Genomic DNA, 68,043 nt, shown 5'->3' with positions numbered 1-68,043 from the left:
TTGTTCTTAGTGGTAAGGTTCGGTTCTGCCGGTGAAGTTTATTCGGGTTCTCTGCCTTCCTGTTACCTCTCGTAGGTTTGGGTGCTTGTTTTCTTCTTTTTGTTTTTAATTTGCCTTAGTTTAGTTATGTTGTTCTAGTTTAATTGCTTGCTTTGTTGTTTTGGTTGTTGTTTTTAAATAATTCTCTACCTCTGCTTAGTTATGAATTAGAGTTACATGGTTTAGTTTTCGTTTTGGAAGTTAGCGAAGTGTTCCCATTGTCTTTGGAGCCTTGTTGGTCGGCTTTAAGGGTTGTTAGTTTAAGCAAACCCTTGTTAGTTGGGTTGGTGGTCCGTCTAGGTGCCTTGTCAGGATGTGAATATGTTCCCTTGGTAGTTAACACAGTTTTTCAGGGGTTGGAGTTAGTTGCGCAGGTGGATGGTTTTCCCTGCATAAGGAGTTTGCAGGAGGAGAGTGGTCTTGAGGGAAGAGTTTTGTTTTGTTGCTCTTGTTGCTTGGTTACGGGATGATATAGGCCTTTATGCAATTGCATTCATCCCTTTGTTAGTTTTGGTGATGGCAAAGTTAGTCATCGCTGTTAATCGATATCTTATAGGAGGCTACCAATCTTTAATGTTTGGGTTAAGCAAAGTCCTCCAATTTCTTGCATTATCTCTTGGTAGAGGTGTAAGAAGAGAACCTGCATTTGGGTGCATGGCTTCTCAGGGTAGAGTCATTAAAGCATATGACTCTATTGATTTTATCCCCAAACTCCTAGGATGCAGCTATGGTTTTCAACCCCTAGAAGTGGAATTGTGTCAAAGGTTCGTTCGTCAGCAACAGGGTACATTCATATTTCGGTTCTTCTGTCTCTCAACAACTTCCATCTTGAGTTTGCTTAGGTGTCAGTGCCAATTTCGGTTTTCTTCGATGCTTATGTCATGCGATGTTGGTCCATCTCGACTATCACGGTTAATTTGGCTTCTATTGGCCCACAGTTTGGATGTGGTTCGATCTTCTTGGTTGTTTAAGCTTCGCAGCTATTGGTATGCTGGTCGACTATTTCAATATTGTGTAATCTTCGTTCTTCCTCTAAAGGTAGGTAGCAAGCCCCATATGCGGGTTTGTTTAGGTGTGTTGCTTAGTTCTTTTAGGTTGTAATCCTGTTTTTCTTTAATAGTATCTTTTGTCAAAAAAATATACTACCCACGGATCATATTATATGCAACTTTGGAATTTTTTATATCTCACAAATAATACCCCAAAATTGCATATAATATGATCCGGAGGTAGTATATATATTGAGGATGTACACTTGTTAATTAAACTTAGGGCCGGTTCACATTTATTGAACTGAACTGAACTGAATGGAGCTGAACTGAATATTTTATGAGAGAGGGAAATCAGGAGCTGAACTGAACTGAACTGAACTGATTGGAGTTGAACTGAACTGAAATTAAGTAAATGTGAACAGGCCCTTAGACATTAAGGGTCTGTTCTCATACGTTCAGTTCAGTTCAGTTCAGCTCCTAATTTCCTTTTCTTATAAAATATTAAGTTCAGTTAATGAGAACAGACCCTAAGATAAAAAAAAAATAATAAAAAAAAAAAAAAATCATCTATAGGCATCATTGTCGCTACAATGGACAATTGAAGATTTACTCTACACTAAACTAATCTAGGCTGCTAAGTCGCGACTCGCGAGACAAAAGACTACGCTAGAAGTTAAGAAAAAAAAAAAACTAGCAGTTCTGTATTTGTTTGTGTGTGGCAGTGTGGACGATGTCCTTTTGCTTGCTGTTGGTTCTTCTATTTGTGTACAAGGGTCTTTGAAAGTTACACTTTTTTTTTTTTTTTTTTTTTTTTTGGCATGGTAAATATCATAATAGATGAGTTCATTTTCTTTTTATCCTTATATGTAGTCATACGGGTTGTAGCTTGTATGTATCGATTTATTACGAGCAATACTTCATTTGTCTGAATTTAATTGCCATGTTGATAGATGGCCTAAATTAACTATTAATGTGAATAATTAATAAATCCGGCTTGTCAACTAATGCAAGAGATTAGTAAGCAACTAAGCAATTAGGCAAGTCCCAAGAATGAAGAACCGTAAGAAATGGTGGGCATAAAAAAGCTTTGGTGGAGGAGTTAGCATCACCACTTTCTCGTGATCCACAAAAATCGTATGAAATTGACAACAGAGTACGTACCTAACTTTTTACCAAGCTTATCTCTGATATTCTTGCAAAAATTCTCATAAGATAGGTGTCGCCTAAAGTTTACACACACAAAAAATTTACACAAGTAAATAAAAATGATGCCGATAAAAATTGCCTATAGCTAGTCTCAATGGAATGCGTGAAATGCGAATCTCAACATATTCTTCGCCTTCATCAATTCTTCAATTATTCAATTCTAACTTATGATTATGATGTTTGACATGCGCACTACCTATACAACATGCTAATTTCTTACTTTTTTTTTTAATTTTTTTTTAATTTTATTATTTACATAAAATATAACAATAATTAGAGTTTTAGATTTGATCATGCACAACATATACCATAAATCGTATTTAATATTTTAAAAAACAACTAATACGTGAAAGAGAAAATCTTAAGGTAAAGGCGGTTGTACCATGCTTTGTACAAACAAAAACACGGAAAAAACATATAATTATTTTGTAAAGAACATCCTTTTTTTTTAGTATCTAAATAATATTTGTAACATTAATAAAGAACGTGATAATATTATGTAACGAACATTATTTATAAATACCCACCATAATTTAAAGACAAGAATGAACATTATATCACAAACAAAAGTACATTATTACACTCACAATTAATGACCATGAACATATGTTTTTTTTCAAGCATTTTTTTTTGTGCAAATATGTTCTTTTTACTTTAGGTATATGTTCATTACATTTTAATAGTATGTTCTTTTCACTACAAGTGTATGTTCTTTACATTTATATAATATACTCTTTCCACAAAACACTTGTACGATTTGCATCGTACAGGCGCATGCACGAACCACACACTCTTATGTTGAAGCATATATAATTAGGGTGGCAATTCGGGTCGGCAGGTCGGTTTCAGGTCGGATTTTGGGTTATGAACTATCAAAAATAGTGAAAACCCTAATATTATTACGAAATATGAAATTTGGGTCAAATCGGTCGAATTCGGGTTGTTCGGAGTAGGTTTGGATCGGGTTTGGGTTTCTCTCAGTAATTTCGGGTCGGATCAAGGATTGTTAGCCCTATATATAATCCTTCCAAACAACGCACATGAATGTTTACATTATTAAAGGACAAGAGAGTTATTAAAATACTTTATTACGATAAAAGGGTTAAATTTGATTGTTATATAAAGCTTATGTGGATGAGCGAGAAAGTATGAGGGAGAAACATGGATAAATTTTGTACCCTAGCTAAGGATTCTCACAGAGTATATAAACTGATCTTGGGCTGCAAATTCTGTTGAGTTGGTCCTCTAACATGGTATATGAACCAGCGTGACACAATGGTAAGGGTTTGAATCTCATCCAACCCCCACTTTCAAGTGGAATAAATATTTTGCAGAGAGCACATGTTGCATCCAATTTCAAGCCCAAAGGCCTTTCATGAAAGAGGGCGTACCGTGATAAAGTATAAAACATATTTTTGGACTTTAACCATTAGCTTAAGATTTTGGTTTAGTTGGTCTATTAACATTATGGTATCAAAGCCAATGTGATTCAAAGATCACGGGTTTAAATCTCATTAACCCCTCACTTCAAGTGTAATCTTAAGTGTTGGGTATGAGGAGGGTTCATGCCACATCCACACTTCAAACCCAACGGTTTCTCGTGTAAGGGGGCGTCATAGAGTATATAAATCAATATTGAGCTGTAATCATCAACTTATCATTTGGTTGAGTTGGTCCCCTAACGAAATCTAATGGGTTGGGATTTTTTTGGTCAACCAATTAATATTTTGGTGAACACTATAATAAACAACAGCTTTTTTGGAGTTACATGTACAAAAATTTAGTATGTGTCTTAGCCAATAATGGTTTAGTATTCTATTTAGAGGGATGGCAAAGATTATCTATACCATGAGTGGGGTACATGGCGATAAAAGAAAATTTGGTACTCATACTATATAACTTATGTAGATGAGCAAGACGGAAAGGGAGAGAGAGTCATTGTCATGGTAGGGAATAGGGATGCTCTTATGGGCTAGGATCAACTCCAAGTCAACCCATTGATATTTGTTGGTAAATTCTCTAAAAAGTATATATGATGGCAACTTCTTGGGTATTTATTTGCCCATAGAATTTCCAATTGATGTGAAATATATTAATTTGAACTGGGAATCCCATTTATGTTCCGGAGAAAGGTAACAACTTCCTCCACATCGTGGGAAGTAGAACTGATTTTCTACGAAGCTAACTTTCTACATATTTTAACCAAACAACTTCTCGTCAAGTATTTCACTTCCTATGAGTTTCTACTTTCTACTTCCCATGTATTATTGCAATGTCAACTGAAAAATACTTTTTCTTAAAAAAAAAAAAGAAAAAAACAAACAAACAAAAAACAAAAAATTAGGTACATTTAAATGAATTTATCCAACATTTAAGAAACAAGTAGTATGATTGGATATGGATCCCCCCTTACTGCCAGGGTAAAAGAATAGGTAGGGATGCCAAGATTGGAACCCGTGACACTTTGTTTGAACCCCCTAGGAGGGGAACTAAGTTTGAAATTTATACCGAAACTCAAAGGAATTGACGGGGGCTTGCACAAGCGGAGCATGTGTTTTAATTCTATACAACACGCAAAACCTTACCAATAAGAAAACCTAGAATTCATTCACTTAAAGAACCGCATATTGTGACCAGATTGTACACCTTTGTGTCTCGCTATGTATATGAATGTGGTTTACATGCAAAGAAGGATCTAGGATTATTTCATTAGGCAAGCTGTCCCTATAAGTTTTTTTAAAAAATAATAACAAAAAAAAAAAAATGTTGTCAACAAGAATTAATCATTAGTTTCATTTGAGTATTTGGGCAATCTAGTGAAAACCGACTTAATGAACACAATTTTCGAAAATTCTACTATGGTCCACTTTATTTGGACCATCACTATATTGAATTATCATTGGCCGATTTTTTATTTTTTTTTTACCTTGGTCAAACCTTATTTTTAGTTATTTCCTTTTTTAATCTTTTTTTTTATTTTCCAAAATTTAATTACTGAATTTACGAAAATCATTTTAATTAAATTTACAAAATTTAATTATTAAAATTAGATTTTAATAAAATAAAATAAACGATTAAATTAAAAAAAAAAAAAACAAAATTAAAAAACTGTTCATCAATGTTCTTCATAGTTCATAAATGTTCTTCAAGTTTTTTCATTCATGGATGAGATTAAACACAAACACATGATCTATGTCCATTAAATTCACTCGCGCATCGAAAGCGGATAACAATATGGACCGATTTAAAAAGCAAATGCGAAATTTTAAGATATCAAAAAGTTGTAGTCGTTGCGAATTTGGGCAGCGATTTAAATCCCTAAATAATAGGTTTGGATTGTACTAAATCAGTCAACGTTTGCAAAAACAGTGATTTTATGTAATCGAAATAACAATTTTTAAGTTTTACGATAATCGGGGTTTGTCATGAACTTCCGAAAAAGAAATCGCATCATTATTTTTTCGAAACCTTGTTTGATCCAAAAATAAGGGAAATCGAAATTGAAATCTTGTTTGTGCAAAATGTTTTACCCAAATAAAGGATAGGACATTACCTGTTATGAAAATTGTAATTATTTAAAACATGTGACATTAAGTTGTTTTGGACATTACCAATTACTGATTTATAATTCATTAATATCTTGTTATCTTCTTAATTCGGTAATCTACGTTCTTCAAGATAATCTAATAAGAAAACGTATGATTTTTCTTCGAAACGTTGTTTGATCCAAAAAAAAGGAGACCGAATTACAAATCGTATTTGTGTTTAAGGAATTTACCCACATACAGATTGGACATTACCTATTATATACATTTTAAATATTAAACGACTATGACCATAGGTTATGTTAGAAATAACCAATTATTCTAAAGTACTTTACGACCTTTGCAAAATATTTGTAGCTAAACATGTAAAAAAATTAAAATGAATCTATTTTAATGATTATATATAAAAAAAAATATAATGGAATCAATATCTTTTAGGATATATATCTTTTAACATTAGAAATATTATTTAAAAAACATTTCAATCACCAATTATAATAAGGATAGTTTCCTAATTTCTTATCTTATTATTATTGTATAGAAGATTTTAAAATCTGTATAAGTTTCAAATTTCAAAAGATTATATTCTAATATAATCTAAATATTAGAATATATATCTTACTGATTTTGTCGATATATCCTATGATTTTGTAAAATTATTGATTTTATCACGCCTAGAATTATGGTAATGTATAATTTTAATAATGCAATAAACATGGAACGTTTGATAAACAATCTTTAAAAAGAGGATAAAATTTAGTAAATGAAATATTAATAAATATTAGGATAATAGTTGATTTACTTTCCCTCAAATTTTAGATTTTCCTGAGATTTTGTTATTTCTTCACGCAATTTGGTTAATAAAATATTAACAAAATTTTAGGATAAAACTTACGTACTTTCCCTAAAAAAAAGATAAAATTAGGACAATACCATAATTTAATTAAGATTTATGATTTTAATTCTATCTTTTTTTTTTTTAAGGAAACACTTTAAGTCTTTCTTTTCTAAAATAAGATCAGATTTTCAGATTTTTTTGACATGCTTATCATAAAATAAAATCAAAATGTTGGTTTCCCTTAGCTCCATGTCAAAAAATCATAAAGTTGGAATTTTCACAATATCCAAAATACATATGGTCATTCGTTAAACTCAATAACCTTTCTTTTTTAGGTAATAACCAAAGTACACATAAGTCAAAACCTGAACTATAAACAGATCACAAAACTCACACTTGTGTTCTACGTATCAAACAAGGTTTATGAGAAGAATATTAAAAAAAAATTGCGTCTTCCTCTAATCGATTTGCTCATTATATATCTTTGTATCCTAAACTTGCGTCTTCTTCCTTTGATCAATTTGCTCATTATATAGGTTTGGACATTAATTTTTATTTTTTTTGGTTTGTGTAATAATTTGAAATTTAAACCATCTTTCTATAAGGTAAAAAAATCATATATTTAAAGCAATTAATCAAAATTGAAAAAATTTAGATTAACAATGGAATGTGTTAGATTTAAGATCTATTTGAAGAATATTGCCTACATTGATGGTTGTTGATTGCTTATTTTTAGGAAATATTGTTACTAAATGAAACATAAGTTATCCCATATAAATTGTCGTCCAAATATTTTTCAACTATTCTATTATAATATCTAACGTACTATTTAGGAAATAAATCAATGATATACAATAGTGTTATTAACAATTAATTTTTATGACACATATAATATAAACTATAAATTAAAAATGAAACTAAACTAATAAAAAAAAAGATACTCGTAGAGTCGTAGTACTAACCATTGGGTAAAAAACAAGATACAAAAATCACATTTAACATGTAACGCTATTTTGACAAATAGGAAAAAGAATATTTTCGATTATCATTAATATAACTAGAATACGTGTATATACAAAACAGAAGCATGATATGTCCTAATTATAAGGAATACTACTAGCAATAGTAGCATGTATTTAGCCTAAATATAAGGGGTTGAATATTGGCTTTCCTAATTTATAAATAAAAAAAATATATTTACTATATTTAACAATTTGTCATTGTATTCTTTCCAAAAATTATAAAAAAAAAAAAAAAAAAAAAAAAAAAAAAAAAAAAAAAAATTTGCCATGTAATTGCTCACCTCCACGTTTTTTGTTTCATTTGGTTATTATATGGGATTCGTCCAATATTAGGATATGACATTACTTATATATTTAGAATTGGTCTCAATCTCCTTAATTATTGTAAAACTATAATAATAACCGAAGACGGTTCATTATTTTAATTAATAACAAACTAGTATCCAAGTAATCCAACCATTGGGTCACACGATAGATAAGAAGATAATCATCTAATTTGACAATTAGGTTGCCATTAGAATAGCTATAAAGGTGGTTTGATTGAGAGTTAATTTAATTTTGAGGAATATGCATACAAAAATCAAACCACAATAGCTGATATATAAGTGATCATTGATACCAAACTTGGTATATGTAAATTGTGACTTGGCTAGTGAATGAGGATTGAGGACCACGATCCTATTTGCTATCAATTAAGAAAAATATTAGGATATTAATGCATGCACAGTATGAACTAATTATTAGCAATGTCCAAAATAACGTATGGTCGTAGACCAAATAAACAATAATATTGTGTTTTATAGGTAATGTCCTATTAGCATTTGGGTTAATGCCGAATATACAAACAGAATCGAAAACTATATCTTTTTTTTTTTTCGGATCAGACAAGTATTCTAAAACAAAAATTGTTGTCTTCTCCAATTTGCTCACAAACCCAGATTTCGAAAAATTGTTAATTAATTTATTTATTTTTGCATACATATAATGACCAATTTTTCATCCTTTGTTTGCGATTATCCAATTAACATTTATTGTTTAAGGATTAAAAACAATACCAGATTCATACATGAATCCAAATTTCAAATGAACTCTTCACATATAATATGTAAATTGATGCATATTTTCAATTTTCATTGATGTACGAGTGTATTTACGAGACAAAGATTACCATAATGGTGGTTAATCTCATCCATGGATAAACAAACTTGAAGAACAATGACGAATAATGAAGAACATTGATGAACAATTTTTTTATTTTGATTTTTTTAATTTAATGTTATTTTTTTATTTAATTAAAAACTGATTTTAATAAATAAATTTCGAAAATCATAAAATAATTTTCAGAAATTCAATAATTATATTTTGGAAAATAAAAATTGAATTAAAAATGGAAAATACTAAAAATAGTGTTTGACCAAGGTTTAAAAAAATTAAAAATTCGACCAATGATAATTAAGTATAGTGATGGTCCAAATAAAGTGGACCACAGTAGAAACATCCACATAGTTTTATGGTATTTAATGCAGCAATATAGTATTTATATGTAATAGTATCTATTCATGGGGCGGGCTGTGGCTAGGGTAGGCTCACCCCTTCTATGTTTACATGTATGCATCTCCCTAGAATTTAAGTAGAAAGCTCGCTTATCAACCCTAATATGAGAGGATTTTTCTTACACCTCTTTCTCTTTAGGTAGATCGATGTAGCTGTGTGGAAACTGGATAGTAAATGTTAGTTGTGAGAGTAATAATAATGTTGTCTAAGTTTGATCTTACCATATCAAGCAAAAATGGATTATATTTAATAAGAATTCTAACCATTTTAGCTATCTATTGGTTAAAATTTCTTACTGTTAGATAATATAAAACTCCTTAATCAGAGGATCGATATTTATAGGGCTACATTGTGAATTCTAATCATATTAGGTAACTAATAAGATATGTCAATATATCATATAGATAATCTTATACAAAATATATCATAAACCTACAAGGAGAATATTCTATAGATATTGTCTATTACACCTCCGCAGTCGGAGCAGGAAAAACTGGATATAAATTCTGCAGCGAATGGAGAAGGATATTATGGTAACCCATGATAAAAAAAAATAATAAATAAATAAATAAAAAGTTGCAATAATGTATCGGTGATGATGAGAAGCAGCAATAACCACAATCTATGTAGAGGAGAGAAGAGCGTTACTAAGCTTGAGGAGAAGAGTCGCACGCAGGTTGTTGCAGTTGGAGAAAAAGAAGGTATCAACCATCATCGAGGAGAAGACACTGCTGCAGGAAATCACCATTGAAGAAAAGAAAACAAGGGTGGATCAAAGCCTACTGCACACGGTTAGAATGAAGAAGGTCCGTCTCTTGAAATTAATTTTAGTGTTGTGTGGCCAAATCAGAAGACACCACTAAATCTAAGAAAACAACTAATAGACAAGACGGAAGTCCCTAAGGCCACGTTGGGACATTGTGGAAATTATGGTTCAACACTGAGTGGATAGTATGATCCACATACAAATTCTTAAAAAAAATTTACAAAAAAAAAAAAATAACAAAAAACAAAAAAAAACTTATATTTGCATGTTTGGGGAAGCATGAAAATATTGTGATATCCAGCTAGTAGGTTCAATTATCTAACCTACCGGTAGGGTGGAAATTTTTGTATATGATCCCAAGATCTCACCTGCTCTAATACTATGTCAGATAATATACAACTCTTCAGCTCGAGTGATTTCCATTGATCAATATTTATAAGATTACATTAAGAGTCTTAATCATATTAGGTAACTAACGAGATATATAAAGATATTCCTATACATACAAAATATATCCTAAACCTAGGAGGAGAATATTCTACGAATATTCTCTATCAATTCACTAAAATATTAACATGGATTATTGTGCGAGTGATTTCCTTTAGTAATTATTAAATTTGATTTTTCCTATTTATTGATAATTATATTGTGAAACTATAGGTCATGATTGCATTGTAATAATTTTAACTTTTGATAAAATAACTTCAGGAAATTTAACTAATCATAAAAAAAAGAAGGTAAATGTGTTCATATGTTTCATAAAATCATAAGCCACAAAGTACCATATTTTCCTATTCAATAATCAATAATTATTGAACATCTCTATGGATGAAATGATGATACCATAGAATGATATACTCATATAGATATTATTGTTCTCCAAATACAAAATAGAAAAAATGGAAACTAATAATCTCACCTTTGGGTTTTCTGCTCAAAACAATCCCACCTTCTCGAAATTTGGAAACAATCTCACCTTTGACCCATATCTGCTCAAAACAAGCCTTTTTACCCATAACCTGTTTAACCGGTTTATTTTTTATTATTATTATTTTATTTTTTTTAATTTCTTAAGCTTTCCTCTATAACCTCTTTATCACCACCCCTTTCATAACTAACACCTCGTCAACACCACCACATACACCACCACCTAACCCAAACTCACTAGAAGAACCCCCACCAACCCCGCCTGGTCCAGCAGCCTCCCACCCAACCCCGAAACCCCAGAACTCCCACCCAAAAATCCGACCACCCACCTCACTCGCCTAACCTCCACCACGTACTCTCAACCATACCCCAGGCCACCAAATCGACAAATCCCACCCAACCTACGCAAAACCCTAACCTCTTTCACTTAGCATCCAGTGAAACACCACGCAACTTGAACTCCCACCCTCACAATCTCACATCCCACCTCTAACCCAAAACGAACCTTATTAAGACATTTAAATGTGGAAGATTGAGAAAGCTTACTTGCCACTTTAATGGAGACTAACACATAGTACACTTAAGTGAGTTTAATTTGCTCCGGTAAGGGAATGATGGTTGGGCTCGGCGGTGGCTGGTTCGACGAAGGGACGAGGGTTGGGGGAGGGAAGGGGAAAGAGGGAATTTTTTTAATTTCTTTATTTGTTTTTTAAATTAATAAAAAAAAAAAAAGCAAACAGACGGTGACACGTGGCAAGTCACCTTCTGAAATAGGTTACCAATTTCACAAACCGGTAAAAGACTTGATTTGAGAAGATAGGGGTTAAAGGTGAGATTGTTTCCAGATTTCGAAAAGGTGGGATTGTATTGAGCAGAAATGACAAAGGTGGGATTATTAGTTTCCCTTTTTCCTAGAAAATATCCCCAGAAGAATACTTTAAACATAAGTCAAAATAAAATACTTTGTACAATATAGGAAGTAAAAGCTTTCAAAATAATAATCCCTAACCTTTTCTTTTGACATGTTTATTCAATACTATGTGATATAAACGTAGATACTCATACATTGCCCGAACCACATATTAATTGACTCGTACTTTCTTTTTGACTTTTTCATTTTGGAGGAGACCACTTAAAAGTTAACCAACAAACAATTTAATATACTTCCTTGATCACTTATTTTTAACATCATTAGACATAAAATGTGTCCATGGTGCAAAAGATTAAAGAGAAAGGCATATGGAGAATTCACTCTATTCATCCTGTTAATAATAACCCTTCCATTCTTTTTTTTCTTTTGTTACGTTTGATAATGTACAAGTTCAGTGATTATTTTTCTCTACTTACTAGTAAAAATTATAAAAATTTAATGTTACAAAAATATAAGTATACGTTATATACTTTACGATGATATGCTAAGATCTTACATGGCTATATATTTATAATAACTATGAATCACAAAAGCTAATTAACGTAAATTTGTTAATAGTATCGTAAAATTAAAAAAGTCAACTTTTAAAAACAAATGAAATACGGAATACTTTATTATTTTAAAATTGTCAATTGTGACTTTGCTTTTGTTGTATAGTGGAAAAATAAAAGAAGAAAAAAAATTCTTTGTTAAAAGATCAAGAGGAGACTAGGTAAAGTGGGGTTGACACATATGTACAAAAGAGACAAATAAAAGTACGAAGTATTTTAAAACAGAAGGAGTATGAATTAATCATTAAAAAAACTCCTGACAATAATGAAACGAAAGGAGTATCAACTTTGAAAAACGTAATTTCTAAATTTAGCTGATTGTGACGGCTGCTAGTCACCGTCATGATAATATTTTCATGTATCGTTCCAATTTTATCGGATATCGGATGTATTATTGTCATATTGTGAACTTTTGAACAATTATGGACTTGTCGTCCACTTGGCCGCCATATTCAGACCCACCCTTCAATAAAAAAATAAAAAATGAAATAAAAACTGGAATCTTCTCAGTTCACATTACTATTTACTGAGTATTGAGTAATGAGGCGGCTGACACAAATGTCAAGTGCTCCAATCGCCAAATTTTTTCTAGAGTCTGAATTAGCCAAATGGCCCAAATGAATTGATGATGCCAAACTACGGAGTAATAAATACGGAGAACCACAATTTTTAAAAAATAGATATAAAATTAAAAGAAAAATAGCCTAAGTCTCAAGTCATAATTTATGAATATTAATAACGGTTTTGTTATTCATAGCCCTAAGGGCTATGCATAAAAACTAGCAAATTCCTCCAATTAATGGTATATATCTTATTCCAATAAAATCTATGACAAACTTAGTATTAATAATTAGATCATCATTCAATTCTCATTAAATTATATTTATTAAAATATTATTTCCTACCCACTTATTAGTTATACACATTATTTTAGGAAATAAAATACGTTCATTGTACTGCAATTCTGTAAATCATCTTGAAAGCAATTTTTTTTTTTTTTATAAAGGGAAAAATAAAAAAAAAAGAGCACACGATTATTTTTACTGACTTTGATTTCACTAGAATTGGTCTAAGTATGGCAGTCATAATATTACAAATTCGTCCTTGAACAATTTCTTGTACAGCAATATCAATCTAAAATTTTCAAAAGTAAAAAGATTAACTACATGATTTAAGAAATTTTACAATTAAAATAGTAAAATATATTTCAAGAAGTTAGTAGACAATATCAGCAAGTCAATTAGGATTTGTATCCTTCTTTTTTACTCCAAATACGTAAGAGTGGGTTATAATGTTAGGGTAGAATCACAAGTATTAAAACAACTAGCATGATCGTAATTTACTTCATTTTAAAAAAAATAAATAAATAAACAATTCATCAAACCAATATACATTACTTCATTAACAGGAAAAAAAGAAAAAAAAAAAAGACAATTTATCAAACAGGTTGTGGGCTTTAAGATAATCACAATGTAAAATATTTTCACAATACTGATGGTGATGAATTGATGATCAATTACTCATTAAAATAAAATATTCATCTCATAAAAGACAAAAAGACATACCTTTTAGAATAAAAAATAATTCATAAGACTCTTGCTAACTTTTTATTTTTCCCACTAGTATAGATAGAAAAGATGTAAAATGACGAAGAGGAAATGTTGTAAGATGATTTGATGGAGACTTCAATTTTTTTTTTTTTTTTTTTTTTTTCATATATTTTTATGGTATAAGTAAGATGAAAAATCTGATTCTAATTTAGGCGCTAAGCATTAGTTTCATGGGGAATTAACATATTTGTGTGCATATGTGCTATTTATTGACTTGTTGTTTTTTTTATTATTCCCCATAAATATTAAACATGTACACTATTATTTTTATTGAAAATATAAGAGAATCTAGACATGTATTAATGGTTATACATAGCCCTTAGGGCTATGTTTAACATTTGCCTTATTTTTATTGAAAATATAAGAGAATCTAGACGTGTATTAATGGTTATACATAACCCTTAGGGCTATGTTTAACATTTGCCTAAATATTAAACATGTACACTATTATTTTTATTGAAAATATAAGAGAATCTAGACATGTATTAATGGTTATACATAGCCCTTAGGGCTATGTTTAACATTTGCCTATTAATAAAGTGGGTCAACTAATTTATATTGCAAAAGGCAATTATACATGGATTAAAGGCTTCTAAGTTCTAATACTATTTGAATTCATGAATTTATGTACTACCTCCGATTGTTTAGTTGCAACTTTAGAATATTTTATATTCCCTCTATTTTTAAATAGTTGCTCAATTTCTCCATGTACGGAGTTTTAGGAGAAATTAGAGAAAATATTAAAATAAGAAGGTATTAGAGTAGGTGGAAGAATAAAAAATTATAAAAACAAAAGTAATGGAAAGAATTGGAGAAAAGAGAACATGAAATTAATAAAATATAATTAATGGTGAGTCCACTAGGTGAGAGAAATAAATTATATGGAGTATATTGTAAAAACTTTTCAAATAAGGAAATAAAGAAAATATTTAAAAACGGCCGAAAAGAAAAAACGGATCAAGTATTTAAAAATGAAGAGAGTATTTCACCAATAATACTCCAAAGTTACAACTAATAAAAATCAGAGGTAGTATTTTTTTTCATTTCTTTAGATGAATCAAATTTAAATTTAAATTTACATTATTCACACGCTATACAATCTCTACTTTTGGTGATTCTTCCAAAAATATAATCATATAAGGATTTATTTGATTAGTCTCAGCTGATATGGAGTACTTTTCAAGTATCAAAATTTTACTTTTCACCCTGTTCATTTCTTTTTGTTCTTCTCGTTTGATACATTGTCAATTTGTCATTACCCATAAGATGATAACATCTTTAATATTACCCATAAGATGATAATCATGTTTTTTTTTTTTTTTTTTTTTTGAAATAAATCAATTCACTAATAAAATGCCATACGGCTTTACAAAAGAAATCTAAATAAAAAATTACATAAAATTGAATCAAATAAGAGTTTCTTAGCCTTCATCAAAGCTATAATCGTTGAATAGATGTTGGGTCTTATTTGACTTGTTTTGATAGGTAGTTTATTATTTTTTAAGCGATATATATTTTTTTTTAATAGTTATAGTGATGGATGTTTAAAATTTTGTTATGGAAAGCGTAAACCAAAAGCAATGTTTAATCTTAATAAAAACATTGGACTTCTTCCTTTCTTTTTTTGCGATTAAATTTGAATTTATTGTAAGATTTTTAAAAAAAAATATCAAACAAAATAACTAAAACATAAGAGGAGTAATGACTTCTTAAATCTATCTATAATTCTATATATGTAATCCCCCGTATTTTTTAAATATTTTATAAATGAAAATTTATTTTATTTATAATATTTATTTGTTATTTTTCATAATTTAATTTCAAAATTTTCAAATTATTAATCTGGGTCGAAATTTATTTGAAAAAATTATTTTATGCACTTTTATTCTACAATTTATGTCCAATCACACAAGCCTAACCCATTTGTAATCGACCTATTATTTTTATGAGGCCCGATCTTCTTATTTACCCTACAATTCTCTCCTATAAATACCCCATGAATCCCCAAAAAAATTTTCCACACAAAAAGTTTAGTCTTATTTTCTTTCTCCTTAGTTTTATTAATTTGTGTAATTATAATTATTGATTATGGGTTTTGATTTTATTGTTTGAAATTAATTTAATTAGTATCAAATTGTATTTTGATGATTAAACTTTATAATTTCAGATTTTATAGGTGTCATAATTTTCAGATTTTGTAAATTTTATAACCTAGGGTTTTTAATTATTGAAAATCATGATTTTAGGGTTTTTATGAACAATTGATTTAGGGCTTTTATAGTAATGATGTTTTGAAATTTTGGTGATTATAAGTACTAATTAGTTTAACTTAATTCCAAATTGTTTTGAACACTTAAATTCGTGTTTTAATTTTAAGATTTCCGTTCATTAATATTAATCCCGTTTTAATCCCGATCAGGTTCTGAACTCATCCGATTTTGACAAAAAAGTAGTGTTTTCTATGTGGAAACAACGTTTTAAGAAAGATTCACTACCTATGGTAGTGAGCACCACCCTCTCGTGGCCAAATTCAGCCTCTAAATATGAATTTCGGGCAGTTTTTGATTTTAACGAAGTTTTTTATACTTAAAATATTATCCTTGAGTTTGATTAATAAAATTAATTATGTTTAAAGTTAATTAAGCATAAATATATATTTTTTTATTGAAGTTTTAAGTGCTGGAAATAGTTCCTAAGTACTACTTTTGATGTTTTATAAAGAGGGTTTAATCACCCATTAAAAAGGGAGATTATTAGAGGTTTTTAAATAATTTTAAGATTTTTATTAAACTTTAAACTTGCTGTAATTTCATGTATAATGATGTATTTTAAGGTTTTTATGAAGAAAATTTAAAGAACTATATATAAGCCTTTAATTTTAACTAAAGGGAGGGTTTTAAAGTGTTGTTTGATTTGGATTTTGAAGGTTTTAAAGTAAGTTAGTGTTGCTGTAAATTTGATTGATTGGGTATTGATTGAGATGTTATTGTTTGGTTTAGGAGAGGAGTTTATTGAAGGTGATTTCTAGTTTTTAAGTGGCAAACCGAATTGTTTACACGAGGTACGTACATGTCTACTTCATTATAAGTAGTATCATGTTTAGGTACCAAAAGGAAAGAACTTAGTTTCATGATTAGGGAGCACTTGGATGGAAATTGTTTGGTTACACATTGATTTAATTCAAGTGCTTATGTTTATGAGATATGTTTTGGTGAATTGATTATGTTTGTATGGAATTATGGATGCAAACATGTTGAATTATATTGGATTAATTGTTTGTATGGAATGTTGATACAAACATATTTTATTGGATTGGTTTGTTAACCACATTTGGATTATTAAAGGATTGGAACTGATGGTTTAAGTGGAATGAATTTATTAATTATTCCACAAGGTTGTTATTTATTTTATTACTCAATCATGAATTGTTAGTATGTTGAGTAAAGGTGGATTAAGCCGAAATGGCTAGGTGGGTTGACTATGTTCAACAATTTTGAATAATTTGGAAGTTTAATGGAATTAAAGGTCAACTTGTGATGTGATCACCATTGTCCTAAATAAGATTAAAAGTAAATTGATGTATGATTTTTATGTATGGTCTATTTGATTGAGTCGACTATTAATTAAAATTGTAATCACGTAAAGTGAAACATGGATGAGCAATAAAACTCTGGAAAGCGTGCACTTCTAGAGTATTGACAATTATGGGTTGGGGTACACGGTGGTAGCCCGTGGCTTTCCGAGGCTTGTTTGATCAACATGTCCTCTTCTCTTTTGGTATTTACATTTTTATTTTACAATGAAAGTTAGATGGGATCCTAGACTAACTTTGTGAGAATGGAGTCGCGCCCATTCTTGCATCGCGCTAAACTTTTATTTTAAATGGTCATTTGGGACCAAAATGATTTGGTGGATTGGACAACCTCGTCTATTGCTTACTCCAAACTAAATTAATTAAATTAAGTATAAAGAATCAAGTGTTTGGAATTTATTAGCAAGTATGTTGAGTCGTTTGAATTGTTTAAGTGTAGAGTCTTGATTAATGAATTCGAGTTGTATATTTATTTACTTTAACTAGTTGAGCATGCTAGATTTTGTGCGTTGTAGCTTGTATGTACTCAGCTTTGCTGATTGCGTGCTTTTGTGTGTTTTCTTTTGGTCATGGCCTTCGCCTTTCAATGACCCTGTGATGATCCAATTATTACACTTGTATTATTGGGGAGCAGTATTGCCCAGGTTAGCTTGATGATGTGAAGTTCGGGGATTTGACATACGCATTGTCAAGGGATTGGTGTGATTGAGAGTATTCGTTCTTTGTGTTGAACTTATTTATGTTTTACTCTTTTAATTATGTTTTGGGATTTTGAATATTGGTTTGGTTTTAATAAGGGCTTTTATGGTTCCAATTTGTAAGCTTTGACTTATTGGTTTTCTAAATTATATTATTTAAAGATGTAAGTTGGATTTCCGCTGCAATACTTTGATAAAGCCTTAACGTTTTAACACGTGGCGGTAACATGCCAATGGTTCTCCTCTATTTTTATTTAAAGTAAGTGGTTTAAAAAGGGAGAATTATTGGGGTGTTACAATATACTATACTAAAATAGGGTACACTAGCTCCAAAGCTGACATGTGACCTGTTTTAGATTTTCTTTCTTTTTTTTTTTTGGGGGGGGGGGGGGGGGTGGGGGGGTAGACTATACGATTGTAAAAAATCTTATTATCAAAGATACTCCAAGATAATATCCTTGACTTCTTAATATTGTTTCTCAATCAATATTTTTCACAGATATTCAACATATATTTACTCCATATTAGTTGACTTTAGATTGCTTTATTCAAAGAGAGTATATGCTCTTATTTTGTAAAGTATAGTTTTGCTATTCTTATTTTGTAGAGTTTATTTTTGCTATCCTTATCAGCACACGTACAACTATTGTGTGTGTGTGTGTGTGTGTGTGTGTATTGTAAATTGTATATTTGTCAAAGATCTTATTATTAAAGATATTTCAAGATAATATCCTTGACCCATTTTTGCCACCGGTTTGAACCAGTGGCTTTTTTGAAAGGAATGGTGTCCTTCGAACAAGTGTACTATTCCGTTAGTGGGTTCAGAATTATTAGAAAGCTAATATATTCAGTAAGGTCAAGTGATCGGAATGCCTGGGTGGAGGTCGCTTCCGATCAGTAATATAAATGCATAATTATAATATTACAGCTTAATCTTGAGTGAACCCTTCGGATCACACCCAAGCAACTAACGAACCGAAGCGACTAATTAATTATGAATTAATTAATAAGTCACCCGAGTAATTAATATTTAGACGTCTGGAATTCGAGCTTAGAGCGTCGAAACCAAACGTCGGAAGTCGAGTCGAAAAATAATAAAAGACGAGACATGAAAATAATAATAAATCAACAAAGACCAAAATACCCCTAGCATCGGAATGCCCCGAGCAAATCGAGTGCTAGGGGCATATAACCTAGCATGGTGGCTAGCATGCGCACCAAGCCGAGCCTTGGCTGGCTGGTGCGTGTTAGCACACCAAGGATAGCATCGCAAGACTAGGCATAAGCCTAGTGCGTGCTAGTGCTGCTAAGGGGGCTGCCTTGTGCGCGCATTGGCTAGCAGCCATGCCGCAACAAGCCGCAGCAGCTAGCACGCAATGCGCGCCAGCCGCAGCAGCATGGTTGGGCCATTGCGCGCATGCTAGCGCTGCTGGGCCTGCTGGGCAGCCACGGCAAGTCAGCCCACCTTGGGTGCCTTGGTGCCCAAGTGTGGGTGCCACGTGGCGCGACATGAGAGGAGTTTGAGGGGGTGTGTTGGCCGGTTTTGGGAAAGGGAGTGGGGAGCAAGTTTGGTCCCCCCCTCCTCCAAATGGTCCTCACCTAACCTCTCTCATGAGCTTGCCACTTGTTGATTTATTACTAGTTTGATTATTAATTTTATTTTAGCTTTAAAATAAAATGGAAAAATCAAATTCTCCCACATTGATGGGAGAGCTTTTCACTCTCTTATTTTCCCTATAAATACCCAAGTTGGAGTATTGGGAAAATCACTTGAGTGAGAGTTGAAAAAGGCATCACCATTGTGAAAACCTTTGAACTCATTAATCACTCGGGTTTTTGGTCGGGCCTTGCTAACTCCAAGGCATTGGACCATTTTCGGTGGTCGGGTTGTGGGTGGACTATCGTAGGAGGCCGTCGTATTTTCGAGGCTTGGTTTCGAAGTAAGAGTTCGTTCCGTTTGGGCGAAGCACACTCCAAAGGTAATTATCTTGTCTTAATCTTGTGATTAATTTATTTATGCTTTATGGTTTTATTAATTGCGAGTGGTTCTTTGGGTCGGGGTTGTTTCCGCGGTAAGTTGGACCTACCAAACCCCAACATTTTCAAGCTAGTAATTGGCACCCCCCACATTGGCACCGGTTCAAACCGGTGCCAATTTTGTTTTTTCACCTAGTGATATATACATACTACAAAATTAATTCAATATAGTAACAACTAAAATTTGTTGCTATTCACCAAAAATCTTTTGCCAACTCTAATTAGAAATGGGTTGGTTGACAACGAAAATATATTGTTGGCTTGTTGCTAAAAGGCTTGTTGCCATGGGATTTTAGTTACCAGTTGCAAAATAGTTTTGTTATAGTATTTCATTCTTTTATACATAGTTAACATTGATTGTTGCTAAAAGTAGCAACAAATTATTAATGATGGTTCCTAAAAATAGCAACAAATTAATAGTGTTGGTTCCTATAAATAGCAACAAATCATTAATATTGGTTGCTATCAACACTATGAGGCAGAATCTCGATCCCTTTACCAATCTGAAACCTCACTCGGGTCAACTCGGATCAGCTTTGCATCTAAGGCTCTTTGAATCCCAGTCTCAAGAATCTCAGTTGGTAGGAGTCGAACCTGAGACCTTAAAGTCACATGGTGAAACTCTTTTCAACTATACCAAGTACTCTTTGTTTACTTCTATGCACATAATTGATAATAAGTTAACGAAATATTATAGACGGAATTGAAAAATCTGTCCTTAAATTAAGGACGAAATAAAAAAAAAATCTGTCTCTAAATTAGAGACAGAATTGAAATTTGTCTCTATTTGATGTCATTATAGCAACAAATAATAAGAAGAATGTCTCCAAATGATATTATACTTAGGGTATATTCTCATATGATTATTTTCAGTTTAGTTTAGTTCAGTTCAGTTCAGTTCATCTCTAATAAGTTCAGCTTAGTTCAATTCAGTTTAGCTCCTAATTTCCTTCTCTTATAAAATATATATTTCAGTTCAGTTTAGCTGTAATAAGTTTAGTTCAGTTCAGCTGAGTTTAGTCAATGAGAATGGCCTACATATAAATTAACAACAAACTATAACAAAACTTGTTTCCAATGGCAATAAACAAGAATTTGATGTCATTATAGTAACAAATAATAAGAAGAGTATCTTCAGTGAAAACAATTAAAAATTTCGTTGTCATTAACTAAAATTGGTAAATGGCAACAAATAATACGTTATCATCTAGCAACAATGTTTTAAAAATCTATTGCCAAACTTAGGATGTGTTTTATTCACCTGAATTTTACTTATCTTAATTTATCTGAACTTATCAACCCTTATTATAGCTTATTTTAGTTATAAATTAAACTTGGCAGATTAACCCTTATCACAACTTATCTTGTCTGAACTTATTAATCCTTATCTGAACTTATTAACCTTGAAATAAGTGGAAATAAGGTGAACTGAACAGGGCCTTCATTGAAAGATTTTATTTTTGTATATGCTTCATTTGTTGGTTGATATGTTCTTTCTGTTGGCTAATAAGTACCTTTTGTTGGCTGATATATTCCTCTTGTTGGCTGATATATATGTATCTTTTGTGGGTTGATATAGGTTCCTTTTGTTAGCTGCTACGTTATATTAATGTCTAATATGTCCCTAATGTTGACTAATATCAAACATCAATTGGCTGATATGTCGCTTTTATTGGCTGGGATGCATAATTTGTTATCTAATATGATTAACAACCTATGTATTTTTATTTGATTCTCTCTCATCTTTTCCCCTTTTCCTCTCTTTCTTTCTCTCTCCTCCCCTCCCCCCCTCTTTTTCAGCTAACAATTCCTCACGCCACCACCATTCACAAATCAGCAGCACCAAATCCTTACGCTATCACCACAAATCGTAGTATCACATGCAAAATCGCAGAACCACACCACCTCCGAAATCGCAGCAGCGTCCATAAAATTACAATGTCCAACTACCGTCCACAAATTGCCACCACCATCGTCCACAATATCGCAGCACCACCTCCAAGCACCGTCCACAACACGCCCAATTACAGCCTGTATAGAATTTTTGAGGGCTTTTGTGGGAAAAAGAGGAAGAAACCGGATTTTTGAATATGTGGGTTTCTCCTGAGGGTGGTCGGATCTATGGGTGTGGGTGTAATACCCTGTATTTTTATAAAGTATTTAAGTATTAATAAAATGTATTGTTAAGGGCTCAAGTATTTTAACTAAATATTTTAAAAAGTTAAAATATTTTAAATATAAGGTTTTATAAAAGTAAAATATTTTTTGGGCCAAACGTTTATTAATTATTGGGCAATGTAAATTATTCCTACATACTCTTATTGGAATAACTCATTCCAAAACCCATAACTTAAGCCCACATTTTTATAAGCCCAAATTTAATCCTACACTCTCTACTTTATAAATACCCCATGAATCCCCAAAATTTCCCACACAAAAAGGTTAGTCTTATTTTCTTTCTCCTTTGTTTTATAATTTGTGTAATTATAATTATTGATTTATGGGTTTTGATTTGATTGTTTGAAATTAATTAATTAGTATCAAATTGTACTTTTGATGATTAAACTTTATAATTTCAGATTTTGTAAATTTTATAACCTAGGGTTTTTAATTATTGAAAATCATGATTTTAGGGTTTTTATGAACAATTGATTTAAGATTTTTATAGTAATGATGTTTTGAAATTTTGGTGATTATAATTATTGATTAGTTTAATTTAATTCCAGATTATTTTGAACACGTAAATTCGTGTTTTAATTATTAGATTTTCGTTCGTTAATATTAATCCCGTTTTAATCCCGATCAAGTTCTGAACTCATCCGATTTTGATAAAAAAAAAAGTAGTGTTTTTCATGTAGAAACAACATTCTAAGAAAGACTCACCACCCTCTCGTGGCCAAATTCAGCCTAAAAATATGATTTTCGAGCAGTTTTTGATATTTAACAAAAAAAAATTTATGCTTTAAATTTTATCCTTGAGTTTAAAGGGTAACAGATAATTTAATGTTTCTATGGATAATCTAATATATATATATATATATAAAGAGGAGTTTTTCCCCGAGTTTTTAGAGAGCCACGTAGGATTTAATTTTCTTAGCACGCCATGTAGGATTATATATTTAAGTTGTAGCCTATTAAATGAGAGATTATTTATTTCTTTTACAATTTAATAATTCAAATGTCACATAAGCAAAATTGGCGAATGAGATTTTAAAGCTTAAATTAATTAAATACAAAATATTATCTTTTGAGATTAGGAATTTTATATAATATTTTAAACTAATATAATAATAATTTTAATAATCACATAAATATGAAAATTATTTTTTTAAAAAAAATACTAACAAGTCGTGCATCGCACGGGTTTCATCTAGTTTAAGTATAAAGATGTATTTTGATGAAGTTTTAAAGGGTTTTTGATTAGTTTAAAATGCTGGAATTTTATTTAGAGTAGTATAATTGTGATTTTAATAAAAGGGTGTGATTACCCATTAAAAATAAGTTTAATTAGGGGTTTTAAAATAATTTTCAGATTATTATAAGTTATTTAAAGTGAGTTTAAGTTGCCGGAAATTATGTATACAAGGGTAATTAATATAGTATTATTGTCCCTTTATGTAGGAGACTTGGTTCGAGAATTGTTGTAGAGTACTCGGTTATTTTAAGAGCTTATTTGAGGTACGTTCGCGTACTTAGTATATTTTGGTGATGTAGTATCATGCTAGGCTTGATTTAAATCAATTACAAGTAGTATCATGCTAAGGTCTATGATTGGAATTGTGAATTATTGGTGTTGGTGATTGAATTGTAAATCATGAATTATTTGTGATGGTTTATGGATTGGAAAATTATTTTTTGGCATGATTATATGGACTACACTTTTATTTATGGCATGTTAGAATGCATGTTTAATTAAACTACAAGTTAATTTGGCTTGGAATATTAAAAAGGAATTTTATTATGGTTCATATAATTTTTATTGATGCTTTAAGCATGGGAAAAGTGCTATATAAGTGTCTATGTACACGAGGAATAAATTGTTTGTTGGTGCCTTAGTGCACTTAAGGTGTTTTTAACACCGAGGGATAGGATTTTTTGCGCTTTATGCGTTTAAGCTAAGGTGTCTTTGACACTGAGGTAGAATTAAAAAGGGTTCAACATTAAATATTATGTGGTCACTAATTATTCAAGAATTAAATTGGTATGTTTGTTTGATTGAATAATTATTGTTGACTGAATTATTATGATTTGAGAGTTATCACCAAGTCTAATAATATGTAATAACGTAAAGTGAAAGAGATTACGCACCAAAACTCTTGGAACGTATATACCTTGAGTATGAACATACGGGGGGAGTTATGGGGTTTTATATTTAACCATAACTTCTAATGGAGTACAGGACGCTGTACATTCCTTTTTATTATTATTATTATTATTATTATTATTATTATTATTATTATTATTATTATTATTATTATTATTATTATTATTATTATTATTATTATTATTATTATTATTATGCGCTGGAATTCCGCCACCTATGTGTGGTTTTGTGGCACGGTTAGCTCTTGTGTCAGTTAACCTCAATTTATTTGGGGGAGGTAGAGTTGGAAACCCGTTCGATGCATGATCAACGCTAAATAAATTATTTAGTGGTCTAGTTGAAAAGTCTCGATGAATGTTGAGTGTGCTTGTAAACAGGTGCATTGAGGTAAGTGTGTGTTGATAGGTGAAAGCATGTTAGTGTGTTTATTTACGCTTATGTACTCAGCTTTGCTGATTGTGTGTGTTTGTGTGTTTTGGCCATGTCTTTATCATGGCCCTATGATGACCCATTTTTAATGGAGAGTAGTAGAGACAAGTATAGATAAGCTTTTCAGGTATTAAAGCATATTCATGACGGGGCATGAGTGAAGAGCGAATCATGCTAGTTTCTATTAGTTTACAATGTGTTTCTGCTTTAATTATTTATGCTATTATTTATATGTGGAGCTAACATCAAGTTTTGGATTTGGTTTGGTTTAGTTTTTAATAAGGGCCTTTAATGGTTCCAAGTTGTAGGTTGATTTTCATTTTACTTCGTTTATTTTTGTTTTAACTTTACTTTCGTTTGGTTAACTTTTCAAGTTGGTTTGTTTTGGAAAGGTTTTAAAAATTAGTCTTCCGTTGTGTATCTTTGATGTTTGCCTTAACCGTTTCCACGGTTGCGGTAATGTCTTAGATATTTCTATTTAAAATTTTATACAGGGAAAAACAGGTATTTTAAAATAAAGGAATTTCTAGGGTGTTACAGTGGGTATCATGGAGGTGGGTTCGTGGGCATGGGAAATTCGTAAGGGTGGTGGCCTTGGTTTTGTGGAGGTGAAATTTGGTAAGGGTGGGAATTGTTGGTGGTGACATCGAGGAGAGAGACTCCCATTGTTGATTTGATGAAGAAGATGATGAAATTGTTGAGAATGGGTGGGCTTCTTATCGTCGTCTTCATCGCCATCACCTCCACCGTCGCACGGAACATATTGGGTGAGGAAAGCACCCAATAGTTTGTGTTAGGTAAATATATAGTTAGTTTATGTTTTAGGCAATTAGTTATGTGCGTTGACAATTTGACATGAGTAGTCTGACACAAATGTTACACACAAATTGATAGGCAAGACACACAAAGTCATAAATGTACATCGCCTAACGCAAGAACATATTGTTGGTCCCGGGTCACCCACCTTGACAGGTCGCACGCACACTCCACTCCACATTAGTATGATGTTGTCCGCTTTAATCCTAGCCCGTATGGATTTGTTTTTGGGAACCTTCCCAAAAGGCCGCATACTATTGGAGTGTGCACTCATTTATAAGGAGCTATTTACCTCCTTACTCCTTCCATGTGGGACTTGGGATGGACTACCCCAACAAACATCCCCTCATACCAAGAACCACATAACTCATGGCCTCCCCTCCAGCGAAACTATCTTGCACCACCGCTATCACCACGGGACACGCCGCCTGATCCACAATATTAAGAGGACTTTTGACGCAAGGCACCACAATCACGATGTCACACATTTGAGGAAACCATCCTATACACATAATGAACGTGTCTGTCTCGTCGAACCATCGAATTTGATACCACTTGTAGGGCCCAGCTCACCCACCTTGATGGGTCACACGCACACTCCACTCCACATTAGTTTTATATTGTCCGCGGACGTAGCCCGCACAGATTTGTTTTTGGACGCCTTCCCAAAAGGCCTCATACTATTGAAGTGTGCACTCACTTATAAGAAGTTCTTCACCTCCTTATTTCTTTCATGTGGGACTTGGAATAATGAACTACCCTAACATATATCAATAGAAAGTCCCCTATATTAGAGATAGACCGATAAATAAAAATAAAATACAAAAAAAGAGATATAGAAGAGCCCCTAGATTTTAAAAGTTATCCTAACATTCCTAAGTTCAATTAAAAAAAATACTCCCTACTTCTTTTTTTAATGGGAAAGGAGATATATTAATGCTTAATCAATCAACAATAGTTTGGGGGAGACTGCCATAGCAGCTACACCATACAAAAAACATAATAGAGTTGAGCCAAATCCATAACACAGTTTCAAAATGATAGTAAAAGGAGTTAAGACCTAAAACAGAAAAATACAAGTCTTCATCAAGAGATCTAGTTGATGTCATTGATGTCCGCCAGATTCTTCTCACAGGCTAGCCTTGCGCAGGATGGAACAGACTCATGTGTCATAATGTGATCCTCTAGCTGCTGTGCCAATTTGGCCAAGTAATGTGCCACCTCATTTTCTTCTCTGCGGATATAATTAAACTCAAATTTGCAAGCCCCTTTGAGTAACTCCCCGATGTCCTTAAGTATAGTAGCAAACTCATGGGTACCACTCTTCCTCAGATCCTCCAGGGTGCCTTTAAGATACTGAGCATCAGTCTCCATAGTCACCTTCTTGTACCTAGCATTAATTGTTATTAACATGACTCCCTTAATAGTCAGGAGTTCAGCTTCAGCAGAGGTTCTGGCCGTGATTTTCCACGAGCAACCACCCAGCCAGCCTCCATCGTTTGTAGGAATGGCCGCACCAGCTCCAGAAGCGGTGTTGTTGTTCCATGCTCCATCAACATTCACCTTGACCGAGCCTCTAGCAGGTCGTTCCCACTTGGTTTGTTCTCTGCTTGTGGTTGTTGCTCCATCACTGCCTTGAAAAACATTAATAGTAGCCACCAAGTCGACCATATATTTGTTAAACAAAGTGACAGGGTGAACCATTGCAAGCCGAAACACCACTTGATTTCTAATTTTCCAGATGTGCCAGAAGGCTACTGAAAAAATAGTTTTCCAATTGTTGTTTAAGCTTAGGTTATAGCTAATCCATTCAGCCCTATTTGTGTTGTAGAAAGAGTAAAAGTTGAAGTTATCATCCAACCTATTGCCCTTCAAAATTCTCGACCAAAGAACTTTAGAGTTAACACAATCTCTAAAAAGGTGGATATGAGTTTCACTATCCAGCTCACACCTAGTATAAATAGGATTGAAATGGGGGATGCTTTTTTGAAGAGTAGAAGCAGTAGGGAGAATTTGGTGAGATGCATTCCAAAGAAGCATTTTGTACTTATACGGAGTGCCTATTTTCCAAAGTTTATTCCAGTTAAGAAGAGGAAAAGAGGGATGGGAACTGAACTGCGAACAAAGCCTATATGCGCTTTTTACAGTAAATTGACCATTAGTTTCAGGAACCCAACAGATTGAGTCCTCAACATTGGCTATAGAAGGCAGAAGGATTAATTCAATTAGCTTGCAAATATGATCAGGGATAATGTGCTTAATTCTTTCCAAGTCCAACACCCCATTTCTGATAATATCACTCACCCTCCAATGAGCCACTCTATCTAGAATTGGAATATCAATGACTTTGTAAATAGGCCCTTCCCCCACCCAATGATGATACCAAAGACAAATATCCTCTCCATTACCCACCCTATAAGCAATTCCTTTTAAAAGGAGCTCCTTACCCTTAAGAATGTCTTTCCAAAGAGGAGAATCGGTGGGATTAGGAAAGCAGATGAGAAAAGAGGAGTTTTTAAAATAACGAGCTTTAAGAATCTTGACCCAAAGTTTATTAGGATCATTGATAATCCTCCACCCCAACTTGGCCATGAAAGAAAGATTTCAATTCCTCAACTTACGAATACCCAATCCCCCCAAACTAATAGGAAGAAAAATCTTCTCTCAACTAGTTCTAGCAAGGTAATGAGACCTATCAACTTTGTTCCAAAGAAAACGCCTACAACTCTTCTCTAGATCATCTAGAATAGCACAAGGAATAAGAGTGGTTTGGATAGAATACAAAGGATAAGAATTGAGAACCGATTTGATTAACGTATTCCTACCCGCCATATTTAATGGCTTTGCTTGCCAACCCTTAATTCTATCTTTAGCTTTAACCAAAAGATCATTACAGTCCGTTTTCCTTAGCTTATTAGGGCTAATATTTATTCCTAAATACTTACCGAAGGAAGGAGCCCCTTTGATGTTTGTAGCTTCAAGAATAGCCAATTTAAGAGTGAGGCTCATTTTTGGGAGGAAAGATAGCCTTAGACTTAGAAGAGCTAATGAAAAGACCCGATTTGTTTCCAAATTCCAAAAGAATATCATTAATGGTCTTAACATTGTCAATTGAAGCTTTCCCAAAAAGGAAAACACCGTACACATAAAATAAGTGAGAAATATTCACTTCATCCCCTATTTTAATCATTTTCCAAATTCCTTGGCCAACTTTTTGCTCAATCAAAAGAGAAAGCCTTTCGAGGCAAAGAACAAAAATATAAGAAGAGAGGGGGTCACCTTGTATAATTCCCCTAGAAGGAGCAAAACTTTCCGTGATTTCTCCATTCCAAAGAATAGAGATTGACGGGGTAGTAATGCAACTCAAGATAAGCTTGACAAGCTTATCTGGAAAATTAAGACCAAGGAAAGTTTCTTTAATGAAGCCCCACTCCAAACTATCGTAGGCCTTAGAAATGTCAATTTTAAAAGCCATTAATTTCCTTTTACTAGATTTTTTGAACAAGTGAGCTACTTCTTTGATGACCAAAATGTTTTCATCAATAGTTCTTCCCTCAATAAAACTAGATTGCACCGGATTAACAAGACCTCCCATTAATGGTTTAACTCAATTTGAAATAATTTTAATAATTAGTTTATAAATAGAATTACACAAACCAATTGGTCTAAAATCCCTCATAGAGGAAGGACAAGGAACTTTAGGAATCAAAGCAATGTAGGACTCATTAACCTCAAGAGGAATGCTACCCGACTCAAAGCAGTCAGTGATAAGATTGATAATGGATGGGCCAACGGAATCCCAATAATTTTTGAAAAATATGGGTTGGAATCCCGTCTGGACCCGGACTCTTCATCGATGCCATAGCACCAAGAACCGTCTTAATTTCCATATTATCAACCTTACTACTGAGCATAACGAAATCATCATCACTGATGATGGCGTTAGGGATGAAATTGATAGTTCTCGGCTGTGCAGATTGCTTAGAAGCAAATATGCTTCTAAAATAATTTACACACTGTAGACACCCATTTGTGTCTCCCTAAAACCAAACCCAGTGATGAGTACCTTTCACGTCGAATCATAATCGAATGAAACGAAAGTGTGGAAAGGTCTAGTGTTGCGGATAGTTTTTATTTCTTTTCTCTTCTCTCTGTTTTTGAAAACTTATTTTAAGAAAACAGCCAATCCAGTTTGGTTGGTCCATGATATGGGTCCAATAGTAGTGTAGTTGGATGGGGCTTGCAAAGACCTTTCCAACGATATATTATAAGCCCAATTCCGATGAATATTGAGGAAGTTATGGCCAATTTACTAAACTGGGCCCGGTTTGAGCTTTATGTACGGCCCAATGATCTAGAGGAGGGCCTAATATGATTTATCATTCCTAATGCAATTAGGAATGGTTTTAGTCTTCTAGATTCTTCTAGAAGGTTCTTTTCATTCCTAATTCAATTAGCATTGATAAATTGACTTTTGTTGACTTTTTCAGAGTTTTAATCAAAATCAAATAGCATTTTCGAGGAAATTATATTATTTTATCCTCCAGTACGGTAAACTTATTGGATTTTCGAAAACGCGTTGGAATCAGTCTTGGCGCCTAACCCCAGGCCTTGGCGCCTGGCGCTATTGCTGGTGCCTGGCGCCAGTTAGCCAGGGTTGGCGCCAGCTCTGTTTTCTGAGCGTCAGACTCTGCTTTGTTAAATTATCTTTTTTGGTTGATTTTCTCTATAAATATCGTATTTAAAACTCCGTTTTCATGGACCAATTGATTTCATTCACCAATTTTCATGATCTACAATCAGTTTTAATCATTCATCTCTCTTAAACATTCAATTCTTTCTTACTTTGCTTTTCATACAAAATTCTGCATTCACAAGATCTAGAATTGAAACACCTAGCCATATTCGAAGTTGCCTTCGCCCTAGACGTGAAAGGTTTAATTTATGAGGGTTTGGTCCCAAATCTCTCTTTCAATTATTTAATTTAATTGTTTGTTTATTATTTTCCTTGAAGTTACTAACGTGTGTATTTTGTTATTAGAAAGAGGTACGAGGCATCAAAATAATTACTTTAATTGATTAATTGCTGTTATGATGTAGAATCATGTTTATATTGTTATTATGATATTCCTAGTATCATGTCTAGGGTAATTTTAATATTAAATATGATTGTTGTGATGCTTCCTACGTTCTTCCTAATATTTATGATTGTTAGTATCATTTTAGGGTTAAAGATTTGATTTTTATTGCTTAGTGACATGCTAGGGTTTGTTATTAATCTTGTTAGTATCATGCCTAGGATCTTGCTATTATTATGCTTTAATATTAACATGAACATGATTATTATTATAATTGTTATAATTTATGATGATTATGAATATTATTATTTTATGATGATTATTATTATGATTATTATTATTATTATTATTATTATTATTATTATTATTATTATTATTATTATTTTATTATGACTATTATAATGATTGATTATGGTTATTTATTTATTATGTTGCTTGATATTTATTGCTTGATCACACCTTTTATGCATGTTTAAAGGGAATTGATACTTGTAATCACGCTTAATAAGATAACTAATAATCTTGTTAGGTTAATGTGATTATAATTTCAAGTGATCGCCAATAATAGATTTATTTGTGCATTAAATTCAACCAACATAGATTAAACAGGTTTAGGGTTAATCCTATTGATTGTATGTTAATTAAAAAGCGCCTATGAATACGATCAGAATAAAGTAGAGGCCTATTATTAGGGCAGGTTCAATCTCTTTTAGGTTGGATTTGTACCATCATCCCCGAACCCTTATTTGATTCATGACCTTATGGAGTTGACGATCTCTTGGATCGTTAAGGGGTGTAACCTTCACCTCGTGGACGGTTTACAAGTTCCTAAAAAACTTGGTGGCGACTCTTTTGCTCTATCTTCTTCCCTTTTGGACGCCACCGTACTTTAGTGTATGATCACAGTGGGGTTTAAGCTAGTGGGATTTTAAAGGCTTGAAATTATTCCCTACAGTTTTTGGCGACTCCACTGGGGAGGATTTCTATTTTAATTCATGAATTTGTTTCGGCAATGATTTAGAATGAGTGGATGAGACTCGAAAAGTTCTAAGTATTTCATGTGCGTAATTTTGATTAACATTATTGTCATATGCATAAAAAAAGATCTCATTGGAAAAACCATTCGTAATGAGTTAAAAACATAGGATTTTACACGTAGGAAATTTGAGGAATGTCTTTCACAACTAGGACTGAAATAACACCGCGCGAAACTGAAAAATTTTATCGAGCACAGAAACCTGCTGAGGCATGTGGGAAGTAGCGTCAGGGGCCAGAGCTTGGCGCCAGACTTTTAGCCGTAGCGCCAGACGCCAGCATTGGCGCCAGGCGCTACAGTTAAAAACTGGCGCCAGTCTCTGATTGCTGGCGCCAATTTCCCCCAATACCGAGCCAGAAATATGCGTTCTAATTTCGACCGGTTTTTTGTATTGTTTGCTCGATCCTACTTCCTGATTGAATTTTTTCTCACTTTTCTGAAACCCATGTGTGTTCTACATAAGGGCATAACCCTCTGGGAATTCATGTTCCATTTACCTGATTGAACGCTCCGTGCAACAAAGGGTACATCCGAGATGTTGAATTCACCAAACCATGGAAGCGAGTTTGTTCTAAAGCTCGCGGTGTCCCATCCACTCGCGCCAACCCTTCACGGTTAGGCTTCCGCGCGGTGCATCCGGACAATTAACCATGGACCCTCTTCGACTAAACCATATCCCGAACTTTAGAGAACTAGAGCCATGGTTAGGTTGCGAACGCATTGCATCATATTGTGCCTACTTGACTAATTGTGCATCATTTGTTGTGCATAAATATGTTTCTCTTAACCGTTTGTTGACTTGTGTTGAGACTAAATAAATTAATGACTTAAATAACTTTGCCTAATTAATTAATTAATTAATTAATTTGAGTCATTAAAGTCTAATATTTTAATCAGAATTGACCTAGCACGACTTTAGGCATACCCCAGTTGACTAATAACACCGAAAACAGTCCCAGACCGAAGCTCCAATATTGGCGCCAAGGTCTGAGCTGTAGCGCCACATTATGGAGTGTAGCTCCCGACGACAGTTCTGTCGCCTGGCGCCAAGCTCCACAGTGTGACGCCAGTCCTGTCGCTTGGCCGACAGTTCGGATTATTGGTCGAGTCATCACCTAGGGTCTAATTAACCAGTTTGCTAATTAATTCGGTTAGTTTTCGCTGTCAATAACACCTTGTCAAGTCATTAATCGAGTCTTGGTCACATAGTCTAGCCACATGGTCATGACACGAGTCTCAACATGTCACCTACACTCACTAGTCTTAGCACACACTTTGAGTATACATCACCATGACCATGTCGTAGGTCCATGCATGAGTCGGTCTTTCCGTCATTTGAGTTGGGGGGTACATTCTATTCCTAATCCTTCATATCCCTCCACCTAAATCTTCTTCACATTCTTCCATCTTTCTTCACTTCCTCCATTCATTGCATGTTGAATAAAGTTTGAGTCAAATAATTAACAATAAGTATCCCCAAATTCCTTTTCCACAGTACTTGGTCGAGGAGAGAAGGGCGATTAATCAAGGGCAACCTCTTTATTCAAGTCTCGCTTTTTGATAAACCGATTCGTCAAAAGAGGAAGGCTAAGAAGATAATGGAAACTCAAGAAGAAGTCAATGATCTTAAGAACCAATTGGCTACCGTGACTGAGACACTGAAACTTCTCGCACTTAGGGTCGACGACCCCGTGAAGCAACAACAGATGAACCTCATGCAAGAGAGTCTAAGCAGCTATCTAGTGACTATAAATTTCAGGGCATGAGTTCACAAGGGGTCTCGCTGGACAAGGAACTTCTTCCACATAAGTTCAACGCCAGTGACATCCCTAAATTCAAGGCAACAGATAATCCTTATTTTCATCTAAGAGCTTTCGAAACTATAATGAACATCAAGGGTATCGATAAGAAGGTCTTCCCTTCTCTGTTCTCACTATCTCTTGAAACCGTTTGCCAACAATGGTACTTCTCCCTTGACAAGGAGAAAACCTCTACCTGGGAATCGATAGTAAACGCTTTCGTTGATAGATACAAGTGAAATATCCAAGTTGAAACCGACCATAGACAACTTGAGATGCTAAGACAAAAAGAGAATGAAGGCTTTACTTCTTTCTTTAATAAATGGAGGGAAACTTCCGCTAAGATGATTGAGGTCCCCACCGAAAAGGAATCTGTGAGGATGTATATCAAGAATCTCCAAGAGAAGTATTCGAAGCATCTAAAATATCAAACAATCTGAATACTTTCAAGGCCGTTTATGACATCGGAATTGAAATCAAAGACGACCTCGCAAAGCAAAAAGCTACTAACAATAGCAACCACGGTGGCTGGAAAGGAAAGAAGAGCGACAATCCTTCTTCTTCCGAAAACGCCCATTATAGTAATAATGTTAGTACCTTTGACCATAATGATGTCTTAGCCATGGACAATCAAGGATCTAAAAGGAAACCCAGGCGAGAGTTCACATCCATTGGAATGACCTACGATGCTGCTTTCGATCGTCTCTATGATCGAGGATTAATCAAACCTATTGGCCCTACCGAGGATCCAACACCAGAAAATCGATCTTCTAGATGGAATCCAAATTCCTATTGCAAGTACCATCGAGGAAACGGTCATACCACTGATGAATGCTACAGATTTCAAAATCTCATTCAAGACCTCATAGAAGCAAACAAGGTCCCATTGCCTCTAGCTAGCGAGAAGACTGGGTGATGATGAAGCGAATGACACAAGACAAGAGGCGAGCTGCAACGACAAGATTTCATGGCCTCTTTTTCTATTTCTTTTTCATTTTTTTCCTTTCCCCAATAAGTCTAGCATAGGCACCTTTTCCTTTCCTTAGATTAATTTTGTGGATTCTTTATTTTCTTTTAATAAAATGAGCATTTATTTCCTTGCATATGATCATTACATTGCATTGCAAAAAAAAAAAAAAAAAAAAAAAAAAAAAAAAAAAGACCATGTCGAATTAAGCACAAGGTATACCAATGATTTGAGGCACCTCTTGAGGCCACATCATATCTTCTTTATCTTCCAAATTTACAATCCTTTCTTCATAAACCACTTTGAGCCTCGTCTAACGATAGACCCTTCTTTTTTCAACCTACATCTACCTAACCTTGGGATGGGATGGTGTGCAACTTATGCAATTCTAAAAAAGAAAGAGCTTGAGTGATTTCAGAAGATCAAAATAAAAATAAAGGCAAATAAATATAAATAAAAGTGTACAAAAGGGCAAGTGTTCCAATGTCTTTGATATGAAAATATCTTTGATATGAACACGTCTCAGTTGCGTCTTTTATCGAGTGCTCGGTACCGTGCCTGAGAAACATGAATGCCAAGTGAGTGATAGACCGCATGATCGGGATTGTCCACACTTATAAAAATAAAATAGATGCTAAAACAAAAGAAAGAGCTAAAAAAGAGTTAAAATCCTCAAGCATAAAAATACAAAGATTCAAAAGCGAGGTTGCACACCTTGGGGGCTTATCTAGGGTCTTGAGCCTTTATCCCTTTCTTCTATAACCTTTAGCCTAACCACGTTACAACCCTTAAAAAAGACCTTTTTGAGGTATACACACTTGTGCAAGGTTCGGCTAGAGCTACGTTCGGCCTGATTCCTAACGGATACGTAGGCAACCTCACATCGAGGTGCGGCCGTAATAAACATGCATTCATATTCACATTCACACACTTGCACCATGATCATATCAAGGGATTTCCTATGCTCATCCCTATTCCCTTAGAGCTAGAGTTGGGGGCTTGATCCCTACATCATTAGCTTACCTAGCCTAAAAGTTACCACCATTTGACTCTTTTAAAATATTTTTTCCACACACTTAGCTCTTGCGGCTTAACTTTAGTGTCACTTTCACACACCGCACAGATACATGACCAAATATACTTCCCTTAGGAACCCTTTGTCATGGAATCTTAACACAACGCTGAAGCTTGTCATATCAACATCACACATCACTCATAATTGTCATTACATCGAAGTATGAAGTACTTAGCCTCCGTGCCTAAGTTACCCAAATACTTTCATCATTGAGTCAACCATTGAGATAACCTAGGATGGATTAATCCTTGCACCTTGAGAGATAGTATCAAATGACATTTGACTAAGCTCATTCAACATGCACCTTCAAACATTTCGATTCTTTTTTCGCGTCTTTCTTTTTCGGGAGAAAGTCGGTACCCTCCACAAAAATGACGGAAAATTTTTGCTTTTTTGCATTTTTGAGTCGCACAAATCGTAATACAATGCATACACGGGTCACGAGTCACACGTGTCGTTTCACTTTGAGTCGAGTCAACCTCGAGTCAGTCGCTCACAGCGATTCAAGTTTATGCCTTGAGTCGTGTCAAGTTGATGAGTCAAGCAATGCTAAACCTTAGGTTAACCCTAAGATAATTAAAAAGATTGGCAAAGTTCTATAGTCAAAATAAATACAGGTGCAGCAGAACAGGGAAGACCCTATCACATTGTTCGGCGACAGAGTCAATTCTTGGCGCCAGAGATATTTCAGCAGCGACAGAGCTTGAAGCCTCTCAGAAAGGTGATTTCGACTTCATACAACAATTTCGGGTTCCTTGGTACGCCAGTTAGCCCCTATAAGCAATTTGACATGATTGAGTAGTCGATTTGATTATAGTCTAAGTGATCGACCTGACGAAAGATCGTCTCACTTAGCTTAAGCGCCTAAGTATTGGCTCATTACAAGCGCCAAAGCATCGGTTCAAAAGCAAGCACTTAAACGACAATATTTCCAAATATGGATTGTCGCGCATTCTGATTAAACGACAAAGTTTTCCAATAATTGGATTGTCATCCCCAACTGACAATATTTCCAAAAATGGATTGTCGTGCATCTTCTTCAACGACAATTTTTTCAAGATTGGATTGTCATCTCTGGCAAAGTTTCCAAGCGTGGACTGTCGTGCTCCTCCTTTGTTTGGCAAGTTTTTCCAAGTTCGGATTGTCATACATTCGTCGACTCGTTGGCAAGTTTTCCAAAATTGGATTGTCATACACCTAGTTCCCTATGGCAAAATTTCCCAAAGGATTGTTCTAGGTCTCTACTCATCATAAATTTCGACAAAAGTTCCTCAACGTGGATTGTCTTCAGCAAATGGCAAATTTTCCCGAAGTGGATTGCCGATCAACTCTTTTTGCAAATGCTCCAAGACGCGGATTGTCAATTGTGGCAATATTTTCCTAAAAGGATTGTCGCATAGCGTTGGCAAGTTTCCAAGTTGGATTGCTTTCAAGAGTTATATTCCAAGACGTGGATTGCCGATCGTAGCAAAGTTCTTATGAAAGATTGTTACGAAGCATTGGCAACTTTTCCAAAGATTGGATTTTGGCAAATTTTCCGAGATACGGATTGTCGCTTCATCGTGGTAACATTTCCAAGGATGGATTGTTATGTGGCATTGACAACTTTCCCTAAATCGGATTGTCATACATCATACAAGAGTTGTGTTGGCAACTATTCCCAAAGAAAAGAGGATTGTCATCACAGCAAAAGCACCGACATACTGGTTCACAAGCAGCAAAGCGCCGACGTACTGGCATAACAACATTATATTAAGGATTAAAAAGCAGTGATCTTTTCGAAGACTATCACAGCGGAAATTGGAGACATATCAAAAAGAAGCTCTTTGTTCAGAGACGAGTGAACATCGAAACAGCAAAGTGGCGTTCCCTGGATTATGGAGAGTTGTCACAAACAACTGAGGATTGTTTCAAGAGAAGCAATCTTCGATAGTATTCCCTTGGACGTGGAATATTATCAATGCGGATGAGGATTGTTTCAAGAGAAGCAATCTTCGATAGTGTTCCCTAGGATGTGGAATATTATCAAAGCGGAAGGGGATCGTTTCAGGCGAAGCAATCTTCCAAATTTGGAAGCAGTTACAGGCGTAACGGTTTTCAAGCGGGATGGCATTCTCTAGCTTGCAGGAGGTCATCAAGACAATCGGTTACTTTCAGAGACGTGTGCTCGACGGTGCAAGATACGCGTTTCTTAACTCTTTTATCTGTTTAACTAACGATAGTTTTGCAGGTATCGGCGTTACAAGATTGATTTAGGATCGCAGAACGTTCTGAATCATTCTCCGTCCCTATCAATACTTTGACTTTTGTTTTCGAAACTTGTGTTTCTCCAAACTCAGTCAAAGTGGGGGCTTCTGTAGACACCCATTTGTGTCTCCCCAAAACCAAACCCAATGATGAGTACCTTTCACGTCAAATCATAATCGAATGAAACGAAAGTGTGGAAAGGTCTAGTGTTGCGGATAGTTTTTATTTCTTTTCTCTTCTCTCTGTTTTTGAAAACTTATTTTAAGAAAACAGCCAATCCAGTTTGGTTGGTCCATGATATGGGTCCAATAGTAGTGTAGTTGGATGGGGCTTGCAAAGACCTTTCCAACGATATATTATAAGCCCAATTCCGATGAATATTGAGGAAGTTATGGCCAATTTACTAATCTGGGCCCGGTTTGAGCTTTATGTACGGCCCAATGATCTAGGGGAGGGCCTAATATGATTTATCATTCCTAATGCAATTAGGAATGGTTTTAGTCTTCTAGATTCTTCTAGAAGGTTCTTTTCATTCCTAATTCAATTAGCATTGATAAATTGACTTTTGTTGACTTTTTCAGAGTTTTAATCAAAATCAAATAGCATTTTCGAGGAAATTATATTATTTTATCCTCCAGTACGGTAAACTTATCGGATTTTCGAAAACGCGTTGGAATCAGTCTTGGCGCCTAACCCTAGGCCTTGGCGCCTGGAACCAGGCCTGGCGCCTGGCGCTATTGCTGGTGCCTGGCGCCAGCTAGCCAGGGTTGGCGCCAGCTCTGATTTCTGAGCGTCAGACTCTGCTTTGTTAAATTATCTTTTTTGGTTGATTTTCTCTATAAATATCGTATTGAAAACTCCGTTTTCATGGACCAATTGATTTCATTCACCAATTTTCATGATCTACAATCAGTTTTAATCATTCATCTCTCTTAAACATTCAATTCTTTCTTACTTTGCTTTTCATACAAAATTCCGCATTCACAAGATCTAGAATTGAAACACCTAGCCATATTCGAAGTTGCCTTCGCCCTAGACGTGAAAGGTTTAATTTCTGAGGGTTTGGTCCCAAATCTCTCTTTCAATTATTTAATTTAATTGTTTGTTTATTATTTTCCTTGAAGTTACTAACGTGTGTATTTTGTTATTAGAAAGAGGTACGAGGCATCAAAGTAAGTACTTTAATTGATTAATTGCTGTTATGATGTAGAATCATGTTTATATTGTTATTATGATATTCCTAGTATCATGTCTAGGGTAATTTTAATATTAAATATGATTGTTGTGATGCTTCCTACGTTCTTCCTAATATTTATGATTGTTAGTATCATTTTAGGGTTAAAGATTTGATTTTTATTGCTTAGTGACATGCTAGGGTTTGTTATTAATCTTGTTAGTATCATGCCTAGGATCTTGCTATTATTATGCTTTAATATTAACATGAACATGATTATTATTATAATTGTTATAATTTATGATGATTATGAATATTATTATTTTATGATGATTATTATTATTATGATTATTATTATTATTATTATTATTATTATTATTATTATTATTATTATTATTATTATTATTATTATTTTATTATGACTATTATAATGATTGATTATGGTTATTTATTTATTATGTTGCTTGATATTTATTGCTTGATCACACCTTTTATGCATGTTTAAAGGGAATTGATACTTGTAATCACGCTTAATAAGATAACTAATAATCTTGTTAGGTTAATGTGATTATAATTTCAAGTGATCGCCAATAATAGATTTATTTGTGCATTAAATTCAACCAACATAGATTAAACAGGTTTAGGGTTAATCCTATTGATTGTATGTTAATTAAAAAGCGCACATGAATACGATCAGAATAAAGTAGAGGCCTATTATTAGGGCAGGTTCAATCTCTTTTAGGTTGGATTTGTACCATCATCCCCGAACCCTTATTTGGTTCATGACCTTATGGAGTTGACGATCTCTTGGATCGTTAAGGGGTGTAACCTTCACCTCGTGAACGGTTTACAAGTTCCTAAAAAACTTGGTGGCGACTCTTTTGCTCTATCTTCTTCCCTTTTGGACGCCACCGTACTTTAGTGTATGATCACAGTGGGGTTCAAGTTAGTGGGATTTTAAAGGCTTGAAATTATTCCCTACACACACATATTTTTTTAGAACTAGATTATCATGCACCCAAACGCCATTATCATCTTTTAGACACAGGATCTTACCCTCAAATTTTTAACTGTGGCTAATGTGTGAAAATATTTAGAATTCCAATCCCCATATTTACGCCAATCAATCCCCGCTCTTTAAGCCCAATTGATTCTCTCCATCTTGAAAAGATAATTAAGCTTAGTTAATAATTCCTTTTCAAGATTTATGAGAAATCTAGAATACCTAAGGCTAAGAGACTTCTGAATTCCCCCGATCCTTGCTATCAATCTTTTTTTATTGTTAAGGTAACATTAAAAACATTCTTATTCCATATTTTAACCTCCCTAATGAAACAGTTCTTAGCCCTAATAAAGTCGTTGTTTCCTTGGCCCTAAGACCGATTAAATTTTTTTTTTTAAAATCATTGTTATGCGTCCAGGCTTCCCTACATCGAAAGGGATAATTACCATGCTCAACAACTACATTCGAGTTAACTAAAATTGGATAGTGGCCGGAATAAGTACGGGGAAGGTGAAATACCTGAGTGTGAGGAAAATTCTCCAGCCATTTCGCATTAGCCAAAGCTCTGTTAAGCCGTTCTCTAATTAAATCTAGACCATCTCGACCATTGTTCCAAGTAAAATTAGGGCCATTGAAATTAAGGTCAATAAGCCCTGCCGCATCAACATATTGAGAGAAGTCCTGCCCTTGATTGTTAGCAAAAGGGCGACCTCCAACCTTCTCTGACTGATTAACGATTTCGTTCATATCCCCTACCATCACCAAGGAATAGTTTGAGGAGGGATGTCCCCTCTTAAGCCCTCCCACAAGTTCGATTTGTCCCTAACGACAGTAGGGGCATGAACCCCCGTGATAAGAACTTCATTTTCGACAGGAGGAAAATTGGACGCGGGAATAATGGGGAGGTTCAGTAACAAATTCGACCATACTAGCGGTCCTTCTCTACATAACCCATATACCTCCCTTTAATCCGTTGGCCTGAATCGCTTTGAAGTCTTCAAAGCCTAAACGCTTGTAAACACTATTCGCACATTCATTAGTAGCCTTAGTCTCTAGAAGAATTAAGACTTTTGGCCTATGAAAATTCACTACCTCACGAGCGTGAGGAACAAAATCCCTACTCGCGGCTCCTCTTACATTCCAAAGAATAACCTTCATATCGACAAAAGGAAAATTGGACGCGGGAATAATCCATAGTCTTGAATCTCTTTCATTCATTTGTGGTAGAGCATCCAACCAATCCTTCCATAAGTGTAGCTTCTCCAAGGCCCAAATGTCCTCTATTGACAATGGAGATGCCATCATGTTGATCTCTGAGACTAGGTTTCCTGTTGGTACGTAGTTGAGATTCAAGGCTAGCCCCATTACCTCCTTCTGTGATACTAAAGCGATCATAAGGTTTGTCAGATCCATGAGATTTGATAGAATGTTTACGAATTGCAAATTGTGAGTCAAGGGGTCTTTTGGTGGTGGTTTGAGGGGAAGGAATATTGTTCAGTGATCCGATGGAGATGGGGGGGACATGGTGGGCTAAAATTAGTCAAAGTCCCTCCTCCATAATGCTGATTTTCTCCGGTTGGTATGGTCGGGCTGCTAGTATCGGCAACAATGTTGGTGATGGAAGAGTTGGAAAAAGGTGATGAGTTGGAGATTGTCGTAAGGCCTGGGAGCGAAGCGAGGGCTGGAAAGGTGATAGATGAGGGCTCGGTGCTGGTGATAGGGGGTAGAATGGTCTGGGATTAGGGTGAAAGAAAAGGATTATATGAGAGAGGGTAATTTATGCTCGGCTGGGGGTAAGGTGTGACTCGAAGATGGAGGTTGCTTATCGATCTTCGTTGGACTCTGTGGTAGGTTGTCTCCATTATCGGTTGAAAATCCTGATGAGGTTCCATGCGTCTTAGGGATAGGATTAGTCTGTGCAGTAGGGTTGCTGTTTTCTTATGGGAATGTTTTGTAGGGTGAAGGGCATGCGAAGAGCTACTGTCGAATATAGCAATAGGGTTAGACCTTGGAAACTCTCCATCTTTATTATTGCAATTTCCCAATGCGTTATCCTTCTCTGTTGACCTATGGCGTTGAGTATCAATGTTCCCAAAATAATTTTCAACTGTATTGTTTCTTCCCATGGCACTTTGCTCTTTTTCTTCTATTGGTAAAACATTCCATTGTGTTTTTTTAGTAAATTGTTGGCGGCTTGACTGTTCCCCATGCTTCCTTCCTTTAATTTCCTTCATATTTTTTTTATTCTCTTCACCCTTTGCTGATTTGCCCTTATCCTCCTTTCTGTTAAATTTTCTTCTAGAAGCCGCCAAAATCCAAGGCCCAAAATCCTTTTTTTCGATTTGTGGCGCAATTTGAAGCTGGTCGTTATTTTTAAAATGCTCCCCCCTCCTTGCGTGTCTCGAAAACTCCATTGTCTAGCATCGTTACCTACCTAGCTTCTGTACCTGTTTCCTGAGTAGCCATACCCCTTTCTATAGCTTTGCCCTTTTCTATTGGTAATTCCTTGCTCTCAATCGTCTCCTTGCAATGTTCTTTGGCATGCCCAAATTGACCACAAGAAAAACAGAGGAGATGAATTTTTTCGTATTCGACCTTTTTCCATATCCTCCCTACCCAAACCTTGGTAATAAGAGGTTTATTAAGCTCAATTTCAACACAAACTCGAGCATAACGACACTTATTAATTTTATCCGTGGAGTAATCAACTCGAATCGTCTTACCCACAACCTCTGCGATTTTATATAGAGCTTCCTTTTCATATTATTCCACTGGAAGTTCCGGAAATCTTATCCAGACTGACATATTAAGAAAATTCTCCGTCGAAGGCCTAAAATTCGGTTTCCACTTAGATAACATTAGATAATGGTCTAGAACAAACCAAGGACCACCAAACAGAGCCTTTTCCAGATCATCTTGCAAGCTAAATCGAAATAGATATTCCCCCTTGTCCATCTCAATGGTCTATAAGCCTCCTCGAGGGTTCCACATACACTGTACTCTTTAAGCTATAAACTCTGCTCTTACATTTATCCCAAGACATTTCCCTATTAGAGTTAGCTCCCACGGTTTGCGTAGCTCTCTAATTTTTTCTGGAGAAAACCTTACAACATTCTCCACGTTCAAAGTGTCTTCATCCTCCTCTTCCCATTTCAATGAATTGATCACGAAATTCCTGGCCTCCTTGAACCATTGTGACGATTTGACAACAGCTTCACGAAATGTTCCAACTAACTTAGTTTGCTGTTTTGAATTCTATTGAGAAGAATTTTCTTTTTGTGTTGTGCTCTGATTTGCAAACTGTAGGGAATAATTTCAAGCCTTTAAAATCCCACTAGCTCGAACCCCAGTGTGATCATACACTAAAGTACGGTGGCGTCCAAAAGGGAAGAAGATAGAGCAAAAGAGTCGCCAACAAATTTTTAAGGAACTTGTAAACCATCACGAGGTGAAGGTTACACCCCTTAACGATCCAAGAGATCGTCAACTCCATAAGGTCATGAACCAAAATAGAGTTCGGGGATGAAGGTACAAATCCAACCTAAAAGAGATTGAACCTGCCCTAATAATAGGCCTCTACTTTATTCTGATCATATTCATGTGCGCTTTCTGATTAACATGCAATCAATAGGATTAACCCTAAACCTGTTTATCTATGTTGGTTGAATATTAATGCACAAACAAACTATTATTGGCGATCACTTGAATTATAATCAAATTAACCCTAACAAGATTATTAATTATCTTATTAAGCGTGATTGCAAGTACCAATTCCCTTTAAACATGCAATAAAAAGGTGTGATCAAGCAATAAATAATAAGCATCAAGCAACATAATAATAATCAATATCATGAATAATAATTATAATCGTAATAACCATAAATATAATCATAACAAAACAATTATAAAAATAGTCATGAATCATGTTAAAGCATAATAATAATAGCAAGATCCTAGGCATGATACTAACAAGATTAATAACAAACCCTAGCATGTCACTAAGCAATAAAAATCAAATCTTTAACCCTAACATGATACTAACATGAATAAATATTAGGAAGAGAATAAAAGGCATCATAGCAATCATATTTAATATTAAATATAACCTAGACATGATACTAGGAATATCATAACAACAATATAAACATGATATCTACATCATAAAATCAATAAAAGTACTTACTTGGATGCCTCGTACCTTTTCTAATTACAAAATACACACGTTAGTAACTTCAAGGAAAATAATAATCAAAACAATTAAATCAAATAATTGAAATTGAGATTTGGGAACAAACCCTCAGAAATTAAAATCTTTCACGTCTAGGGCGAAGGCAACTTCGAATATGGCTAGGCGTTTCTAGATCTTGTGAATGCGGAATTTTGTATGTGAAAACACAGTTTAGAAAAGAGAGAGAATAATCAAGAAAATCTTGATGAGAGTTGGTGAATGAAAGATGTAGATGATGAAGATAGTTGGTGTATGAAAACGGAGTTTTTAATACGATATTTATAGAGAAAATCAGCCAAAAAAGATAATTTAACAAAACAGAGTCTGAAGATCACAAAACAGCATTGGCGCCAACCCTGGCGCCAGGCACCAGTGGCTAGCGCCAGGCGCCAATGGCTAGCGTCTGGCGCTAAGCCTGGTTCCAGGCGCCAAGGCCTGGGGTTGGACGCCAAACTGGATTTCAACGCGTTTTCGAAAATCTGATAAATTTACCGTACTGGAAGATAAAATAATATAATTCCTTCGAAAATGCTATTTGATCTTGATTAAAACTTTGAAAAGTCCTAATCGAATTAGGAATGAAAAGAACCTTCTAGAAGATTCTAGAAGACTAAAACCATTCCTAATTGCATTAGGAATGATAAATCATATTAGGCCCTCCCCTAGATCATTGGGCCGTACATAAAGCTCAAACCGGGCCCAGTTTAGTAAATTGGCCATAACTTCCTCAATATTCATCGGAATTGGGCTTATAATATATCGTTGGAAAGGTCTTTGCAAGCCCCATCCAACTACACCACTATTGGACCCATATCATGGACCAACCAAACTGGAATAGCTGTTTTCTTAAAATAAAGTTTTCCAAAACAGGGAGAAAAGAAAAGAAATAAAACTTTCCGCAACACTAGACCTTTCCACACTTTTGTTTCATTCGATTATGATTCGACGTGAAAGACACTCATCACCGGGTTTGATTTTGGGGAGACACATATGTGTGTCTACACAAACACATGTTCTTGCATGCCTAAATTTGAAGGCTATAAGTCAACCTCCATTTCATGACTATTGCTTTGAGGCTCGGCATTAAGCTGCTCTGTAACCGAGCCTTCCTCCTTGCTCTCCGCTCTCTGATTTAACTTAATAACTGAGCTATTCATTAAATCCAATTCTTCAGCAGACTCCATTGCTGATGATGCATCCTAGAAGATAGACTGAAAGAACTACACGAGAAACAAAACGAAGATGATCGTAGACTTAACTAGAGAACTTAGAACTAATTCAATGACAGAACTGTGACTATCACTAATGCATAGAGAATATCCTACTGACTTGCTCTCAACAGGAAGAGAGTTCCCGAAGCCCTGTTCACCAGAGTGACAGGGTTATTCCCCGATGAATGCACTTCTAGAGAGAGAAAGTCTCAACTATTTAATAAAGGTGTACAGTAGATAAGGAAAATTAAATACTCCCTACTTCACACATATATTGTTTGACAAAATAAAGCATAGAGTGTCTTTTAACTTTTTTATATATATATATATATATATATATATATATATATATATATATATATATATATATATATATATATATATATTTTGCTCTGTATATAAATTAATGGTCAAAGTTAACAAACAATCAACTATACAAGTCAAAATTAAACCATCTTGTCAAAGTATTAACACATCATGAACAGAGAGTATCACATACAGTATTATTAATGCTTTAATCCAACTAGAAATAACTACCATCAATGAAAAGTAGCTTTAGCCGTTAATATAGTTAATTTTTATTTTTTATTTCTATTATTATTAGTTTTACTTTTTTTTTTTTTTTTGGTTGAAATTTTTATTTATTTAATTTTGGTATTGTTCCAATCTTATGGATTGTTTGTAATATCAAAGCTCAAAGGCATGGCCCATGGGTGGACGGTGCATTTCCACTTCCAAGCTTCTTTACATCCACTACTTTTAGCCTTTTAACAAACATTTTTAATTTTTAAAAAATATGATTTAGAGAACTTTATTTATTCCATGAGCACTAGCTATATATGCCAATAAATTGAAGCTAATATTATGGTCTCAAAGATGGATAAGAATATAAGATGATATGCTTACACGTCCCATAGAGTCACAACAAGTTTATTTGATAGTAAAATGTGGTTGAATATTCAATTCAATGCAAATGAACGGTTTTATATTTCAATTGACAAGAAAATTGAATGTAGACTATGCCTTAATAATGGAGGATCATCCTAAGCTAATACGTAGTATACAATTTTGTATGATTGGAGAGAGCTCAACCATTGTTGAGAAAGAGTGACCATGAATCTATGATTGGGCATTATATTCATTGCCTAATTACTAATTTGTTTCACGGTATTAATGGTTTAGAGATGAAATTGAAGAACGAATGTTGATTCCATACGTGAAATGAGATAATAATATTGCGAAAATAAATTTTATCCAAATAACACGTTTGACATGTTCTTGTCTCATGTTTAAACTAAATATGTGAAAAGTAATTGAAATTAGGGGTTACAATGAGTCGATGCACTCATGCATGAATAAATCATGATCAAGATGGATTGAAGCTCTTTCGCTTTTGCTGATAAACAAATGATCAATAATTTCAACCTCGATCAATAAAGAAACCCAATTTGAACAACTTAATTGATACTTGACTTAGGCTGGCGGATAGCTCTTTCATGCTCATTATTCGTGTTCATTGACAATTAAGCTCTTCATTTAAAACTTGTTCAAGCTCGAATATTCAAAATCAAAATTTATCCATTATATAATTGGGGTAAAGTCAATAATCGTCACCAGACATGCATCTAGTATAAAATATTAGGAAATTTTGACAATTACCACCTTTTGTTATGTCCATTTTAGCAATTACCACCTTCTATTTTTTTTTTTTTTTGAAAATTACCACCTTCTACTTTCAAAAACATCAAAAGTTACCACCTTCTTGCCCCCCAACTACCACATGACGTCATTTTGGGCCCATTCTTTCCCTTTCCTCCCTATTTCCCTCACATTTCTCATTCCTATTTGGATTCTCATCTCCCCTTTCACTTTTTTTCCCCAAATCACCAATAATTGTTCCCCAATTTTGATTTGGAGGAGTGAATTGAAGTGTTTTTTATTGTTTGGGGGAAAAAAAGTGAAGGGGGGATGAGAATCGAGTTAGGAATGAGAAATGCAAGGGAAATAGGGAGGAAAGGGAAAGAATAAGCCCAAAATGACGTCATGTGGTAGTTGGAAGGCAAGAAGGTGGTAACCTTTAATGTTTTTGAAAATAGAAGGTGGTAATTTTCAAAACAAAAAATAGAAGGTGGTAATTGCTAAAATGGACTAAACAGAAGGTGGTAATTGTCAAAATTTCCAAAATATTATTCCCATAAGCTATCACAAATATTTTATTCACTTATATACACTCATCCTTACATTACTTTTAATCAAACATGCTTAACTGCAAAGTATTTCGTATCTTAATACTCCCTCCGTTTTACAATGATGTTCCTGTAATCTTGTTTACGTAAATCGATGCAAGTTTTCACCCATATTTGACCGCAAATATCCTTAACCTCGCATTAGCAAAAATTAAAAAAGTTAAATATTAATAACGTTCTCACCCAAACGAATCAAACTAGATCTTATATGACTATATTTGTTCTTATAGATTGAGAGAAATTTAGAAGATTATCTCATAATTTTTAAATATTAAATATTCCAAACAAGAACATCATTGTAAAACAGAGAAAATACATGAGATTCTTAAAATAAAGTATACCTTGTAAATATGAGTATCATATCTTTTAAAACAATCATGAAAAGTACAATGAAATACGGAATATAAAATATGAAAAAAGTACCACGAATTATATAATATAATAAAATATTACGATAATAAATATATTAATGATCAAAGTTAATCAACAAGTAGTTGGCTGACTATAAGAGTCCAAACTCTAATGAGTAACAATCATGTCAGTTGTCACTTTGTCAGCATATGAACGAATAATAATAACGAATAATGAAATAGAGGAAGTATTATATTAAATGATTGGTACGGTAAATCCAAACGAGAACAACCGTCAACAAAAAGCACTAGCCGTATTTTATTTTCTTTTCTGTATCGTTCCAATTTTTTTCCGAGTTGTTTGCAATACAAGTGACATAATTGGATGTTGCAATTCTCACTTTTCAGTTTCCCAAGTCCAGTATTCAAAGCTCTAACTCAAAAGAAAACAATATTTTTATTTAACATTTCTGTTTAAAATCATGCCATTTGTCTATTTCTTTTATTATTTTTATAAGTAATCTATTCTTATGAATATTGTGCCACTGAAATTGACATTATATAATAGTCCTACACGGCTACACTCTTGTTCTACCTAACTTTCATTATACCAAGTAAATTTGAACACTCTAACCGCTTCATGAGATGCTTACAGGCTTACACAAAGCTTTGCTGAGTTAAGAGCATTAATTACAAAAAGTACTATTATTGTTTAATAACGATAAAAAATTTTGAATTGAATTATTTTAAGGATCTTACTAACGAATACCTCGGATCATTAAATATATATTTAAAACATTATTTAATGTAATGTAAGTATAAAATGCATGTCAAAACCACATATTTTATTTTATTTAATATTTCTACTTTTAGTTTCAACACCCGGTCGAAAAATTCATTAGCATTTTACCTTTTCACGAATTACGTACCAAACTTGTCTCGGTTGGAACGGGTATATGGACATGATTGGTGGACAATGAGTATGTATATATAATTATATATATTAAAAGTCATACCCGTCAAGCAGCCATGAATAATAAGTAAATGATATATTTGGAATCATAGCAATGTGTCTATCCAATCGACCTAGTCAGATGCATATACCTTCGTATCAAAGCACTTTGTGTGCACCTAGTCATATCATGTGGCCGAACAAAGTAATCATATAACATTGACCGATATATAATAACCTATGTAGTACGAGTACTAACCAATTAATCCCTAACACTGGCCTAATATTTAAAACAGTCAACATTGCACACATGCTAATGCACTAGTTTGACTTTATTTTTGATTAATTAAATATTGATGAAAATTATTTAAAACATTATATTATGAAACTTTATATATATAAATATCTATCTAATGACATTTTCTATGATAAAAATAGGTTTGTGTTGTGTTATGGTCAAAGCTAATACATGAATAGTGAAAAAAAATCCAACGTCCTAGAGATTCAGGGTCAGAAGGAGTATTACACTGATAAAGTAGCCCTTGTAACATTGACCGAGTAACCCTTGTAACACTAAAGAAAATATATCCTATGTGGTCTGCTTTTTTATGTTTCTTATGCTAGTTTAAAGTCGAAGGCGGTAGTATTAAGTTTTAACCTTTGTTTTATTTTTGTAAACTCTGATTGTTAGTTTATAAAAATTCAGTTGTTGTAAAAAAAATAATAAAAAACAAAAACAAAAAAAATACTTCACAATCTAGTATGATTTGAAATTTTATATAGAATTGTCAATCGGGTCGGCTTACGGGTCAAATCACCTCAATTCAAGAGTAAAAAAATGTTCACCCTAGCTCAAAGTTTCGAGTTCAAGTCAATCCAACAGTTTTAGAACAATTTTTTTGTTTCCTTAATTTTTGGCTAATTTTTAGAAATTTCTAATATTTCAAGCTTACTTTGCTATATTTTTTTATATAATTTTTTAAATCAAACATTTTCACCAGTATTATTATTAGTCATTGCATGCCTAATGCATAATTTGAACCATCACAAAATCACATCAATTCCTAACGAATCAATAAAAAGTTTATCTCAAAATTTAATAAACAGCCCGATTATCGCACAGGGCATCAAACTAGTAAAATACTTTCTCCGTTTCTATTTAGTTGACGCGTTTGATTTAGGCACATATATTAAGGAGAGAGAGTGAGAGAGAGAGAATAAAAATCAAGTATGGTAGCTTGTAAATGTAAGGTAAACAAGTTACCCCCAAAAGAAAACGTGTCAATAAAAAAAAAAACTTTCTAAAAAAGAATACATGTCAACTAAAAAGAAACAGGGGTAATAATAAAGTGTAAAATACAATGGGAGTATAGAGTCCTCGCATAAGACAAACATAGCTTAGTTTCAATATAGTTATAAAAAATGTATAAACTAAAATGAAACAATTAGGGCTCATAAATAAAAAAAAAAAAAAAAAAAAATTCTTCGCTTTTACTTTTAATACGGAGTGTAGAGTACTACAATAATAATATAATATCACTCCGTAATATATTAATGATCAAAGTTAGTAAAGTACGAGGAGACAATAAAGTTAAACTTTAACTAACTTATCATCATGTCGACGAATGAGAAACAGAGGGAGTACATTTAAATGATTGGTACGGTAACTCAAATTGAAACAACAGTCAACAGAAAACAAACACCTTTAGCCGCAAAATCTTTTCTGTATCGTTCCAATTTTATTAGATGTCAATTCTTATATCACCCCAGACATTACTTCGAAGGTGCATTCCCAATTCCCACGTACACTTTACTCTTATAAAAATCAAAATTTTGACATTTGTCAATAACTTTATTCCATAAATAGTGAAGGTGACATTATCATCTCACCTAACTTCAAAAAAAACCTATTAAAATATAAGAGAGATATGCTAGAGTTACAGCAAGCTTCGGTGAGATTTAAAATGTAGAGCTTAATCTTTCCAGCAAAGGCCACAATAGTAAGACACGTATTTTAAAAAGAAGGCTGCAAGACAGGAGTTTACATGACAGGCAGTGGTTTTAGCAAATAAAAAGAAGGAATACCGCCAAAGTAGAAAAGCAGATAAGATTCGTCGTCGATTAACGAGGCAGTGATTCACGTGAGGTGACCGACAATTTAGTACGGTCAAGGCGTCAATCCAACGGAATGGTAGAAAGTTATTTGATCAAATAATAGTACATAAATAAATAAATATTAATAACATCTAAATAATAGTAGCAAATGATTTTTGAGATTTGGATGCGTGTTGAATGGTTCTTCATTGCCAATTTATTTATTTTTAAGGGTTTTTTTTAGAATAGTTGGACATTTAGGATTTTTTTTTTTTTTTTTTTTTTTTTTTTTTTTTTTTTTTTTTTTTTTAGTGGAGGAATCTACTTGCATCGCCAATATCAATATAAGTATAAATATTAAAATGACACTTAATGAAGATCAATATAATTATAATGGCAATTATAATTAAATAACACAAAATGAAGATAATTGAACTATTGAAGATCCAGTTAGTTGCTCGATTGGCTGCTCGATAAATGTGAAATTTTAAACTTTTGGAAATTACTGAAATTTATATTTATTTCTCTCAACCTTGAATCGTAATAATTAACAAAGGTCACTATCTACCAAGAAAGTTGATGAAGACCTTTAACAAAATTTAATAAGGGCCAATACCAATGTCAATTTCTAAAACAATGGATATCCAAAATAGTATTTGATGGTAGCGTTTGAGATAGCGGTTAGTGTTCTAACGAAAAAAATTTGAAATTATTTGGCAAGGTAGCGGTTCTAGTAACGGTAGCGATAAAGGTAGCGTTTAGCTAGCTTTTCTCACATGTTAAAAGCTATCTCCTACAGCTACTTTTGCCAAACAAGACATGAGAATAGGAGACTGTCACAGACTTTTAGAGAATATTTGCTGACATCAAAATTAATATGAAAAAGATAGCAGGCGAAAGTGATTAGATTTTTTTATTGGCAAAATCATGAAAAATTGTACTCGTACTTATGATTTCCAATGTAGGCGAAAGTGATTAGAGGAAGTTAATTACCTAGGTTCCTCAAGGTGTGTAAGAAATATAAATATATATTATCATGGGAAGAAAAACCTTTATATGATCAATCAAATAATAACTAACCTACGAATTGAAATAACAAAGGAAAAACTAGCCTTTTAGGTAATTTACGACTTTATAATGTTCAGATTTTAGAGTTTGTCCCCTTACGCTTGATTTGACTTATTTGAACTTATGCTTTCTGACTTTAAATTGTTATATTTCTTGAAAATTATTTTTATTCGAAGTTATTTTAATTAATTTGATCCAAAATAGTCATAAATTTTTAGAGCCTATAATGTGTAAAATTATCTTATTTGAAACTAAATTGTTTGAAATAAATTAATATAAGTTGAGGAGAATTTCTAAAGCCATATTGATTTAAAAGTTGATAAAAACCTAATAACTTCAAATTTCTACCATTGATTGATTGTGATTGAAAGAAACTACAATTACATTATAATACATGTTTTTGTGCTACATTTGATTTATAAGTATTACACGTACTTTTTTTTTTTTACGCAAAAGTGGATCATCAATATATTACATCATAGTGGTAACATCCACTTGATCAAAAGTATTACACGTACTTAATATATAAGCATATTACCATACACTATTTGTTCGATTGTAGATTACTTCCTTGACTTTAGAACAACTTCAATGATTAACTTTTAGCATTAGTACTTTATTACATATTATTTTCGAGCATTGGAATTTGTAAAAATTATATTGATGGATAGTGAGAGAATATGAGAATATTTGTGTCTTTCTCATTGATTAAACACAATTATATATACAAAATATTCTAGGTTGAGCTAGGTTAAACTAGGAAGATATACACAAAATAATATACTTCCTCTGCATTCAATTATCTGCAACATTTGTCATAATTGGGTGCTACCTATTATCTGCAACAAATATTTTTATTTCTATTTTTAGTAAAATTTATAGTGTAAAAAGACATCCTTACCCTTACTTTTTTGTTTTAAATTTGTTTAACTTATCTTAATTATACACAAAGGGGACCACCTTTTCTCTCCTTTTTCCCACTCAAATGTACCCACATGCAAAATTAAGTCACATACACCACTTTCTCTCTCCTATTTCTCTTCTTTTTTCCAACTTAATTAAACACCCTAACTTGTCATTTAACTTCCCTAAAAGTTTTGCATAGGAGTCCGTAAAAGTTGTCTTTGTTGCAGATAATTGAAACCGGAGAGAGTAAAAGATATTACCTACATAAATAAATTATTTGCATATTCTATCATACCTCTGCAGTGGGAGGTTTGCGAACATTGAAACCGTCTCGAATATCATCAATTAGAAGCTTAGGCAGACCTTTGGTGAAGATATCGATATCGGCAATTTGATATCTAGGAAGGCACATGGAGAACATACACTTCACCCCGTTGAACTTTCTCACAAACAAAGTGTATGTCCATCTCATGTTTAGTGCGCTGATGTTGAAGTGGATTACTGGAAACATATATGGCACTAACATTATCACAATAAATCAATGTTGCTTTTGAAATCGGACAACAAAGCTCTAGCAACAAATTTTGAACCCAATAAGATTCAGAAACAACATTTGCTACCTACCCCTATGTACTCTGCTTCAGCACTAGATTTAGATAAAGTGGATTGCCGTTTTGAGGATCAAGAGATCAAGTTATCACCAAGGAAAATGCAGTTGCCCAATCATGTGGACCGACGAGTGTCAAGACACCCGCCGTAGTCGACATTTTTATAAGAGAGAATAGAAGAGACGAATGACTTGTACAAGTGTAAACCAAAATTAGTTGTACCTTGAATGTATTGTAGTATGTGTTTCAACACATCCATGTGCTCAACTCGTGGTGAGTGCATAAACAAGCAAACCTGCTGAATTGCATAAGAGATATTCGACCGAGTGAAAGTTAAGTACTACAAAGCACCACATAGGTGACAGTATGAAGTAGGATCGTCATATAAAGCACCCGTTTGAGTGCTCAATTTTCCATTAGAGTAAAGAGGAGTGGTCGAAGGATTGCAGTTTGCCAAATATTTCATGTGCATACTTCTTTTTAGACAAAAATAAACCATTTTTTTTTATCTCGAGTAACAACGATACCCAAAAATTAGCTCAATTTACACAAATATTTCATTGCAAATTCAAAGCTAAGATGTGAAATAACATGTCGTCGGGGAGACTCAGAAGAAGTTGTAAGCACAATTGCATCAACATAGAGAAGAATGTAAGCAGTGTTATTATCATGACGATTGATGTGTCTATTTTATATAGTATTTTACCCCCGTCCCTTGGTCATAATTAGTAGTGTTTTTGGCTCTTTAGAGCCACTTTTATTGCTAATTGGTGTTTTCTAGTGTTTTCGTAGATTTGGTTGACTTTTGCAGGGATTTGCACTTTTGGAGCATTTTCCCGAGATATTATGGAGCAATTACGAGCATTGGAGAAGCACGACCAATTTTTATAGCCCAGGGCCAGTTAGAGCCATCGAACCGGTGATTAAGGGCTCGATATATGTGATACCGGGGAATTTGAACCGAGTATTCAAGACCCGAAAAGGAAACCCAGATTGGCCCGAAGAATTGGAGCCCAATCGTAGTCCAAATAGTGGCCCAAGAGAACCGCCCGACCGGGCGAGGGAAGCAAAGGCTGGCGCCCAAAGTCGCGCCCGGCTGGGCGCGAAAAATGTACCTGATAGAAAAAGGCGCGCCCGATCGGGCGCGTGTTATTGTTAGGAGTTAATTATTCGACGTTTAAGTTTGTTTTAGTTTAGGAATATTACGGAGTATAAATACTTTCCCGTAAAACGAGTTTAAAACCTTCTTTTACTCTTTCTTAATTATTTTCTTAGATTTTCTCTCTCTAATTAGCTTTTAGATTAGTTTCTCTCTCATACACTTTGTTCTTAAATCTATTCTTAATTCCAGATTTTCTTTGGTAACAATTTCTCTTCTCTTAATCTTAGTTGTTTATTTTATTCCTTTGATCATGTCTTGTTTTATTGCTTTGATTAGTTTAATTTTTATTATGTGTGAGTAGTTCTATTTCTAGGGTTTATGGGGATCCATAAATAATATGAAGGGGTAATTTATGGTTGTTAATTGTCAATGATAGATTAATTTCCTATTGATTGATTTAATACTTTGTGACTAGATTTGCGCAAATCTTTTATGCATGAGTTTGACAATATTGATTCGAGATTCGACAGATGAGAATTAATGTTTAGGTCTAGTTTCAATAGGCAGGTTAATTTATAAATGGTTAAGTCAAGATTCGAAAGATGAGATTTAATACCGATAACTTAATTGTGTGATTGTAATACGTAGCGAAAGCCCTTTATGATCTTATTAATGTATGCACTGATGATTGATTATTGTGTTTTACCCTGGAATATTATTTATTGGTGAACCTATGCCCTAGATCCTTTTATTCATTGTTTTCTCCTTATTCTTAATCTTCGTAGTTTAGTTTCATATCCAAATTTACATATTGGTTACTTTATAATTTAGATTACTTTAATTAATTAGGAATAGAAAGACTCGTTTCTCTGTGGATTTGACCCTACTTCCCTATCTACATTAGTTAGAGGATTTAGGAATTACTTTTGATTAGGGGATACGACTTTACCCTGTCAAAATTTGGCGCCGTTGCCGAGGAAACGGTTTTATTTTTGTTTCTGATTATTTTTGTAGTCTAGGTTATTTCTTTTTTTCTCAGAGAACGTTAGTTCTTTGAGGCAAGTCTCATATTTGATTTTAGTTTTTTTTGTTTATGCCCAGGTGTTCCAGATCAGGGTACGTCTCATTCGATCCTGAGATCGAACGATCCTTCCATAGACAGAAGAATTTTTACAAGCAAATTCTGGCGGATTCTGGTGATAATAATAATCACCGGGACCCTCCAACTAGTTCTAGCGATTCAGACGTATCATCAGATCCAGAATCAGAGATGACGGCTCCAAAGAAGCTTAGTGATTACTCACAGCCAAAGCTTACAGATTTTCCACATCTCACTTCCACTCCGGTTCTTGATGGGGTACAATTTGAGATTAAACTCCAATTTATAACGATGATAGAGAGGAAGCAATTTAGTGGAGCCAAGGGTGAAGACCCAAATCTTCACATTGCAGACTATTGTCAGTACTGTAATACCATCAGGCAAGCCGGGGTCACACAAGACCAAATCAGGGAGATTCTCTTCCCTTTCTCTTTAACTGGAAAAGCCAAATTATGGTTTAATGGCTTAAATAGAACTGCACTTGGTATAACTGATTGAAAAACTCTTGTTTTGAATTTTTATAATAAGTATTATCCTGCAGAGAGAACAACCGTACTACGGAGTGCAATTCAGAACTTTGCCCAAGAAGCCGATGAAACTTTATATGAGGCTTGAGAGAGGTTCAAGGACCTACAAAGAGAATGCCCCCACCATAATTTGGCACAATGGCAGTTAATCCAAGCCTTTTACAATGACATTGGAAATTCATCTAGAATAATTTTAGATTCTGCAGCTAGTGGGAGGTTTATGAATCTTAATGTTGATGATGCAGGTCAGGTTATTGAAGATATGGCGATACATAATTCCCAATATGGGAATCCTAGAGGCTTTGCTAGCAAGGGGAAGCATAGTGTTGACTCTGTATCCTTTTTGCAAGCTCAATTAACCTCTATCTGCCAAAAATTAGATAATCTTAGCACTGCTCATGTAGCTAATGTTTCTGCAATTAATAATAATGCTAATGAGGCTTTCTGTGAAAATTGTGGAATTTTAGGTCATTGGGAACAAGATTGCAGGAGTTCCGTGGAGCAAGTTAATGCCTTTCAAGCTTATAGGCAAAACAACCCATACTCTAACACCTACAATCCTGGGTACCGGAATCATCCATACCTTTCCTACCGGAGTACTAATGTTCAGAATCCACCACCACAAGAACCACAGGCGCCACAACAACAACAACAGAAATATTACCACCCCAATGCTGGCCAGAAGAACCAACCACAACAATCCTCCTCATCTTCCGACCCTGCTTTGGTAGAAATTAGAGCGATGCTGGTTAATATGCAGAAGCAGATGGAGAGTAGAGATGCACAAATTGATTCAATTCTAGCACATAATAAAATTGTAGATAATAAAATTGCGCAACTTTCCGCTACCCTACAAGCCCGCCAACAGGGAGCTCTGCCAGCACAGCCGACCAGGCCTATGGATCAAGCCTATGCAATTACTCTAAGGAGTGGTTCAAACTATGAAGGGCCCCCTATGCCCAGAGTTGATGAACCTGTTTTAATAAATAATGCTAATCTTGATTCCGTTAAACCAAACAATGTAGCTAATAGCCCTGCAGGGATAAAGCATAGTTCTAATATATCTAATTCTACATTGTAGGGTACGACCCCAGAGAAGGTGGCCACTCCAGATAAGAGCAATAATGCGCTCCAAAGCCAGTTATCAAACTTCCATTCCCCAATCGTCACTTGAAAACAAATTTGGATAAGCAGTTTGGTAAGTTCCTGGAGATGGTAAAAGATTTGAAGGTAACAGTTCCCTTCACTGAATTAATCACACAAATTCCTACATATGCAAAATTTATGAAAGAAATATTGACAAGAAAAAGGTCTATTAGTGAGGTAGAGACAGTAGCTTTCACTACAGAGTGTAGTGCCGTACTTCAAAATAAATCTCCACCTAAATTAAAAGATCCGGGTAGCTTTTCTATCCCTTGTCATATTGGCAATCTAATGATTGATAATGCATTGTGTGATTTGGGTGCTAGCGTTAGTGTTATGTCATTATCTGTGTGTTCCAAGTTGAATATGGGTAAATTTAAAGCTACTAATATTACTCTACAAATGGCCGACCGTTCTTTCAAATACCCCTTAGGTGTTTTAGAGGATGTTCCCGTTAGAGTAGGTAAATTTTATATACCTGTAGATTTTGTTGTTCTTGATATGGCTGAGGATATGCAAACCCCAATCATTTTGGGTAGACCATTCCTTAACACTGCAGGAACAATTATAGATGTGAGAAGTGGTAAATTAACACTATCAGTAGGGGACGATAAAATTATTTTTAATCTTAATAATACCCCTAAAACCCCCATGACAGAGGAGAAGTGCTTTAGTGTTAATGTGGTTCATAATTATTCTAACAAGCCCCAAGCTCTTGAAAAAGATCCCTTGGAGGTGGTATCTTATGTTGCATCCCTTTCAGATGAGATAGACAAATGGCAGAAGCAAGTTGATGCAATAGAAAGAGCCCTCTACACTGTCGGTCTTGGTTTTGAGGACGAAAAGGTGGAATCAATCAAGCAAGTTGTGGAAATTGAACCTACAGTGAGTGTTCCGCCAGATCTCGTTGCAAGTGCTAAATGCAATGAAAATTTGAAGCAACCCTCGATCAAAGAGGGATCTTTAGTGCGTAGCATTGAAGAACCCACAATCCAAGTCAAGGAGGATCCACCAGATAAGGTGAATTAGCGTCCCACAGGGTATGTCAGGAAGCCGCGTCGTAGCCAAAACACCGCTCGACCGGGTGAGAAATCGCCCGACCAAGCGTTAGGTCAAGGGTCCTAGTTCTTGTACTTGGTACGAAGGTCGTGCGGGACCTAGATAAACCAGCGCTTTGCGGGAGGCAACCCGTATTTTAATGCTTTTTAGACTAGTTTTTCTTTCTGTTTCTTATGAGAGGGGAGATGAGGGAATTTAATGAGTTTTATGAGCGTTTGTACAGGTTTGAAAGACAAGAGTTAGCCAAAAATTGAAGAAAAGAAGAAAATAAAAAATTCGTCCCATTAGCCTCGGGCTCGATCGGGCGAAGCTCGCTCGACCGGGCGCGAGAGAAAGGGTTGAAAAAGGTTTAATTTTCGCCTGATCGGGCGAATGCCGCCCGACCGAGCGCGAGATATGACGTATACGGACATATTCGTCCGCCCGATCGAGCAAAGGGCGCCCGACAGGGGGCGAGAGAAGAAGAAATCTGGGGCGTCAGATCGCCCGATCGGGCGAAGCCCGCCCGACTAGGCGCGAGAACATCAATTTTAAAAATCCAGATCGCCCGATCAGGCGACAGGTCTGCCCGACCGGGCGCGAGCCACCTGGGCTATTTTTCTTCTTCTTCCTTCTTTTTTCTTCCTTCATTCCTCTTTTCCTCCATAACTTTCTCTCTCTAAAACCTTAAAACCTCTACCTTCTCTCTAAGATTCTCTCTTCATTTCTCACCCAAATCCAAATATTCTTAATCCTCTCTTCATCCTCTACAATTCTATATATAAATTCTCGAATTCCATTCAAATTAATTTTCATACCCATTTTTACCATGGCTTCTGTAGACACCTAAAAATGTCTCCCCAAAACCAAACCCGATGATGAACAACCTTTCACCGCCATTATTGGTCGGGTTGAGTATTTAATTTTTAGAGTGCTTAAATCCATATTCAAATCCATATTTCCATTTCATAAACCAACCCAATTCCTAGCCCATTTCCCCAAACCATAACTTATTTTCCTCTTTTCATGCCTTTAAACCCAAAATAATTCATTTCGTGTCCTTTAAAATAATTCATTTCGTGTCCTTTATATAAAAACGTTTAATCCAGTTTATTTTGGTCCATAATTTGGGTCCAATGATTTAATAATTGGATGGGGCTTGAAAAGAGATTTCAAACGATATATTATAAGCCCAAATCCGAGTTATAACGAATAAGTTATGGCCAAAATATTAAACTAGCCCAAACCGAACCTAACCCCACCTTGCCTACGACCCAATGATCATGTGGAGGGTCCAAATTATTTGATCCAATTCCTAAACCAATTAGGATTAATTGGAAGCTTCTATAAGTTTCTAAAAGATCTTAATTATCCTTTTTGAAAAGATAAGATTAAATAGTTTGAAATTGAATAAAACTCCTTTTTTTTTAAAATCCAATTCATATCCGAATTGAAAGACGTTCAAAGATAGACAGATATTATTTTTGTGCATCATAGTTTTTATCAAAATTTTATATGGTTGGACATACCTTGAAATTATCTTTCCAATGATATATTATAATATCAATTCCGAGCTATAACGGAAAAGATATGAATAAAATGTCAAACTCTATCCAAAACTGACACCGTTTCACTATTTCGGCTATATCTTTTGTTATACAAAATATTTTAATCTTATTTTAATTGGGTTAGAAATTAGACTTTAAGATATTTCCAACGATATCTTATTTATCTTATTTCAATTTTTGGATCAAAAGATATGATAAAAACAAAAACCGTAAAAACTGCTGTCTATCGCAAGAGTTTTAATCCGATTCGAACTCGATCTTATCTTGTTTTTTCGACTTTCTCTATAAATAGAGGTCATATCACCCTTTTTTCGAATCATCAACAAGGTTGATCACAAAATAATTCTTTTCTCCCTCTTTAGACTAAACACTAGCCATCCTATTCTCTCATAATACTTCCCCTAAGCGCTCCTAGAAGTCCATACAATACCCGAAGTTCTATACTTAAACTAAGGCGTGAAAGTTATAATTAACTGAGGGTTTGGACCAAATAAACTCTAAATTTATTTAATTTAATTATTTCAATTCGATTTATATTTTTATTGAAGTTACTAACAGTTTATTCATGATGTAGCAATTCAAGGAAACGCGGAAAGTGAGTAATTAATCACTTAATTAATCTTATTTTTATTCTTGTTGCTAGTATCATGATTAGGTTATTTTATATTTGATTTGACTAACGCTATTATTTTTAAATTGCTTTCGATATTAATGTTTATTTTATTATATTTATTGATCACCATATTGCATGTTTAAAGGGAATATGTAATTGAAAATCACGCCTAATAAGATAATTTGGACAACCGGTTTAGGTTCCTTTTTAATCTTGTTGTTTAATCAAGTGATCGCGATATTTTAGAATTATATGTTGCATTAATATTCAACCAATTTAGCTTAATAATAGTTTGGAGCAAATTGAATATTTTGAAATTGAATATTTTGTTTGTATGCCTTTGAGATCGCAGGAATCACTTTTTACTATAAGAATCGAGTAGAGGCCAATACGGGCGAATGTGAATCCATGACTCACTTCGTACCATCATCCCCGATCCTCCTTTCGTGGTTCTGAACCATATGGAGTTAGTAATCTCATGGATTATGAATGGGGTGTAACCTTCACGGGTCCATCGTTGTTGCCTATCGTTGTCCCTTATCGTGGTTGCCTTTTTTTATGATCCGTGAACGGTTTACAAGTTCCTTTAAAAGTTGTTGGCGGCTCCCTACTTTCCTTGTCCCTAATCGTATATGTCAATTCCCACTTCCTAAGAGTGCCATGCATATTCACACATGCTTTAACGTAGGCGCACTTTGAACGACGCCTACAGCTTCAAAGAGGGCTCGATCTATTTTCGGTAGGAGTTCTAGCTCGAGGGAGGAGTACGACCCGGATTTACAACTCCCCTACTGGCCAACGATCCGTATTGCTAGCCAGGAGCAAAAGGAGCGGCTAGAACACCTAGTCGGGCGCGAGGTAATTCCTTCACGGTGGTTACACCGCCCTACTTTAGAATCATATGGTTTGTTTGATTTTGTTAAACGATTTTTGAATGACATAGGAATGAGAAAATTCGTTGATATGCATTATCCTACATACCGTGAATTAACTTGTGAATTCTTGTCTTCTTTGAAAGTTGTAAATAGTAGAAATGGACCGAATTTATTTTTTAGGTTGAATAATAGGAATATTAGTTTAACATTTGTGGAAATTTGTAAATTGTTTGAATTGAATTCTGAATTACCAATCCAATGGCATGCTAATTACAAAATGGGTGACATTTATCATGCTCTGCCTGGTTTTCCTACTCCCGACCCCCAAAATGCTAGTACAAAACCTATCCATCACCCTATTCCAAAAATCTGGCAAAGATTTGCGGGTTTGTGTTTTCTAGGTAGGAATGAGCCCCATAACGCCCAAACTAACGAACTAGCTGTTATAGGACACTATGTGTATGGGTTTGGGAAACTGAACATAGGTAGGTACATCATTCACCTTCTGAGCAGACATGCTACAGCCAGTACCCAGTCTCGTACCCCCATTCGTATAGGAGGCCTAATCACTAGAATAGCAGTGAAAAAGGCCGGTTTTGTTGAGGGTGGACCCCACCAACTGACCAACTGTGGACCGGATACCTATATGACTGCTAGGTATTTTGAGGAGTTGGGGTGGGTACGACTGGACAGTGAGCAGACACCCCACTGGTGTATTAGGACTGGGACCGAGCAGCCTTTGCCCATCTTTTCCCTACCTAGTCCTGACTTGACCGCTTTTCCCCCCGGGCAACCATCCTACACGTATGACCTTTTAGTTGCCAACACTAGGGGGCAAGCACCACCAGTACCACCACCAGTTCCACCACCCCAGCCTCAGCCCGAGGTAGCGTTTTCTCCACCTCGCATATCTCACTCCGTCCCCCATGTTGACTCTGACCCAGTTTGGGACCTTCAGAGTATAGGTCAGGCTTTAGGCCGTATCGAGCATTCCCACACTGACCTTAGGAGGATGGTAGGCTCCATTGACCAGAGGTTAGGGTACCTGAAGAGGAACCAGGGTAGAGCTCTCTACCCTATGTACGATGATTATGCTCGTCGGGGCAACATTCTCGATGATGCTATTTACCCTGATTGGTTTCAGCCTCCACCCCAGGGATACGATAGGGATCCCACTGCCCATGGGATTTATACTGACTATTCTGTCTTCCATGGGTACGGCCAGGACATTCCTTTCGAGGGACCGGCGGGGGGGGGGGGGAGTTTTCATGCTGATTATTTTGGTGGTAGCTCTTCTGGTGCAGGTGGTGCAGGTGGCAGTGGAGGTGCAGGGTTCGGCTCCATGGATGAGGATGATCAGGACTAGCTATGTTGGGCAGGTTCCCGAGCCAATGAGGACATTGTCTGATTCTGGCTTGGGGGAGATTTTGGATTTGGTGTCTTTCTTTTTCTCTTTTCTTTTATTTTTGGTGTGTTTTCTTAGTTTAGATTTATTGCTTTCTAGGTTAGTTTTATTGCTTTCTTATATATGAAAATTACAAAAAAATTGAAAAATAAAATAAATTCCAAAAATACGTTCCAATGAATTATAAATCATGCTTCTCTGTGCCCCATACTTGAGAAAATTTGTTTTGATTCTTGGGTATATGATGATAAATATTGTGGATTAGTTGATCATGATTTGATGTTTGATTGCCTTGAAACCTTAACATGCGTCAATTTTTCCCAACTACTTGTGAATATAGTGCTTGACTAGTTGATTTGGTTAGGAATGTGTGATAGTTCTTGGTATGTCAATGAATTTGAGTATTGGTTTGCAACTATAAGTAATGTTTATATGATTCATTATTATGCACATTGAGGATCGGAGGACGAAGGCGTTCATTCTTTTAGGTAGCCTCCAGATGATTGTAGATACATTTGTTCCCTTCTTGCTACCCATGTTGTTGCCTTGACTTTTTGTTGTTTATTAGACACATTACAAGCCTATTTCGCCCCAATGGTTACTAGTCCCAAGCTTGGCTTGGGGGAGCTATTAGTGAGTGAGGTGAGGGAGTTTGTAGTGTGCTTATTATTTGCACAATTTGGGTGGGATTTGAGAAGTTGTTTTGTTTTTTATCATGTTTATTTTGATGTGTTTGAAAGTTATATTTTCTTGAGAAAAAAATGAAGCATGATGATATGAAAAAAGAGAGAAGTTCAAGGAAAAAAGAAAGAATAAAAATGAGTGAACTTCAATAGAAAAGAAAAAAAATAGAAAAAAAAAAGTGTTCAATGTTCAAATGTTCTAGTTGGAGGTTAATCAAAAGGAAGAGAAAAAATTGAGCTTCGATGAAAAATTCAAGTTTGGAAAATAAAGTTTGTTTATTCACTCCACTTCTTCATTATTATATTTTTATGAGTTAAATTATAAGTGTTGGGATTGTTTATTATGTTTGGAGTATATTTGGTGGATGTTAGAGTTGGTTATGTAGGAGATGTTGATCATTATTTATTTTGATCATGGGTTTATTAGGATTTGGCTCCCTTTAAGCATAACTTTTCTCTCACTTGTTCCCAAATGGTTCCTACCCTTTACCCTAGCCTTACATTACAAGCTTTAAAGACCTTCCGACCTTTGTGCATAGAGTTGTATGAATGTGAAAGTGTTGTTTATCAATGCAAGTTATGATTTGACATATTTCGAGTCGACTAGTAGGTTGAGCGTTCATTGTTTTAAACACACGAGAGTGTGAGTTGGGAGGGAATTGTTCACAAATAAAGGGGTTGGTTGGAGAGCGATCGAGTACATCTTTTACTCGCCACATAAATGAGAGTTGAGTGTGTGAGCACTAGTCTTGAATTCTATATGCTCTAGTGGTTTGCTCTATTTGACAATTGTTAGGGAAGAAGGACAACTGGATGGATTTGATTGGTTGATTTTCAAGCATGTTTATTTGATTTACCCTGAATTGTTTGTGCTTGATTTTTACTTTTTGGGGTGAAGAATATTTATTTATTCATTGATGAGATCTTTGCTTAGGGACAAGCAAAGGTTTGGCTTGGGGGAGTTTGATGTGTCTATTTTATATAGTATTTTACTCCCGTCCCTTGGTCATAATTAGTAGTGTTTTTGGCTCTTTAGAGCCACTTTTATTGCTAATTGGTGTTTTCTAGTGTTTTCGTAGATTTGGTTGACTTTTGCAGGGATTTGCACTTTTGGAACATTTTCCCAAGATATTATGGAGCAATTACGAGCATTGGAGATGCACGACCAGTTTTTATAGCCCAGGGCCGGTTAGAGCCATCGAACCGGTGATTAAGGGCTCGGTATATGTGATATCGGGGCATTTGGACCGAATATTCAAGACCCGAAGAGGAAACCCAGATTGGCCCGAAGAATTGGAGCCCAATCGTAGTCCAAATAGTGGCCCAAGAGAGCCGCCCTCCGGGCAAGGGAAGCAATTCCAGATTAGTTTCTCTCTCTATTTACCTTTTAGATTAGTTTCTCTCTCATACACTTTGTTCTTAAATCTATTCTTAATTCCAGATTTTCTTTGGTAACAATTTCTCTTCTCTTAATCTTAGTTGTTTATTTTATTCCTTTGATCATGCCTTGTTTTATTGCTTTGTTTAGTTTAGTTTTTATTATGTGTGAGTAGTTCTAATATGAAGGGGTAATTTATAGTTGTTAATTGTCAATGCTAGATTAATTTCCTATTGATTGATTTAATGCTCTGTGACTAGATTTGCGCAGATCTTTTATGCATGAGTTTGACAATATTGATTCGAGATTCGACATATGAGAATTAATGTTTAGGTCTAGTTTCAATAGGCAGGTTAATTTATAAATGGTTAAGTCGAGATTCGAAAGATGAGATTTAATGCCGGTAAATTAATTGTGTGATTGTAATACGTAGCGAAAGCCCTTTATGATCTGATTAATGTATGCACTGATGATTGATTATTGTGTTTTACCCTGGAATATTATTTATTGGTGAACCTATGCCCTAGATCCTTTTATTCATTGTTTTCTCCTTATTATTAATCTTCGTAGTTTAATTTCATATCCAAATTTACATATTGGTTACTTTATAATTTAGATTACTTTAATTAATTAGGAATAGAAAGACTCGTTTCTCTGTGGATTCGACCCTACTTCCCTATCTACATTAGTTAGAGGATTTAGGAATTAATTTTGATTAGGGGATACGACTTTACCCTGTCAACAATAAATGAACAATGAGTTATGAAATTTACTATAACCAAAGCCGAAGTAGCCACAAAATCTACAAACCGTTGACACCAAGCTCGGGGTGCCTATTTCAGACTATATAGTGACTTCCATAATAAACAGACGTAATTAAGTTTAGCAGGATCTTTGAACCCAAAGGTTAATACATGTTCACAATTTTAATTAAATTACCATGTATGAAAGCATTTTTAACATCCAATTAATAAATTAGCCAAGATTTGGATAAAGCAATGCTAAGAACCACCCGAATAGTAGCCGGTTTAACAACCAGACTAAAAGTCTCATCACAGTCAATCCCTTCTCTTTGAGTTTTACCATCACCAACTAGGCGAGCCTTGTGTCTCTCAAAAGAACCACCAGACTTAGTCTTATGCCAAAAAAATCCACAAAGATCGAATAATGTTCACCTTAGGCGGTCGAGGAACTAAATCCCAATTAAGTTCCATTCTCAATTAGAGCATCATATTCCTCTTGCATAGCAATTTTCCAATTATGGTCACGAATAGCATGAACCGGGTTCTTTGCAATGAGTGATGTGGAGGAAGTAGTGTATAGGTTCGGTCTTTGTATTTGGGATTTGGCTTAAATATCCCATGCCTAATTCGAGTATCCTTGTGATGAGATGATGTAGGTGAGGAGGGAAGAGGAAAAGAAGAGAGAATAGGATGAATAGGCTGCCACGCAAGAGGTGGAAGGATGCAGCTGCTGCGGGCATAGGGAACAACCCACGGCTGGGCAGTAGTCGCGTTGCTGGTGCAGCGGGCTGCTTGTGGCTTTGGCACAACATTGCTTAGTAGCGTGCTCCGCGAGCTGCCCATAGCTGGTGAATACTGGTTGCAGGGCTGCAGAGTACACTATGAGGTAGGGGAGGCAATTCGTGAGTAGTGGGAGTGTCATGGATTAACTTAAGAAATTAACGAAACATAGGATTGTCTAAGAGACTCGATTGGTCACCAAATAATCATATGTATGAGGAAGTGGAGTAAGTACTTTGGAAAAAGGAAAAACCAACTCATCAAACCATACATGCCTAGAAATTATAATTTTTCGAGTTGAAAATCAAAACATTTATTCCCCCAATGATTAGGCGGTTACCCAAGGAAGACACATGGAGTTGATCGTGCTTGAAGTTTGTGAATTTTAGATGAGGAAAGAAGAGAATAACACAAACAACCAAAGACACGATGGTGAGAATATTTGAGATGCTTTTGATATAAAATTTGAGTGGGAGATTTATAGCCAAGAAGCTTCGTAAGTGAGATGTTGTGAAGGTAGGTAGTCATTTCAAGCGCATGATGTCAAAAAATATGGTGGCATAGAGGCATGACAAAGGAGAGTTCGAATGATATTATTAATAATTTTAATTTTTCATTCAGATTGCCATTTTGAGGAGAAGTGTATGGACTAGAAAATAGGAAAGTTATCTCATGTTGGTGACCAAATTTTATAAAGGGTCGTTGTCAACTTTACAACCATTGTCACATTGGAAAGCTTTCACCTTCCTTTCAAATTGGGTACAAATATAGTTCTAATACAATGAAACAATTTATATAATAGAGTTTTAGAGGCAATCGGAAAGTCCACAAGAAACTTGTGTAAGCATCAAGAAAATACATAGTATTTGTGCCCGAGAGAACTGGAAACAGAAGACGTCCATAAATCACTATCTGATCAATTATATCAAAACGCATAATAGTATGAGATTGTGAATCGTAAAAATGAATTTTTATTAATTTATCCAATGGGAAACAATGACAAACACGTTTAAGAGTCTTATTACATAGAATGAGATTACTACTACGCAAAGATCTAAGAATTGCATTTCCCCGATGACCTAAACGGGAATGCCACATGCTATGAGAAACAACTACAAAAGTTGATAGAATTGAAGTTGAAATGACTTGATGATCGGTGAAGAAAGGATA

At 34.5% G+C, this 68,043-nt stretch overlaps 1 non-coding gene across 1 annotated transcript; it reads right to left on the bottom strand.

The window, feature by feature from the left end:
* Positions 1–56,672: 56,672 nt before the first annotated feature.
* Positions 56,673–56,779, bottom strand: LOC145625967 (small nucleolar RNA R71). Its single transcript, XR_014110857.1, has one exon. It is a non-coding gene; the product is annotated as a small nucleolar RNA R71 (small nucleolar RNA).
* Positions 56,780–68,043: the final 11,264 nt, after the last annotated feature.

Source organism: Chenopodium album, chromosome 3 (assembly GCF_948465745.1).
Source record: "Chenopodium album chromosome 3, dcCheAlbu1.1, whole genome shotgun sequence".
Lineage (NCBI taxonomy): Eukaryota > Viridiplantae > Streptophyta > Magnoliopsida > Caryophyllales > Amaranthaceae > Chenopodium > Chenopodium album.
The sequence above is the reverse complement of the archived record's forward strand: the minus strand, read 5'-3'. Positions and strand labels throughout refer to the sequence as shown.